The sequence below is a fragment of the Gossypium arboreum genome, chromosome 4 (assembly GCF_025698485.1).
Source record: "Gossypium arboreum isolate Shixiya-1 chromosome 4, ASM2569848v2, whole genome shotgun sequence".
Lineage (NCBI taxonomy): Eukaryota > Viridiplantae > Streptophyta > Magnoliopsida > Malvales > Malvaceae > Gossypium > Gossypium arboreum.
This window is the reverse complement of record NC_069073.1, coordinates 9,055,090-9,127,178: the sequence shown is the minus strand read 5'-3', so window position 1 is coordinate 9,127,178 and position 72,089 is coordinate 9,055,090. Positions and strand designations below refer to the sequence as shown.

The 72,089-nt window shown below is 33.2% G+C and overlaps 1 protein-coding gene across 1 annotated transcript; it reads left to right on the top strand.

The window, feature by feature from the left end:
* Positions 1–34,000: 34,000 nt before the first annotated feature.
* Positions 34,001–36,313, top strand: LOC108477116 (transcription factor MYB16). The gene is made up of 3 exons (XM_017779572.2): positions 34,001–34,410; positions 34,520–34,649; positions 35,213–36,313. The coding sequence occupies exons 1-3, from the start codon at positions 34,278–34,280 to the stop codon at positions 36,027–36,029; spliced, it is 1,080 nt and encodes a 359-aa protein (XP_017635061.1). The 5' UTR covers positions 34,001–34,277; the 3' UTR covers positions 36,030–36,313.
* Positions 36,314–72,089: the final 35,776 nt, after the last annotated feature.

Below are 72,089 nucleotides of genomic sequence, written 5' to 3'. Positions count from 1 at the left end.
TGAGTCTAGTTTTATGGAAAATTATCGGACCTCAATTTTGAGTTCCGTAGCTTCAGATATAAATAATTTAGTGACTATGACACATGTGGATAGCTTGAATATTCACATAAGTAATTAGTGAAAATTATGGATAAGGTTACTCACAAGTGTGTTATTTATACTAAGGATGTGAATGGAGAGGAGGAGGAGGAAAAATATACATATATCTATGAATGACTCGTGTATAAATTGATCACATGCCCGATTATAATCGATAAGTGTTGAATTAGAAATAATATAATGACTTATTTGGAATATTTATTATGAAATTATGATTATCGTTATAATACAAAAATCGAACTTCTGAGTTTATATGGCTAAATTTTAGTGATCATTTGTTAATTTTATGAATTTCATGATGTGTTATTTCATATGTATTGATGATAAAATCGTGAATAATGTAAAAGTATGAAAATTGAACAAATAATCAAATTGAGCATTCCAGTTCAGTGACAAGATGAATTGAAGGAAAAGACAATGGTTGGACCATGGCAACAAGTGATAAGTGATAGCTTCGGGTACACTTATCTGATCAAGGACAAATGAAAGTGATAAGTAATAGCTTCGGCTACACTTACCTGATCAAGGACAAGTGAAAGTGATAAGTGATAGCTTCAGCTACACTTATCTGATCAAGGACAAATGAAAGTGATAAGTAATAGCTTCGGCTACACTTACCTGATCAAGGACAAGTGAAAGTGATAAGTGATAGCTTCGGCTACACTTATCTGATCAATGACAAATAACAAGTGAAAAGTGGTAGCTCCGGCTACCTGATCAGTGAAAAGTGGTAGCTCCGGCTACCTGATCAGTGAAAAGTGGTAGCTCCGGCTACCTGATCAGTGAAAAATGGTAGCTCTGGCTACCTGATCAGTGAATAGTGGTAGCTTCGGCTACAAGTGACAAGTGATTTCCGTATAAGACCATATCTGGGATATGGCATCAGTGAGATATGTGATTCGTGTAAGACCATAGCTGGGCTATGGCATCAATATGTGATATGTGATTACGTGTAAGACCATAGCTGGGCTATGGCATCGATATATGAATATGTGTAAGACCATAGCTGGGCTATGGCATCATTATCTGAAGATGTGTAAGACCATAGTTGAACTATGGCATCGAGAAAATGAAGTACTCAATTCCGTAAGATGTTCACTAATTTGAAGAAGTTTGGTAAGTATTACATGGAATTATGTGACATAAGGAAATACGAGTTGATGAGACATGAGCATAAAACTTGGTTGATGAATGAGTTCATTTGTGATTATATATTTCTACACCTTGAGTGTATTACCCGTATGAATTGGTATTCCAAATGAGTTAATGAGAAAACTTCTAGTATGAAATAATCTGAGTTCGAAATGAAATATCATGAAAACGTACTTGAAATGCATTGGTATGTCTTGTATATGCTATTTGAATTCATAAATGTGGAAAGTAAATGTATGTGGAAATATGAGAATGGAATTTATTGATGAATACGTACATCCAAATTTATATGATAGATTTTAGTGAATATTGAAATTGGGCTTAATAAGTGATTTGGCAATTTAAATCGTGATTGGTAGGAAGAGTTAATGAATTTCATATTTATGAACTGTTACACGTATTTGTCTGAAATACGAGGAAGTGATGGTAATTGATACATAGAACTATGAAACTATGATATATATATAAAAACATGGAATATGTTTGATAAATGTGCTCATTCATAATTATGGAATTACGTACCTCATGTGTGCTATTTGCATAAAGATGATATTTCAAATACTTTGGTGAATAAAGCTTAAATATGAAATAGTATGAAATCGAAACAAATTATTATGAAAATGTATTTAAATTATCTGTAAGTGTTTCGTGCTTCTCGATAATGCCTCGTACTTTATTCCGGCGACGGATACGGATAGGGGGTGTTACATAACTCCTTTTGGGATAAGAGATATTTGAGACTTTTATGATTCATATAAATATGACATTTTTCAATTATGTGCTCAACCAACCTTAGGTTAGTTATAAAAGAGCTTTCTTAAGCTCGTATAAAACCCAGAAGTGATTTTACATCTTATTAAAATGTGTTTTATACTTGAAAGCATGTTGAGATGATTAAATGCTTTGAAATTTGTTATAGTTTCTCCGACAACAAATGTAGCATCCTGTAGCTAGGACTTGACGATCAGGTCGAGAAAGGAGTGTTACACCAATACTGACCTAATCGTCGAATCCAAGATCTAAGATGCCACATTCGCTGTCGAAGCAACTACAATTTCACTTCAATATCCAAGACAAATCATACAAACAATTAAGTTTTAAAACTCTTAAAAAAAATTTTTTATTCAAATTCGGGTTATAAGTAGGCTTACGAAAGTTCTCATGATACTCTGGTAATAAATTAGGGACTAAAATATAAAAAATAGCTAAAATAGAACTTTTGTTGCAACATCAAATTATGGATGTTGTGACACTGAGGGTAGTAGCATAATGTCATGACTTCAAACTGGGTGAGTCGCGACTATGAAGACAATAACATAGTGTCACGACTTTAGTAAGGAATGTGCAACTTGGAAGAGAAATGGCTCAATGTCGTGACAAGAATCTAGACATGTACATAAAAATTTAGATTGTGTTTGTATTTGTAAATTTGAAATGAAACTTTGAATCCTTTTTTATATTCTTAAATAAGCTTCAATTTGTGTTTAATTTAATTTGTTTATGAGATGCATTTGAGCCTAAATGATTTTTAGTTTTGTTTTATAATGTCTTGACTTGTTGAAATGATATGAAAGTGTTTGGATATGTTTCTAAGTGTTTTGGGGCTAAATTTTATTCTTAGGAGTCCAGGTTCTAATACCCATACTATTTAAGTATCGAAACATTGCGAGGCAATAGTTAAAAAGCTTATTATTATTATGAGGATCTTTTTATGTATTAACCTTACTATATTATTTTTGTAAGTTGTGAGTTTCAATCGTGTAATGTTCCTTCAATTTACTCATTAAATAGTCGAAGAATTTATGAGTTAACATATATTTTGTTGAACTACTTTTTAAATAATGATAAAAGTAAGATAGAAAATATTTTTTCCAAAAATGGAAGAAAGAGTTGCAATGTGGAATATTAAAATGTGTAATGGATATTTCATTTAATAGGGGTAATTAAGGCAGTGTTGGACCATGCAAACTCAAAGCTGGCAATGATGAAAGAGAGAATTTAAGGTGGGTGTCCCCATTGTCCTTTCCCAGCCAATCCAAATCTTGGATCCCAAATTTACACCTTTAAACCCTTTCCTCGCCACACACCATTCATTTAAGTCTTCAATTTTTGCTTTTCTTAAATGGGACCCCTCTCTCTCTCTCTCTCTCTCCCTCTCTCTCTGTCTGTCTTTATATACACCAAATCACCATTTTTATATTGCTTTTATCTCATAATTATTTTTAAAATATTTTATTTTATTCAACTTATGAATACCGCTTAATGATTATTTAATTATTAAATTACTAAAGATTTCTTTTCTACTTCAATACAATCCTTTTACTAAATACAAGGAAAAACAATTATTTGGCACTTCAATAATATTATTTTATATAATTTTTGACAGTTAAAATCTCATTCATTATATTTTCAATGCACTCATAGCAATCTTTCACGCCTATAAGAATTTGTGAATTTGCGAGTCTCTTGATATCGGAGGTGATAATTGGGGTTGACAGAGGTTTATACTCTTTTAAAATCAATAAATTTATGAAAATTTAAGTTAATATAAGTATTTTATTTTTCATAAAAATATTTAAATTAATTCTTTTCAAAAAAAATTAACTTCATCCCTACTTGATATGTTAATTAAATTTATATTAAATAACAATGAATACAAAATGATTATTTGTGAATCTTTTACTTACAAATATTGATTAAATTTGTATTATTATTACATAATAATATATACATAGGCAATAAGGGAAGCTAAAACCATGTTTATATGATATTGTATCAATCATATTTTTATAATTTTCTATTTATTTTTCTCACATAACTCCCAAAATTATAAAATCTACACCCAAAAAATCCAAACCACTAAGGATTGCACTTACAAATGCCTTGAACCCACCTCAATAAATCTTCCTCACATCTCATGCACCAAATGATAAAAACTATCCCTTTAAACTTTAACCATCTAATAACAAATTTAGCAGTTAAGTATTGAAAATGGAATTTTTAGCTTGGGTCACTATCATTACTATAAATTTATTACCATATATAAAGTGTCAAAGCTTTCCCAAAGGTAAATTTTGGAACATGGGTATTGAATATATATATATATATATGTAGAACAACACTTTGTATAGCACCCAAGCATTTTTGCTTAATTGAAACTACTTGCATTTTATATTTGAAGGCTTGAGTTATAATTTAATTATAAAATTACCATTCCTTTTTATCTTTCTATTTTTAGAGGTTTTCTAGTAATATAGCAACTTATTTGAGTACTTTACTTGTGTAAAATGTAAAAATAGCAGACATTAACCCCCCAAAAGTTTACCTAATGTTTATCTTTGTAATGGAGGCATGCAATGTTTTATTTTATTTATTAAAAATCATGTTACCCAAAGTACATAATTATGTTCCATTATGCAAAGCAATAATTTAGACATATTATTTAAAGCAATAAATTGATCAACCCTCACACACACACACACACACACACACACACAAAAAGCCATAATTATTTCTTCAATAATTTTGGCTAATATTTTCGTACACTTTTAGACTTTATGAGTCATTTTCGGGGTTATCTCTTTGATGATCTGTTTCTAATTCACTAGCTAGGTCATATAAGTAAATGCTAATTAAGCCAACGGGGAAATAATAAATAAAAGAAAAAAATTAATTAAAGCTCAAATAAGTAGATGTCTCTTATACCATTAATTATTTCTATTGCAATTTTAATTTTTGATTTTTAGATTGGGACCAATTCAATACATTGGCAGGAACATATATTAAATGAGAAAATGCCCCATGAGACTGGGTGGAATAAACCATTTTTTTTTGTTAAACACAAATTCAATCACAAATATTTATTTTATTGGATATATAACTAATTTAATTGGTCTCAACGTGTGAAGTGGATTATTGGTGCATATAAGGATGAAAAAGTTCAACCGCTTAATGGATTTTGAATTAATTTACTTTGAATACAACATGTTTTTCTTTTGAAAAGTGCATGCAAGATAAGACGAGATAGATTTTTTTCTTTTGGATAGTGAGTATAAAATGGTTATGATAATTGCTTGTCCCACTCTAATCCACTCCACCATATAAAATTACTATTTTATCTTTGTATGGATAAACTATTAAACGGGTAAATATGTAATAACATAAAATTTAAAAAAATCTATATATTTTATATTTAAATATTTACTTGACTTTAAAAATTTTAAAAATATAAATATAAGTAGCAAACTTTAAATTGAAGTGAAGCGGGGTGAGACAATGATGGATGTATTCAACATCTATGGATGTGGTTTTCAAAATTATATGTCCATAATAGAGCAGGACAGGTGATAGAGTAGACTGTGCCAATTGTAGAACAGTGATGGATTTAACAATATTTGTCCCTAAACTACTCCATTACCATCCCTAAATACAATTATTTTTTAATAAAATTAAGATATCTTCTATGTTGTTTTATGGTCCATAAAGATTAAATCTTTTTAAATTTTATGACTGACCAATCTAATAATATCATCTCCAAATTACTTAAAATTATATCCATCAGTTGTTGGTACTAATACTATTATTATCAATAACAGTAGAAGCAAAACATGCAAGGTGGTGAGCAGGGCAGTTGCCAATGCGCGTGGCATGTTCAAAACGACTGATCGAGTGTTGCAATTACTAAAAATCCAACAAAATTAAATTAAATATATGAATATTTAAATATTTTGATTTTTTTATAAAAAAGATATTGTTAAATAAATATTTTATATATAAAAAAGTAATATATCTGCATGAGTTGTAAAATGTAGTGTAGAACCACAACTTTAGATTTTCACATAAATAAGAGCAACTTTTTGACATTGAGCAGCCACAAAATTATTGGAACATTTAATTAACTGCAAAATTATTGTGCTATAAAACAAAGTTGTTACATTGAAAACCCTATTTGTTAGATTGATCATATATAGCCATTGAAAAGGATTTATTTTGAGTCAAAGGGAGAATTAATAAGAGGGAAAAATGGGGTTTGGAGCAGTTCTTCATTAACTGCTATACAGTCAACAAAATAATTTTATTTCAGTTGCAGACAAAACCCAAAAGTTTTGTTAAAGGATAAACAATATATAAAATATATCTTATTTTATTTTTGTGGAGAGAGATAGTGTCCAGCATTTTATTCTATTTATTTAAAATGATTTTTATTAATATTGCAAAAATGTATTATAAAATTTGCATGTGAATTAAAGTTATATTATTAAAAACAAATTAATAGGTATAGAATTACTTTATAATACGAAAGCAAAATTTGTAATAGAAATATTAAGAGTAATTAACCAAAATATTTATCTAATTGACAGATTTTCCTTAAAATAGTGAGATTTAAACCCACAAATTTTATCACACAAAATTATATAATTTAGGCTTACAGGTGTAAAAAAATTTCAATTTTTTTTTAAAAGAAGCAATTAAGCTCTTTTTTTTTTACTCAATTGGATACTTGAACTTTTAAAATACATCAAAAAAGTCCTCAAATTTTTTCAAAAAAAATATAGCAATTAAGCCCCCCTTTTTTTTGCACTGAACTAGGTACTTGAATTGACAAAATGCATCAAAAAGGCTATTTGACTGTTAACTTTAACAGTTGACCTTTAAAACTAACCGCACCTAATTTTTTTAGTTAAAGTCACCATGTGCCAAAATCACGGTGTGACATGTGGTAAAAAATAATACAAAATACAAATCAGTAAAAGTTTATAACAATTATTAAATTTTAATAAAAATATAAAAATATTAATTTTATTATTTAGAAAAAGATTATAAAAGTCAAAAAATTATAAAAATTGTAAAATTTTATAAAATATATAGAAATATAGAAATATATATATATAATTTTAGAAAGTCGTAAGAAAATGATAAAAAACGAAAAGAAATATAAATTAGTAAAAGAATTATAAAAATTATCACACCAAAAGAAGCACTTTATAATTTTTCTATAAATTTTATTGATTTTATTTTTATCATTTTCACCAACGGTTAAAGTTAATGGTTAAAAGGCCTTTTGATGCATTTTATAATTTTTATGATTTTTATAAAATTTTACAATTTTTATAAATTTTAATTTTTTTATATTTTTCTTTCTAATTTTGGTACATTTTAAATATTTTTATATTTTTATTAAAGTTTAATTAGGGCCAATTAAATTTAATAGTCAAAAAATCTTTTTAATGCATTTTGGCAATTGAATGCAAAAAAAAAGTTTAATTGTTTTTTTTGAAAAATTTTGAGAGTCTTTTGATATATTTTGACAATTTAAGTACCTATTTGAATGCAAAAAAAAAAAATAGGGCTTAATTGCTTTTTTTAAAAAAATTTGAGGTCTTTTGATACATTTTGAAAGTTCAAGTACCCAATTGAATGCAAAAAAAGGGACTTAATTGTTTTCTTTTTAAAGTTTGAGAACTTTCTACAACCTTAAACCTAAAATTTATATAAGAAAAGTCAATTTTTTATCAAAACTAAAGGAATTAAAAATATGGGGGGATCAAACATAATTTATTCTACTTTAAATACTTATTGTGATGGTTAAAATGAAAATTGGAATAATTTAGGAAGACCCTTGGATTCGCCCTTCGCCCTTAGTTGGTTCATTAAATTATCTTTAAAAAGTGACTTATGGTAAATTTGTATTTTTGAACTCAACGTCTACAATCTCCTATAACAAATATATATGAAAAGAAAAATTGTTCATAAAATGATATGCATGTTTCGCATGAATTTTTATTTTTATTTTGTGTTTATTTAATAAAAATAACTTGAATAAAAATATTTACATGTTAAAGAAATACAAACGATTTATTAAAATTACTTTTCTTTTTGAAAAGCTTAAGAAATTTTTTAAAAAATCTCTATAATGCTTAATACGAGTTTTAGATATAAACTTGAATTGAGATAAATATTATCCAACTAATTTTTAACCCGTCCGAGTTGGTCATGTGTATTTATTTATTAAATTTTGTACAAAATTTACGATGTTTGATAATTAGAGAACTATGATTAAGAGTTTATAATAATAATAATAAGAAGAAGAACAATTAGTGAAAATTTACAAAATTTCAGCTTTTGAAGTGAACATCTTTTGTAAAATTACTTGAAAATTTGTATTATAATTTATATAAATTAAGGCCAAACAAATAATATTTGTATTTATGTTATTAATTACAAATATTAGTATATTATTTTGTATTTTTCCGAAATTTCAATTAAAATTATATATAAATATTTTAAAATAAAATTTAAATCAATTTAACAAAATGTTAATAATTTTTATGCTAATTTTAATTTTATGAAAAAATACTATTATATTGCATCTATAAAATAAAAAGACTAATGCATTACTTTTGAAAAGCATAAAGATATATATGGTAATTTTAAAAACATCAAAATAACGTTTAAATTTGATTTTAATCAAAATAATAAATGCTCGTTTTTTAAAATGAAATGGAATTAGTTATCATACTTGTCTAAAATAAATAAATTAAATATCAACGTAATCATTATTTGATTTAACCACATATTAAGTATAGCAAATATATAGTTGAGCAAAATAAAATGTCAAATATATAATGGCGGATATATAAGTTCACGTAAATAGACAAAGAAAAGAAGAAAACACCAATCATAGACCAAAATCTTTGTTAAAAGTAACCCTAGCTACTATTGGATTGCTATTAACTAAATTAGACCGTGTAGGATTTCTCTCTTGGAGACCTATGCGAATCAATGGTTAAAATATCTGAAATTTTCTCTTTTTTTCTCGGTATGAACGTTTTCCTTTTAATATTTCTTGTAACACCCTCTCGGAGACCCATGCGAATCAATGGTCAAAATATATGAAATCTTCTCTTTTTTCTCTCGATATGAACGTACCCCTTTTAATATTTCTTGTAACACCCCAAAATATATACATTTAGATGAAATAAATAACCAAAAGATGATTTTGATTTGATGGTTAAGTAGTTAGTGTACTCCTTAAAAGTTTTAGGTTCTATCCACACCTCCCTCATTTTTTTTTTTATAATTTTAGCAAACTAGGATGAAAATCACTCTAAAACAAATATTTAATGGAGTAAAAACTTATCAAGTATGGGTAGTAGCCCAATGGTTAAGCACACTCCTTCTCCTTTGTACCTTAGGTTTAAGCCATACTATTCTTTCTCCTCATTCCCTTTTTATTTTCAACAAGATGGATTAATTACCTAAACAACCCCTAAAGTTTGAAAATCCTCGGTTAATCTTTTTTCCTAATTGCAAAAGAATTATAGTTTCCTTTTCCAAATTAAACTAAAATTTGCCCTTTTTCCCCTATTTCTTCTTCCTTTTCTTTTTCATCTTTTTCTTTGCAAATATTTTTCTCTCCAATTGTTGAAATTGCTTTCATTTCCCGAATCAAAACCAATCTTAAGTGTGAACCATTTTCCACCGATAGCTAATCTTGCCATTGATAACACTCGTTTCTCTTATCCAAGTTCAATAAGTTCAATTGTTTCTAATAGTAGAACTTGTAATTTTTGAAATAGCATTGATCCACGTTAATCTTGTAACTTGATTATCCAATCATTCTCGATCCTTGCTGGATGTTTCGATAACATCGTCAAATATTGAAATCAAACGTTAACTCCTATATAATTGTTGTTTGAAGAACCCGATTGAGGTACCCCGGATCAAATTTGAACATGAGGAACGTCACTCGAGATCCCAATGACAGATGTGTGTTCTTTTACAAGTGAATCAAGATAAAATCGTGCATATGATAGGGCCACACGATCTGCCACACGGGTATGCGGACCACATAGCCCTTCACATGATCATGTCTCCCTTGAAACCCTAGGCTAGTTCATGAACCACATGGCCAAGACCTCTTCACATGGTCATGTCTCCCCTATAGCTTAATTTTGCAATTTTCCCACGGTTACAGTCTGTCACACAGCCTAGCCACACGATCTTGTAACCCTTCCATATAATCCAAGGCTTCCCACATGTTCCGGTCACATGGCCATGTGTCCCCTGTTTCTTAGATTTTATAGTTTTTGCCTAACAATTCTATACTTTGTTCAATTTAGTCCTTGAATGGCCCCTGAACTATTTTTAGAGTTTTGTTTCTCTTGATTGAACCGTGTTAATATGAAAGTTGAAATTCATGATTTGAATGTCTGAATTATTAGTATATATTCTTGATTTGTGAACAATTTATGCCTAATACACATGTATTATGTTTTGTATGATCAACATGCCTTATGTTATTGTTAAATTGTATATATGATAAAGCATGTTTTTGATTGGTAATTCGATTTATGATAAGCATAATAATTGTTACCGTATCGATCTGTTATATGTATAACACATTGCATTACATGGGGTGAGACGATGTGAACAGAGGAAGATTGGCAGTTTATCTATAAAATTTTATGGTGTATCCGCAGCCAAAGGAAAATTATATTTATGGGTTATTTACTGTGAAATCCACAGCCAGAGGCAGATTCCATCTACGGAGATTTTTGTGTGTCCACAACCTTTGGCAATTTTATCTGCGAACTAGTAGTGGTTAAAACCGCAACCCGGTGTGTTGGTGGATAGAGTTCAGGGAAACTCCCATTGTGGTGTGTAGTAGTAGGGTAAGATCTATTCTATTAAAAACTGAAGTTGCATGGCATCCATAAAACATGTACATACAAAACTAGAATTTATGATGATATATATTTTTATATGTATATTGTTGAGTGATATGAGGTAATGATATTCTAAAACTATCATTGTGAATTAATTCTATATGACATGCTTACCATATGTTTAATCGTTTGCACTGATTTTCTTGTGATTGAACTCATACTGAGCTTCATAGCTCACTCCCTTTTTATTTCCAATCTCTACAGATGACCCACTAGGTTAGGACTTGAATATGGCATCCGAAGGGACTCGACTCAGTTTTGTTTTATTAAATTACTTTAGATTTATTATTTGATATTTTGTCATTTAGAGACTATTATTTTATTTTTGATTTGTGGCATGAGACTTAGGATTTGGGTTTAAATCGCATGAATGACATTTAATTTTATGTTGAAGTTTGGTTTTTAATTATTTATGCATAAAATCTGCTTTTTATTAAATTAAAATTGAGTTGAATATCATTTTTTCATTGCTAGATTGTAACTGAAATTGTAATAACAAATAGATGGAAAATTAACTAAGTTTTGTTTTAAAAACAAAGGGGACGCTGTTACATAGGAAAGTCAATCTAAATCGATTTTTGATAACTCATAAACTTTTTTGAAAATAGACTAAGTTTTCTATTAAAATTAATCAAATGTTTTATTACAACTATTTTATAAGCGACAACAACTCTACTAGGCCATTTTGGTGGTCAGTGTAATCTTTTGAATTCGGGTATAACATCTAGGCTGGATTGAGGATGTTGCATTTGGTGGTATCAGAGTCAGGTTTTTTAAACTTGGACTATGGAAATTTGAATGAGTTTGCATGCATGCAGTAAATGGGTATTTTGGGAAAAACCATGCCACAAGTTTTGTAAAATTAGTTTTCTGCAGGAAATTAAAACGAGACTTTGATGTCGATCCTACTTCAGTTACTGTTAAAACTTTAGATAAAATGTAAACTTAAGATTGTGAACATTTAGGAGGATAACTAATGCTTGAACTTTTGTTTGAAAACTATAGATATACTTTAGATTTAAAACTCTTAAAAGATTACTATGAATACCCAAAGTAGACATGGTAAAGGTAGGCCACGTAAGGCTGTACCTGTAGAGCCGATGACTATTCAAGGTGAGAACTCAATTTTTGAAGAGTAGTATGTTAAGAAATCCACCACCAATGGTGGTAGAGGCTACGAGGACGGAATGATACCGTGACACAAGCAATGCTGAGAGTGTTTCAAAGAGTTGTTGGAGCCCAAACTAGATCAGGGAGTCGTGGGTCTGTTGTAGAAAGGCTTCGATCGAATGGGGCTGAGACATTCAAAGGTGTTGCTGGAACAACTCCCACGGTGGCTGAGTATTGGATGGAGTCAACAAAAATGATCTTGGAAGACTTAGACTGTACTCCAGAGCAAAAATTGAAATGGATTGTGTTCTTGCTTAGAAATAAGGCCTATCGTTGGTAGCAGTCTGTGATAAGGGGTATACAGGCTGAGTGAATAACCTAGGAGTATTTCCAAGTGGCCTTCTAGAATAAGTATGTGGGCACTAGGTATGTAGAGGCTCGCAAGCTTGAGTTATTAAGCTAAAGTAAGGAGAAAAGATCGTGACATGATATGAGGCTGAATTTCTAAGACTTAGCTGATATGCTCAGGGTATAGTCACCATGGAATAGGATAACTGTGTGAGGTTCGAGAATGGGTTACGTTTTGACCTCAAAATTCAGGTTACTCCTCTCACCAAGAATAGGTGTTTGAGACTTTAGTGGAGCAAGCCAAGATTGTAGAATAGACTAAGTAAGTGGAACATGAGAAATGAGAGAAGAATAATGTCTCATTTAAGAGAGATTTCGTTTCCGTTGGTTCAAACCACTGTCTTGTAAAACGAACCAGAGAGGGTAGATTGCAGTAAAGTAGTAATTGACTGTAGGGATGGGGTCAACACCTGTAAATGTTGTCGAAAGCGTCACTCAAACGAGTATTGGAAGAAATAGGGGGCTTGCTTTTAAATGTGGATTGATGGAGCATATGGCGAGGGAATACTCTTGACGAATTGATCAAACGCAAGCTCTAGCCTAAAATTAAAGAGCGATCCAATTACCTCTGAGGGGCCATAGGTAGAATCAGGCTTCAAATACTGTAGTGACCGGCGCAAATCTAACCGAGGCTAAACAACCTACCCTAGTTTACGTCTATAATAGCCTGGTTTAGACCCTACTCAAAATAGTGGTTTTGAGACCACAAATTCGAGTTAGAAAAATATTTAAATATTATTTTCTGTGTTTACAGTATGTGGTTAAGCATGTGTGAAAGTTTCGTATGAAATTTTAATCGTTTGTGTGCTCAATTTGATAAAAGGAACTAATTGCATAAAATGTAAAAGTTGCTTGCCAAATGTTAAGTGTACTTATTTGTTATGTCTTTGTAAATGAGAGGTCCTTATATTGAGAATAGACCATTTTAATAATGGATGGACATAAATACCTATAGTTAATGGAATTTTATATGTTATTAGTTAAGGGTAAAATTGGTATTTGGTAATTAAAGTTATATTTAATAAAACAAAGTGAAAATTTAGGCCATTAACATCAATGTTGGTCGAATATATCAAAGAAAAAGAAAGAAAAATACAAGCTTAGGGTTTCGAAATTTTGATTAGTGATTAAGGTATGGATTTTGTTCGGTTTTTGATAATTTATACGTTTTTGTGATTGTTGCTTACTGTTCTATCAAGCCCATGTCTCAATTTTTTTTTTTGATGATTTTGAGTTATGCCATTGAAGAAATTGTAAGCTTTGTGAAGTTAGTTGATGGAAAATGAAAGATATGTGTTGGGTTAATATATATTGTCTTTGAATTTTAGATGGATTTGAGTAATTTGGGTTAAATTGTAAAAAATGAGATTTTGAGGAACTAAAATGTTAAATAAATAAAATATGTGGGCTTATATGAACACTATGAATATTCGGCCAAGTATGTGAAAGAGGAAATTTTGTATATTTTGTGATTTTGTAAATTAGGGACTAAAGTGTTAAAATGTGAAAATGTGAGAGCCAATTTGTAAAATTCCCTAATTATGTGTTTATGGATTGATTTGAATGAATGTGAGATTAAATGAGTCAAATTTGAATGTGTTTAGATCAAGAACTAAAGAAAACAGAATTAGACCAAGGAAAGTCGAAAGTGGTCGAGCAGTCGATTTCGTTCGTTTGAATCCGTACGAGGTAAGTCGATATACAAATAAATGTGTTAAATTGAATTATTATTGCTTATATGATATTTTAATTGTGGTAAATGGATATGATAGCTGAATATATGAAATCCGAGAAATTTTCGATAATGTGACGATGTCCGAAAAGTCCCGTATGAACCATAAGAATAGCTAAGATACATATGTCATGACATAGGATTTCTGATATGTGATTTCGTGTAAGACCACGTCTGGGACATTGGCATCAATTTGAGATTTAAGTGTAAGACCATGTCAGGAACATCGGCATCGTATTTAATTTCGTGTAAGACCCTGTCTGGAAAAGTGGCATCGATACTTGATTACATGTAAGACCACGTTTGGGACGTTGGCATTGTACGAGCTTTCTAAGTTATCCGCTTATCCTATTTGATTCCGTATGGTTCAATGGGCATTCCGAGAAACGAGTAACTATGTGGTTGTGTATCAACTCAGATACGTTTGAAATGTATGTCATGGTTAAGAATAAAAGGTAAGTATTTAAACATATGTGGACATATGGAATATGTATGAGTTCTATGAGATTTATAGATATGTGGTTATGTTTTGCCATGATCTATATGATTGAATTGAATTTAAATTATGTTATGTGATAAGTTTATTTGTATATGGCTTATTAAGCTTTTGAAAGCTTACTTTGTATGTGTTTTCAACTGTTTTATAGACATCGAAGCTATCGGGAGCTTAGGGATTATCGAGGATCATCACCATACTATCGACCTCTATTTTGGTACCTTTTAAAAATGTAAATTTGAAATATGGCATGTATAGGCTAGAAGTATTTCAGATATGTTTTAAGTTGTGAAGTGTAAATTTAGCCATGTGATATGGCTTGGTTTTGGTTGTGTTTATATATGACTTTTGAGTATAAACCATGTGATGAAATATTGCTAATATGATGTGTTCATATATGGCCAAGAGAATTGGTCAAGCTGGTAAGTTTTTAGTGAGTGTCTATTTTGAGATTTGGTAAGATTATGGCATTAGATTGAATGAGTAAATTAAGGTTATGAATTTTATGTTTAGGTATTACTTTGGCTTATGTTTTGGTATAGATTAATAGCATGAAATTGGTTGATTATAATATGGCATGATTGGTGTATGAATTGGTTGGGAATTGGTTGAAAATTTGGTATAAAATGAATTGGTTTTTGATGCTTGTAGGGAGGACCCTTAATGGTGGCATGTTGGCCTTGTAAATAGTCTATTTTTGCCCACACCGGTTGAGACGCAGGCGTGTGTCTCAGCCGTGTTGCTCGAGAGCCATTTCGAAATGAGCCTGGGCAGACCACACTATCGCACACATGGGCATGTGCCAAGCAGTGTGGCCAAGTCAATTTCGAGCACGAGCTAGACACACGGGCGTGTGACTGGCCGTGTGGACAAGTCAGTATGTATGCCATGTTTTGCCACAGCCTAGACACATGGGCGTGCCTAATGTCGTGTGAGGTACATGGCCTGCTCATACGGGTGTGTGACCTTTATAACTTAGAAAAATTGTTAAGTCTTGAGAAAATTTGTATGTGCTCGATTTAGTCCCGACCCTTTTCTAAAGCATGTTTTAGGTGTCATTGACTTATGTTAGGGACTCTGTTATAATGTGTGACTATGATGCTTTGATGATTATGAAATGAATGCTAAATGATCTGATATGTCCGGTAATGCCTCTTAACTCTAGTCCAGCGACGGATACGGGTTAGAGGTGTTATATTTGATTGATATCAGAGCTACAGTTTAGTCGATTCTAGGTTTAACGTAGCATTTGTGAGTCTAGCTATACATGGCATATATATGAACTGTGATAGTATGATGATTCTTGACAATGAAAATGTGTTTTTATATAGTAAATGGATTCCGAACAAGCAGTAGCTGACGATGTAGAAACTAATGCACCTTCTTTCGCTCAAGAGACAGCGCCATCCGAATCTAGACCTGTTACTAGTAGTCACGAAGGAGAGGCTAAGCAAGCATTTTATCAAATGATGAATGATTGGTTTACACAATATATAAGAACCAATTCGGCCGTGCCACAACCTTCACCCCCATCTAATCCTCCGCAAGCCCTTGTCATGCCACAAGTTAATCCGATTCAGTTGAATAAGCCTTTTGTCGATAAAATTATAAAATATGGGGCTGAAGAATTTCGTGCTACTACTAATGATGATGCTAAGAGAGCTAAATTCTGGTTAGAGAATCGATGAATGCCTTAAGTGTGTCATTTTGCTTCTGAGAGATACGGCATATTATTGGTGAAAGACATTGATATCTGTAGTTCCAAGAGAATGAGTCACCTGGGATTTCTTCCAATTTGAATTTAGGAAAAAATACATCAGTCAGAGATTTATCGATCAGAAACAAAAAAGAGTTTCTTGAATTGAAACAAGGCCGTATGTTTTTTACAGAATACGAGCGAGAATTTGTAAGGTTGAGCTAGTATGCAATAGTGTGTCTCAACTAAAGCAATTATGTGTAAGAGATTCGAGGATGGCTTGAATGAAGACATCAAATTGTTAGTTGGGATTCTGGAGATAAAAGAGTTTGTTGTGCTTGTTGAATGAGCATGTAAAGCTGAAGAACTCAGGAAAGGGAAAAGAAAAGCCGATTCAGAAGCTAGTGATGTGAGAAAGAGATTCGCAAATAAATCATTTCAATCTGCGTCAAAGAAATTCTGAGATGATTTTAGCCGTTCAAAGGCTAATGTGGGACATTCGAGTAGAGATCGTGCTAGATCGCATTCAAGTTTCAGAGCTCTAGCTACTTCTATTGCAAGTGTTGGAAATGTACGATCCGATGGACCCGAGTGTAGACATTGTGGTAAAAGATATCTGGGAAGTTGTAGATTGAAAGATCGAGCTTATTTTAAATGTGAATCTTTAGATCATTTTATCTGAAATTATCCCAAGTCTGTTGAACAATAAATTGTGCAAAATCTGAGGCCAAATGGAAATACAGCTCGTGGTAGACCTCCCAAAAATAGGGGAAATGTGAGTGGTAGTCAAAGAGGGACTAAAGATACCGCTGTTAGATCGGAGGCTCACGCACCTGCCAGAGCTTATGCTATTCGTGGACATAAGGAAGCTTCGTCTCCCGATGTTATAACAGGTACTTTTACATTTTATGATACTTCTGTGATTGCATTGATAGATCAATGATCGACGCATTCTTATATATGCGTGAACTTAGTGAGCAGTAAGACTTTGCTTGTAGAGTCAACTGATTTTGCAATTTGAATATCGAACCCCTTAAGTAAAAGTGTATTGGTTGATAAAGTCTACAAGAATTATCTATTAATGTTTCGAGACATTTGTTTTCCGGCTAATCTGATGTTATTACCCTTTGATGAGTTTGATATAATTTTGGGTATGGATTGGTTAACTTTGCTTGAAGCTATTGTGAACTGCAAATAGAAAACTATTGATTTGAAATGCAAGAATGATGAAATAGTCCGAATTGAATCTAGTGACTTAAATGGGTTGCTGACTGTGATATCTTCGATGAAAGCTCTAAGTTTTGTGAGAAAGGGTTGTGAAGCCTACTTTGCCTATGTGATTGATTCAAAAGTAACATAAAAGAAAGTTGAACTAGTGTATGTTGTCTATGAATTCCCTGATGTGTTTCCTGAAGAACTTTCGGGATTACCTCTGATTCAAGAAGTTGAGTTTGGTATTGAATTAGTACCGATGACTATTCCGATTTCGATAGCTCTATATAGAATAGCTCCGATCAAGTTAAAAGAATTAAAGTCTTAGTTGCAAGAGTTGACCGATAGAGGATTTGTACGATCGAGTTTCTCACCTTGGGGCACTCCCGTTTTGTTTGTGAAAAAGAAAGACATCATGATGAGAATGTGCATTGATTATCATCAGTTGAACAAAGTAACTATCAAGAATAAATATCCTCTACCCAGAATTGACGATTTGTTTGATCAATTGAAAGGAGCTACCGTGTTTTGAAAGATAGATCGGGTTATTATCAGTTGAGAATAAAAGATTCAAACATTCCAAAAACTACTTTAGAATGAGGTATGGACACTATGAGTTCTTAGTTATGCCTTTCAGATTAACTAATGCACCTGCTAGCTTTATGGATTTGATGAACCATATATTTAGACCGTACTTAGATAGATTTGTTGTTGTGTTCATTGATGACATTTTGATTTATTCGCGTGATGAAACCGAACATGCCGAGCATTTGAGAACAGTGTTACAGACCGTACGAGATAAACAATTACATGTGAAGTTTAGTAAATGTGAGTTCTGGTTACGCGAAGTTAGTTTTCTAGGCCATATTATGTCAGCATCAGGTATCCGAGTTGATCTGAGCAAGATTTCAGCTATTCTGGATTGGAAGCCTCCGAGAAATGTTTCTGAAGTCCACAATTTTTTGGGACTTGCTAGTTATTATAGATGATTTGTGAAAGCCTTTTTGATGATTGTGACTCCGTTAACAAAATTACTTCAGAAAGGTGTGAAATTTGAATGGTTTGAAAAGTGTCAGAAAAGTTTTGATCAGTTGAAAGCCCTATTAACTGAAGCTCTAGTGTTAGTACAACCATAATCGGGTAAAGAATTTGTGATCTACAGTGATGCTTCGTTGAACGGTCTGGGTTGTATTTTGGTACAGGAAGGCAAAGTCACAGCTTATGCCTCGAGACAGTTAAATCCACACGAAAAAAACTTTCCGATACACGATTTGGAATTGACGGCTATTGTGTTTGCTTTGAAAATTTGGCGCTAGTATCTGTTTGATAAGAAATGTCATGTTTATTCTGATAATAAAAGTTTGAAATATCTGATGACTCAGAAAGATTTGAACCTGCGATAGAGAAGATGGCTAGAATTGCTAAAAATTATGAGCTTATTATCATTTGGGAAAAGCAAATGTTGTTACTGATGCTTTGAGTCAGAAATCATTGCTTGTTTTGTGAGCAATGAATACTTATTTAGTTCTGTCTGATGGTGGTTCGATTTTAGCATAATTGAAAGCGAGACCGTTGTTTTTACAACAGATTATTGATGCTCAGAAAGTTGATAATGAGATAATAACAAAACAAGCTTAGTGTGATTTAGATTCTGATTCTGAATTTCGAGTTGATAATGACAATTATTTAAGATTCCGAGATAGAATTTGTATTCCGAGAAATTTAGAGTTGATTCAGATATTTTAAACGAAGCTCATAGTAGTCGGTTATTTGAACATCTGGGTAATACAAAAATGTATTACGATCTGAAATAGCTTTATGGGTGGCCTGGTATGAAGCGTGACATCTCTGAATTTGTTTCGAAATCTTAATTTGTCAGCAAGTTAAAGCTGAACATCAGGTTTCGCCTAGGTTACTTTAGTCAATTATGATTCCCGAGTGGAAATGGGACAGAATCACGATGGATTTTGTATCGGGTTTGCCTTTGTCACCGAGTAAAAAAGATGCAATCTGGGTTGTTGTTGATAGATTGACTAAATCGGCTTATTTTATTCCGGTTCACATAGATTATTCACTTGATAAGCTTGCTGAGTTGTACATTTTTCAGATTGTGAGATTGCACGGGATGCCATTGTCTATTGTGTCATATAGAGACCTGAGATTCACATCGTGATTTTGGAAGAAACTAAAAGAGGCTTTAGGTACGAAATTACATTTCAGTACTACTTTTCACCCGTAGACAGATGGTCAATCTGAGCAGATTATTTAGATACTCGAGGATATGTTAAGATGTTGCATTCTTGAGTTTGAAGGTACGTGGGAACAGTATTTACCATTGATTGAATTTACTTACAATAATAGTTTTTAATCGAGCATTAAAATGACACCGTACGAAGCCTTATATGGTAGAAAATGTCGTACACCTTCGTATTGGACTGAGTTAAGTGAGAATAAGACACACGGGGTTTACTTAATAAAAGAAACTAAATAGAAGGTAAAAGTGATTCGTGAAAGTTTGAAAGCAGCTTCCGATCGTCAAAAGTCATATGCAGATTTGAAACGAAAAGATAATGAATTTGAGATTGGCGACAAAGTATTTTTTAAAAGTGTTTCCGTGGAAGAAAGTACTCCGATTTGGCAGAAAAGGCAAATTGAGTCCAAGGTTTATCGAGTGGTATGAGATTATTGAGCGTATCGAGCCGGTTGCTTATCGATTGTTGTTGCCACCTGAGCTAGAAAAGGTTCATAATGTGTTTCACGTATCGATGCTTCGACGATATAGATCCGATCCCTTGCATGTGATTTCTTTGTCTGAAATCAAGATTAAGTTTGATATGACTTATGAATAAAAACCGATCCGTATCATGGCACGCGAGGATAAAGAATTGTGAAATAAGAAAATTCCGTTAGTTAAAGTATTGTGGCATTGACATGGTGTTGAAGAGGCTACGTGGAAGCCCGAATATGTTATGAGACAGTAATATCCGAACCTGTTCAACGGTAAAATTTTCAGGGATGAAAATCCCTAAAAGATGAGAGTTTTAACAGTCCGGTTTAGACCGTACTATGAATAGTAGTTTTGGGACCATAAATCTGAGTAAAAAAATATTTAAATATTATTTCTGTGTTTACAGTATGCGGTTAAGCATGTGTAAAAGTTTCGTATGAAAATTTAATCATTTGTGTGCTCAATTTGATAAAAGGACCTAATCGCATAAAATATAAAAGTTTCTTGCCATATGTTAAGTGTACTTATTTGTTATGTCTTTGTAAATGAGAGGTCCTTATGTTGACAATAGACCATTTGAATAATGGATGGATATAAATGCCTATAGTTAATGGAATTTTATATGTTATTAGTTAAGGGCAAAATTGGTATTTGGTAATTAAAGTTATATTTAATAAAACAAAGTGAAAATTTAGGCCATTAACATCCATGTTGGCCAAATATATCAAAGAAAAAGAAAGAAAAATACAAGCTTAGGGTTACAACATTTTGATTGGTGATTAAGGTATGGATTTTGTTTGGTTTTTGATAATTTCTATGTTTTTATGATTGTTGCTTAGTGTTCTATCAAGCCCATGTCTTAATTTCTGATTTTGTTGATGATTTTGAGTTATGCCATTGAAGAAATTGTAAGCTTTGTGAAGTTAGTTGATGGAAAATGAAAGATATATGTTGGGTTAATATATTTTGTCTTTGAATTTTTGATGAATTTGAGTAATTTAGGTTAAATTGTAAAAATGAGATTTTGAGGGACTAAAATGTTAAATAAATTAAATATGTAGGCTTATATGAACACTATGAATATTCGACCAAGTATGTGAAAAAGGAAATTTTGTATATTTTGTGATTTTGTGAATTAGGGACTAAAGTGTTAAAATGTGAAAATGTGAGGGCTAATTTATAAAATGCCCTAAATATGTGTTTATGGATTGATTTGAATGAATGTGAGATTGAATAAGTCAAATTTGAATGTGTTTAGATCAAGAGCTAAAGAAGACAAAATTAGACCTGGGAAAGTCGAAGTGGTCGAGTAGTCGGTTCCGTTCGTTTGAATCCGTACGAGGTAAGTCGATATACAAATAAATGTGTTAAATTGAATTATTATTGCTTATATGATATTTTAATTGTGGTAAATGGATATGAGAGCTGCATATATGAAATCTGAGAAATTTCCGATAATGTGACGACGTCCGAAAAGTCTCGTATGAACCATAGGAATAGTTATGATACATATGTCATGACATAGGATTTTTGATATGTGATTTCGTGTAAGACCACATTTGGGACGTTGGCATCGATTTGAGATTTACGTGTAAGACCCTGTTTAGGACAGTGGCATCGATACTTGATTACATGTAAAACCACGTCTGGGGTGTTGGCATTGAACAAGCTTTTCGAGTTATTCGCGTACCCTATTTGATTCCGTACGGTTCAACGGGCATTCCGAGAAACGAGTAACTATGTGGTTGTGTGTCAACTCAGGTACGTTTGAAATGTATATCATGGTTAAGAATAAAATGTAAGCATTTGAACATATGTGGACATATGAAATATGTATGAGTTCTATGAGATTTATAGATATGTGGTTATGCTTTGCCATGATCTATATGATTGAATTTAATTTAAATTATGTTATGTGATAAGTTTATTTGTATATGGCTTACTAAGCTTTTGAAAGCTTACTTTGTGTGTGTTTTCAACTGTTTTATAGACATCGAAGCTATCGAGAGCTCGGGGATCGTCGAGGATCATCACCATACTATTGACCTCTATTTTGGTACCTTTTGAAAATGTAAATTTGAAATATGGCATGTATAGGCTAGAAGTATTTGAGATATGTTTTAAGTAGTGAAGTGTAAATTTAGCCATGTGATATGACTTGGTTTTGGTTGCGTTTATATATGACTTTTGAGTATAAACTATGTGATGAAATGTTGCTAATATGATGTGTTCATATATGGCCAAGAGAATTGGTCAAGTTGGTAAGTTTTTAGTGTGTGCCTATTTTGAGATTTGGTAAGATTATGGCATGAGATTGAATGAGTAAATTAAGGTTATGAATTTTATGTTTAGGTATGAGTTTGGCTTATGTTTTGGTATGGATTAATAGCATGAAATTGGTTGATTATAATATGGCATGATTGGTGTATGAATTGGTTGAAAATTTGGTATAAAATGAATTGGTTTTGATGCTTGTAGGGAAGACCCTTAACAGGTGGCATGTTGGCCTTGTAAATGGTCTATTGTTGCCCATATGGGTTGAGACATGGGCGTGTGTCTCAACCGTGTTGCTCGAGGGCCATTTCGAAATGAGACTAGATAGACCACACAGTCGCACACATGGGCATGTGCCAAGCCGTACGGCCAAGTCAATTTTGAGCACGGGCTAGACACATGGGCGTGTGACTGGCCGTGTGGACAAGTCAGTATGTATGTCCTATTTTGCAATGGCCTAGACACACGGGCTTGTCTAATGCCGTGTGAGGCACACGGGCTACTCACACGAGCGTGTGACCTTAATAACTTAGAAATATTGTTATATTTTGAGAAATTTTGTATGTGCTCGGTTTAGTCCCGACCCTTTTCTAAAGCATGTTTTATGTCTCGTTGACTTATGTGAGGGACTCTGTTATAATGTGTAACTATGATTGTTTGATGATTATGAAATGAACGCTAAATGATCCGATATGTCTGGTAATACCTCTTAACTCTAGCCCAGCGACGAATACGGGTTAGGGGTGTTACAACGTCATTAGGGGACCTGAGGAATGGGATGCATCCGATGTCATCGCAAGTATATTTACTGTTATTGTGTCCCATACTTTGCCTTAATTGATATTGGATCCACCCACTCTTATATTTCTTGTAAAAGTTTTGATAATTTGGTTATTGAGGTAGAGGAAACCACTACTGATGTAACTGTATAAGGCCCTTAAGACAATCAGTTATTGTGAATAAAATTTATAGGAGGTGTCCATTGGATGTTCAAAGGAAATACTCCATTTGCCATCTTTATATGCATTTATACCTTGTCATATTAAATATATATATGGTTATTAAAAATTTTACATTTAATTTGTAAATATTAAAATATTCAAATAATATTTTAAAATATTTAATAAAATTATTTAATATTAGAACTATAATTTCACAAGTAACTTTTAATATTAATAATTTTTAACTTTTAAATACTGTTTTTAATATTTTAGTAAAATATAATTTATAGTTTTTGATAGCAAGATAGATCCGTATTTTAATATATTAATTTTGGCTAATTATCAAATAAAATGCTATTAAATTTAGATTTTTCTTATCGGGAATAAAGTTGGTATGCTGAATTCAAACTCTTACAAAAAAAGAGCTAAATTGGAACAAAAAGCAAAGAGGATGGCTTGATTGAAAGATTGAAGATTCAATGATGACTGGATAAAGATTGAAAGGTTGAAGATTTTTTTAAAAGTGGCTGGATAAAGATTGAAAGAGTTTTTTTATACTGTAACAACTCTATAATTAGTTTAAATTTGATTTTTAAATTTAGAATTATTTAGTGATAATATTTAGAAATATTTAATGATAATATTTAGGAAAAACCTAACTAAATTTTAGCACTAAAAGTGTGTATAAATACCTAGTGGCTACAACCAATTGAACACAGTTTTATCTTTGGCATTTAATAAATTATCTATTTTCCCCCTTCAAACGTTACTTTTCATTGTGCTATTTCATTCTTTTTTTTTTCTTTTACTTTTAACTTTTTGGTTTAATTACTTTCTAAAGCCTTGGCCCTTTCTACTTTCTATAATTCCATTTAAGCCATTTATTTGCAAGCATAATTCTTTCCATGATTAACTAAATCATTTTTAGTTTTAGCCTGAAAATTACTCCAACAAAAATATCGTGAGATACGAACCCGTTTAGAAAAAAAATCTCAATTCAGTATTCCCTATCTTTCCGATATATGGGATAGTACAAATTCGTCCCTTAAAGTTGATTCAATTTCAACTCAAAAAGCACGCGTTGCGTTTGAATCATTTGGCGTACATTTAGGAAGTTAAGTCAGCGATGCTGTATTCAAAATCCCACGAACAAATTGGCGTGTTCAATTGGAAAAAAAAAGTTGGATTTCGTCAAGGGAGATAGTGATCGGATTTAAATGACCCACACAGTTAAGGCCGTTAATTCAAGTTGGGCTTTTCAGATTGAAAGATTGTCAAAATCTTAACTTACAGGTATGTGCCACGTGGTTGGAAATTTGACAAGCGCTGATTTGCAGGTGATACCAGGATCGACTATGAAAGGAAGAGTTGGCAGTTTGAGGGATCCTTGATTGCTATAACCAGCGTATCGCTTGGAAAGGAAATTTTGTTTCAAGGATCGATTCAAGATTGGAGTATACCGAGGCTAAGGCTAAGCTTAAAAAATATTTTATTTATTCATTTATTTTATTTTCTTAAATTTATTTATTTTTTGCAATTTTGAATCTATTTTATTTTATTTTTTCTATTTTCTTCTTTTATTATCTTAACCAATTTAAACCCCCTAGTTTTATTTTTATTTTTATTTTTAGCATTTCGACACATAGGTCGTGGGCACGACTATGACCGCGACATCGATTCTGGTCACGGAAAAAAGGCAAAATTAGATAGCCAGTCTCTCTGTATTCAACTCTACTGTTCTATACTGCTAATTACTGTTATTTTGTTGTAAGAATTTATATTTGGCGGCTTTGACGCCCATTAAATTTTGGCGCCATTGTCGGGGATTGGTAAAAATTTCTAAATTTTTATTTGTTTTCTTTATGAGCAGGTCAGAATTGGGGACTCTAGCATTTGAACCAAAGATAGAAAAGTTGGCTCGGACATTTCAAATCGAAGCTATTTGGCACAGTAAACAACCACAACCCGATTTTGAAAAAGGATCTTACACTGAAGATATCTACTTATCCAAAGATTCAGATGAAATGGCAGATCAAACTATACGTCAACTTGTAGCTGCACCAGATGAACAACAATCACTATGTATAACTTATCTGGAGGGTGAAATCGAGTTAAAGTCAGGATTAATACATTTATTGCCTACTTTCCACGGTTTGAAAAATTGAAAAACCCTCATACTCATCTAAAAGGGTTCCACATGGTTTGTTTAAACATGAAACCAAAAGGAAGTAACTGAGGATCAAATAAAACTACGAGCTTTTCCTTTTTCGTTAACTGACTTTGCTAGAGAATGGTTGTTTTATTTACCTCCGGGGTCTGTTAATACTTGGACTGATATGTCTCGATTATTTCTTGACAGGTTTTTTCTAGCACCTTGAGTAGCCAAATTAAGGAGTATAGTCGAAATACAACAAAAACGAAGAAGAATCACTTTATGAATATTAGGAGCAATACAAGAAGTTGTGCGCAAGTTGTGCGCAAGTTGCCCACAACATGGCCTGTCTGAACAATCGCTTTTACAATATTTCTACGAAGAGTTACTCCCAATGGAAATGAAGATGATTGATGCTGCTAGTCAAGGGGCGCTTATAAACATGACTCCTCAAAGAGCTAAGGAATTAATTTCGACTATGGTTGCAAACTCTCAACAATATCGACCACCTATGAAACCTACGAGAAGGGTTCATGAGCTAAGTACTCCTTCCATAGTAAATAAGATTGATGAACTTACTAATGTGGTTAAAAGTATGATTGCAGGAAAATCTAACCCAACTCGGTTATGTGGGATTTACGCTCAGCCTGATCATCCAACGGACTCGTGCCTAATTTTACTTAAGGACACAACTACACAAGTAAATGCCGTTGGGAACTTCTAAGGCCACCTCAAAGGCATTATGATCCATATTCAAGTACGTACAATGCAGGATGGAGAGATCACCCAAACTTGAGCTATGGGTCGATCCCTCAATACAATCAACCATATTAACCAAGACCACCCCCGCTTTAACAATATCAACCTCCAAAGTCATCTCTTGAAGCCGTAGTAGAGAGGTTAGCCGTTAGCACCGAAAAGTTCCAACAAAAGACTGAAGCACAGTTCCAAGAACTAGATCAACAAATAAATAAGCTAGCACTTACGGTTAGTCGTTTGGAGAACCAAGGAAAATTGCCATCTCACACTGAGCCAAGCCCATATCAAAATGCAAGTACTGTGACTATAAAAGATGGAACAGAGTCAGTGTCCATCACGATTCATGATCACGAAGTTGAACAAGAAGCCGAACTAGCAGCTCCTTCTGAACTGGCACCTCATAAACCATTTGTTGTACCTCCCCCATACCTTGGAAAGCTCACCCAAGTTAAAAAGGAACGAAAGGAAAAACAAATCCTTGAGATATTTCGAAAGGTAAAAATTAATATTCCTTTACTTGATGCAATTAATCAGGTTCCACGCTATTCAAAATTTTTTAAAGAGCTATGTACAAGAAAAAAGAAGCTCCAAGGAAACGAATAGGTGAATGTAGGAGAAAATGTTTCTGCAGTGCTACAAAGGAAAATCCCGCCTAAGTGTAAGGACCAATGTATGTTTTCTATATCTTGCAAAATAGGTAATATTGGCATAAAGAAAGTCATGTGTGATTTGGGAGCATCTATTAATGTAATGCCTTTATCTATTTTTAAATTGCTAAACACAGGTCCTCTGAAAGAAACAGAGGTGATTATTCAATTGGCAGATAGGCCACGTGTTTATCTAGAAGTGGTGTTAGAAGACGTCTTTGTAAAGGTAAATGAACTAATTTTTCTTGCAGACTTTTACATTATCAATATGGAGAAAGATTACTCAAAAAATTCTTTTGATATTTTACTCAGAAGACCATTCCTAAGTACCGCACATGCAAAGATTGATGTTCGAAGTGGAACCCTCACGATGGAATTCAATGGTGAGGTGGTAAAATTTAATGTTTATGAGGCGATGGGCCAACCTAGTACAATGTCAAATATTTCTAATGTTGATATTATTAAACCACTAACAAAATTTCATTTTGAGTATGATAAAGCGGATGAGTTACAAACTGTGCTTTGTAGGAATTTAGACTTAAATACAATGGACAAACTGGAGGAATTAATGACATTTAAAGAGCCAATTCGTGAAACTGTCGTTTTCATGGAGGCACCACAGTTTCCAAGAAGTCAAGGTAAATATTTTGAACTTTCTCCTTCTAAAACTAAACTCTTGTCTCCTATTTTGCAGGCTTCGAAACTGGAACTCAAACCGTTATCGGAACATTTAAGGATTCCAATAGAGGAAAAGGCAAACTCGAACAGAGAAGCTCAAAAATGCCTTAATCCACCAATAATAGAGGAATTCCAAGTGCACATAATGGAAGAATTAATTCTTGAGAAACCAAACGAATAGCACTCAGGTCATCGAGCTAACGATGTTAAACAAAAGCGCTTTATGAGAGGCAACACACATTTATTTTTATTTATTTAATTTAATTTGACTTCTAATTTAGTTTGAGAATTAAATAAAGTATCATTTTAATCCGTTTGATTGTGTTAATTTCCAGGAACATGGACGAAGGCAATCATTTTTTTAAGAGGTCGGAATTAATTCATGGCATGAGCATGCCTTGTCAAATTTTAGTGCTGCCATTTGTTGAAACATATACCCAGGACCAAACCGCCCAAAACCAACTTGAACTGCCCAAACTAACTTCCTTCAAATTAACATGGGGAGTACACTTGACCCTTTTATTCATTATTGTTTTAAAATTGCATATTGAGGACAATGTAGGCTAAGTAGGGGATTCGTACGATCATGCCATACTTTCTTCTTTGCATGTGTTTTGCTAAGAATAATTTCTTAATTCGTTTCAGAAATAAAACTCTAATTATTAGGTTTAGTTTACTTAAATAAGTGGTGAATCATGAATAACTATTGCTTGCTTGATCAATTAATATTTTGTAGAACTGAAAATGTTATGTCTTAGTCGATATTTCATGAAAATTGTTGATTTTGTTGAACTTGTCTAATGAAAGTACTCGTTTAGATAAATAAATAAATTTGCTAATAAATTGGTTAAGAGTGAATATTTGGAAATGTGACCAAGTTGAATAACCGGGGTGAAGTACTTAGTTGTCATCTCATTTCACGTTAAAAGGTTTGGTGACTAGTCGAAGCTTGTAACACTCCACTAATTGAGTTGCCTTGAGAAATAAATCGATTAGAGACATGTGAAACTAAGTAACAGGGATGAGATGCTTGGGTTGTCATCTCATTTCGCGTTAAAAGGTTTGATTATGTCTCGAATTCATTAAAAATAAATAAATAAATAAAGAGAACGTGTCAGGTTGAGTAATCGGGGTGAGATGCTTAGGTTGTCATATCACTTCGCGTCAAAAGACTTGACTACGTTTGAAAAAAATAAAAAAATAAAACAAAAAAATAAAAATAAAAAATGTATATAGATATAAATAAAAGCATATATTGGGTATGGCCATTTTGTATGTTTGATTGAGCTTAAATTTAGTGAAATAATTAACTTTGACATACTGTTTGAGATTTTATAAAATGCTTATTGATTGAGTTTAGCAATTGTTTATTTTTTATTCACCTAATTGTTTGATGTATGCTTGATTAGGAGAGGGGATTTTGATTTTGAAAGGGATTGGCAAATTATTTTTAATGGATATCATGCTTGAGGACAAGCATTGGCTAAGTAGGGGAAATTTGATAGCAAGATAAATTAATATTTTTAATATATTTATTTTTTGTTAATTATCAAATAAAATGCTATTAAATTTGAATTTTTCTTATCAGGAATAAAGTTGGTGTGCTAAATTCAAACTCTTAAAAGAAAATGGCTAAATTAGAACAAAAAGCAAAGAGGATGGCTTGATTGAAAGATTGAAGTTTCAATGATGACTGGATAAAGATTAAAAGGTTAAAGATTTTTTTAAAAGTAGCTGGATAAAGATTGAAGGATTATTTTATATTGTTACAACTCTGTAATTAGTTTAAATTCTAGTTTAAATTTAATTTTAAAATTTAGAATTATTTAATGATAATATTTAGTAATAATATTTAGAATTATTTAGTAATAATATTTAAGAAAAATTTAACTAAATTTTAATACTAAAAATATATATAAATACCTGATGCCTACAACCAATTCAACACACTTTTACCTTTTACATTTAATAAATTTTCTATTTTTCACCCTTCGGGCGTTACTTTTCAATGCGTTGTTTCATTCTTTTTTTTTTCTTTTACTTTTTAACTTTTTGGTTTAATTCCCTTCTAAGGCCTTGCCCCTTTCTACTTTCCAAAATTTCATTTAAACCATTTATGTTTGCAAGCATAATTCTTTCCATGATTAACTAAATCATTTTTAGTTTTAGCTCGGAAATTACTCTAACAAAAAAATTGTGAGATACAAACCCGCTAAATAAAAAAAACTCTCAATTTGATAGTCACTATCTCTCCGGTATAAGGGATAGTACAGATTCATCCCTCAAAGTTGATTCAATTTCAACTCGAAAAGCGCACGTTGGGTTGGAATTGTTTGGAGTACAGTTAAGAAGTTGAGTTGGTGGTGCTGTATTCAAAATCCCGCGAACAAATTGACGTGTTCAATTGGAAAAATCTAGTTGGATTCTGTCAAGGGAGATAGTGATCAGATTTAAATGACCCACATAGTTAAGGCTGTTAATTCGAGTTGGGCTTTTCAAATCTCAAAGCTGTCAAAATCTTAAATTACGGGTACATGCCACATGGTTAGAAATTTGAAAATGATCGATTTGCAGGTGATACCGAGATCAACTAAGAAAGGAAGAGTTTGCGGTTTGAGGGATCCTCGATTGCCATAACTAGCTTATCGCTTGGAATGGAAATTTTGTTTCAAGGATCAATTCAAGATTGGAGTACACCGAGGCTAAGGCTAAGCTTAAAAAATTATTTTATTTATTCATTTCTTTTATTTTCTTAAATTTATTTATTTTTTACATTTTTGAATCTGTTTTATTTTATTTTTTTCATATTTTCTTCTTTTATTATCTTAACCAATTTAAACCCCTCATTTTTATTTTTATTTTCAGCATTTCTACACATAAGTCGTGGGCACGACTGTGACCGCGACATCGATCCTGGTCACAGAAAAAGGCGAAATTAAATAGTCAGTCTCTGTGGATTCAACCCTACTGCTCTATACTGCTAATTACTGTTATTTTGTCGTAGGAATTTATATTTGGTGGTTTTGACGTCCATCAAGTAATATTTTAACAATAAATATATAGATTATAATAAATATTTTACAATATAAAATTTGAGTGATTGCTTAAATCCTTCTTGCTCCAATATGTCACTATCCAATCTCGTACATGTAATTTTAAATTTAAGTTTTAAAAGACATCGATTATTATTAAGTGTATATAAAATAATATAATTATTATAACATAAATTTCTATTATCAAAAGAAAAATACTTGATAATATTTAAAAAATTTATCAAACACTACACAAAATTATCCAAACACTAAAATAATAACTTTTTCAAAAAATTTAATCTTTTCAAAATTCATTTTCAAAAACCCAACCAAAATCTCTTTACATCTAACTCTTTATGAATTTTTCAGTTGTTGGATCTAAATAGGATAGTCCTTCTACAGTCCCTCTAAAAACATAAATTAAAAAACATTTTTATTTATTACATAACTCAATGAAAACTTTGACTCATTTATTTGGGGTGACAATATATTATCTTAAACTATACACATTTTCTATATCGGTACCTCAAACGTTTTATTTTGATATTTAAATAATTCTTTTATTATTAAACTTAGTTAAAAAGTTAATTGTATTAAAAATACAAGTAATACATTTAACCAATGAAAACATGCCACATGTTTGCCTTTCTCCATGTCACTGTTGATGTGTCCATTGACTGCTAAAGTGGCCATTTGATCAACTATTGACTAGCATTGACCAAGTTTTTATCGACCATTGTTTTTTTTAATTTTTTCCTAATATTTTTAATTTAAATCATCTTTAGAAATTAAATATATATTTTATTTTCTTTCATTTTAAATATATATTTGTTAAAAATATATTTTTTGTAATTTCTAAAATTTAACTATTTAAAAAAAATTAATACATATTTTTTAAATTTTAGAAAATTTCCTTTTATTTTTAAAATCATGTAAATTTTATTTAATGTTTTATATATGATAAAAGATTGATTTTTTGAATTTAATAAAATTATAATTAATATATCATAAAAATTTAAAATTTTGAATTTTATATATTTTCAATGTATGTCACGTCATTAATTATCATATGTAAAAGAACATCGTGTAGTGTGTTGTTATTGGTTGAGTGTAAACTTTTTTTCTCAACGTTAAATTTTTAATTAAAATTAATAATGAAAAATCATTTAAATATGAGAATAAAAATAAGTTAAATAGAAAAATGAGAAAAAGTGAAATTATGAACAAAGGGGGAATCAAGTTTTGGTTTGTTGAAAGGGTAATGGGCAGTCAGCTGAAATTTTGAGAAAGCATGGGTTTACTCTAAATTTTGGTATAGCAATGAGGTTGGTCCAATATAAAGACCTTATAGTCTCCAAAACAGTTAAAATCTATACTTTCTTTACCAAGTAGGGTTCTAAAGCTTCAAAACTTGAGGTCTAAGTTAAAAGTTTCATAACAGTCAATATTCTTTTATGCATTTATATTTACAATGCAAATTTATTAAATGATAAGGAGTGTAGAATCCTAGTTACCACTATGTGGCCCAGAAAATTATTATTATTATTTTAAAAACATTAGTATTCATTAATAATAATAATTATATTTGAAAATATATATACTATTAAAATAGTAAAATTGTATTTTTATTATCGTAAAATATACAATTTAATTTCGCCCCTAAATGTTTTTCAATAATTATTTTTTTGAACAATCTCATTATATGTTTTGATCATATTTGCTCTTAGGGGCGTAGCCAGGGGTTGACAAAGGCCCCAACTCCCCCTAAAATGAAAAAAATTTCCATTTAAATCCTTCAATTTTTTTTAAATTTTAAATTAATAAAAGTAAAAATGCACTTTGACCACCTTAAAAATGATAAAAAATTGATTTAATCCTTTAAAAATTATAAGTATATAGGCTAGTCAAATTAAAATTTAATTTCGACCCCCTAAAAAAAATTTCTGCCTTCGCCCTTGTCTGCTTTTTTTGACACAATGGTTAAAACTACTTATAACTCCTCCCCAACCCATAAATAGAAAGATAATGTTTTGAGGAAGATAATGCACTTCAACGCATTTAAACTCATGTCCTCTTGCATTGACAACATTACTCATGTCAATCAAATTAAGACTCAATCAGCTAAATACAACATCTATTACACATAGTTTTAATGTTCAAACTTTTTCATGTTTTTTAGAATGATTTTTGGTTTTTATGCCATATAAAATCATGCATAGAACAAGATTTTCTCCTTCTTGTGTCTAACATTGTATGTTTTTACCATAAATTATATTTCATTTTATTTAACAAAACTTCTCCTAAAATAAATCTAAAAGCACTTGAAACTACAATATTCTTTATTCTATTTCTAATTAATTATTTTTGGCCAATATTTTTAATTAATTAAAACTCACCTTCACAAGCTAATTAATACAGCTTTTAGAGGGAAAAAAAAGGGAATCTTTATTCTAGTTCTATTTAATTAAAATTCAACTTTATAAGCTAATTAATACAGCTTTAAAAAGAGTTCAAAACTTATAATAAGAAAAGTCACCATCATCATGAGTAGTATATAGTGAAATAATATGAGAAACTTTAAATTTGGGATCTGGCCCCATATCATTTACTAACTCTTTTGCTTTGTTAATTGTAAGGACCAAAAAATCCTTTCATAATTTGTTTGGGGGTTTGAGGTTTTTTTGGGGGGAATGCTACACATGATGAAAAGTAAGATAAAAATTAAAATCACAACATGATATAACCGAAAAAAAAAAAATACAACATGAATATATAAATTATCAACTATTTTACCATACATGGGACATATTTTGGATACCCCATGGGTTAAGTAAAGGTATATAATGAAGTAGTAATGCTATAGATAAAGGAGGGTTGTAAAAACTTTTAATAAATAGACATCTAGTGCTGATAAAGTTTTAGGTTAATGCTAAAGAAGAGAATATAGTGAAGATGTAATTTCAAAAAAATATTTGGTAAAAGTGTAGATTTTGAGTTTTGAGTATTTAAGTTTGAAATTTATTAGGCGTAAATATATTAATTAATTTTCGAGCCCATAATGTATTATTTAATATTTTAAATATTAGTATTTTGATATATGCAAATATTCTATTTCCAGACTATACAACCTCCATTGTAACAAAAAACGGTCGGTTTTAATTTCATCTATCATGTGACTTTAGCATATACTCTGATGAAAAATTAATTTCTCTCTATCCCATTAATTTCGCTGACCTTTCTTCTCTGCCCCCCATCTCTTCATTTACAAACACAGACTTCCTTCCCTTTCTCACTGTCACTCCCTTCTCTTCATTACTTTTAATTCTTTCATCAAACATTATCTCTTTGTTTTCAAAGTGTTATATAAAGAGTGAACTCAACTGCCTTGTTCCTTTGCTGCTTCAGTTTTTCACTATACACCACTATACCCAATATGGGGAGATCACCTTGCTGTGACAAAGTAGGGTTGAAGAAAGGACCTTGGACACCTGAAGAAGACCAGAAACTCTTGGCTTACATTGAAGAACATGGTCGTGGAAGCTGGCGTTCCTTGCCCGCCAAAGCCGGTGACTAAGCCCTAACCCTAATTCCTTCTTGCTTTACTTATAGTACAAGTTATTCTTCAGTTCTCAGCTCATTCTTTTACTTGTTTTGGGTCTCATTGTTTTTTTTAAGGTCTTCAAAGATGTGGGAAAAGTTGCAGGCTCAGATGGACTAATTATCTAAGGCCTGATATTAAGAGAGGAAAATTTAGTTTGCAAGAAGAGCAAACTATCATCCAACTTCATGCCCTTTTAGGGAACAGGTAATAGTAGTTCATTCTTTATTTAAAAAAGAAAAAAAAAAGCTTTTTTTTTTCTCATGATTTTTTAGTATCTTTCTGATCTTGGGTTTTCAATTTCTCAACACTAAGATTTTAATTTCCAAATTTTGTTATGAAATCTAAGCTCAAACTTCTTGAACTCAAATGACAATTTTTTTTGGGGGATTTAGTGGAAACATATAAATACTCTCAAATCTGAACGGCTAGTCTACTCTATTTATCACCTATATAATCTTTTCTTCTTTGTTTTAGTTTCGATCCTACAGATATTAAATTAAAATTGTGCAGTGTCTTCTATTTTTGCAATAAGTTACTGTCTCTTCTGACATCTGATTTTAATGGAATGCTAACTTTAAATGCAAAAATGGGTCTTCAATTCTTCATTAAAATGCAATAGCAAATCAGTTTTTTAACATTTTTTGTCTATTTTATATATATATATATATTTTTGTCTTTAGATGAGTAATAGATTGAGAAAATTCTAGTGTTTTGTGTAAAGGTTACTGTCTCTATTATGTTTTTGCTTGTCCTTTTTTTGTCTTCAGGTGGTCTGCGATTGCCACTCACTTGCCAAAAAGAACAGATAATGAGATAAAAAATTACTGGAACACTCATCTTAAGAAAAGGTTAGCTAAAATGGGGATCGATCCCATCACTCACAAACCCAAAAACGATGCTTTACTCTCCACTACTGATGGTCAATCCAAGAATGCAGCCAACCTTAGCCATATGGCTCAATGGGAGAGTGCTAGACTCGAAGCTGAAGCTCGACTGGTTCGAGAATCAAAGATCCGTTCACATTCAGTTCAACATCATCACCACTTCAATCCCCCTGCTTTTACCCTTGAGTCTCCTACATCCACTCTTTCTGTCTCAGAAAATGCACCACCAATCATTACAGGGCTCGGTGTGAGTCCGATGCCGATGATCGAGTTCGTCGGCACCACCTCGGGTTCCTCCGAGACGGCGGGGATCGTTAAAGAAGAAGGTGAACAAGAGTGGAAAGAGCTTGGAAGTTCAAGCAATTTGGCTGATTACAAAGAGGGTATGGGGAATTCTTTGTCATCATTCACATCTAGTCTTCAGGATATGACAATTTCTATTGAAGGAGGATGGACTCCAGAGTCTTTGAGGCCAAACAACATTAATGTTAATAATGTTGGGAATATAATGGAGGAAGGTTTCACTAATCTTCTTCTTAATGATTCCGTCGACCGGAGTTTATCGGATAGCGGCAAAGAATCTGACGAAAACAGCGGAGGCAGCGGGGATGGCAGTGATTACTATGAAGATAACAAGAACTATTGGAACAGTATTCTTAATTTGGTGAATTCTTCCCCATCAGATTCACCAATGTTCTAAACAATTTAATTATATATATCGTAATTGTTCCAAAAGCTGTGAAATACCATCAGGTTATATAAATCGGTGTTTTCCACTGTTTCCTCTACAAAGGGAAAAGCTTTGACATGTTCTACGTAGTTGATAGAATTTTAACATGTTTTGAGTGACATTCAATGACAATTTTCTCTTTGTATTGTTATGTTCATATATATATATATATATTTGAAAAACCTTTGTAGTAATGAAATTTTATCATCTAGATCTGTAGCTCATAATCAATAAATGGTCATCATCATTTTACAGAGGAGGTGTATGAAATTGGAAATTAAATTTACCCTCAAAGTTCATTTCATTTGTGTTAGACCATTTATAAATAGACAAAGAACAATTAATAAAGATATTATTTTTATGTATTTATGATAGACTTTAATGCTGGTAGTTTCAGGTCACATTCTGCAAATAACAAGCATGAAAATTTCTAGGTTTAAAAAAAAAAAATCCTGTAAGTCAATTTGGTATAATTTACAAATTCCAGCAGAAATGAAATGAAATCAAAAGTAAAAATTGAAATGATCAATGTGGTTTGATATTTCCTTGCAAAATAGAACCCAAAGTCTACTTGATCAGCAGAAGATTGCTACCGTTCTATGCGTACTGTAGATATAGGATATTGAGTGATTGAGACCTGTTTTATCAGTTTAAAAAATAAAACATATGAGAAGATAGATTTGTGTATTATTTGTAAAATACAGTATATTAATTTTATTTTAATATTATTACACTTAATAATAAAAATTTTAAAAATAATGATTAAACTTAAAATTAAAACTTACTATAATTAAATAATTAATGAACATTTCGAGCGAATACTAATATACATTGCAACTCTAGCCTATTCATCATAAGTGTTTATCTCATAACTCAGTCATTGGTTTAAGTAGCAGAAAGTGTACGTGAAAGTGATTTATTTTGTGCTTAGAGTGTTTGAGTTATATTTATATATATTAAATTTTCAACTGGATAGTTTTTTTTTCCTAAATTGATTTTTGATTAATGTGGGGTCTTAATAAAATTAATGCCGCAATATATATTGAAATTTAGAAGTTTGAGATAAACTTTTTGAAGTGATTGTTTATGTGTCTATGAAAGTGGTCACTCGGATTAGCACTATGATAGAATAATTTTTTTTTATATTTGAAGTCGACAAATTTTGAAATAAAATCTTTGGGCTATAATAAATATTGATATTATGTAATTATTGAAACCTATCTATGAAAATTAATCCATTTAGAGAAACACATCTTAAGTACCAGATCATATCGGATCATGCAAATTTAATCTATTAGATCAAGGAAGTTGAATTAAGACACACTTTGAAGACTTATCTCCAACAATTCACTTTACATTGTCTTTTGTATTATATTGTATTTAAGCTATTTTAGTTGTCATTTAATATTAGATTTATAATTGATATCTACTATATTAGTAAGTCTTGAAACTCTTATATATTGAGAGACTTGTATAGATTTTGTAACTGAGATTTGACAACACTTATCCATTCATAGTGGAACGTATTCTGAGAGTGCATTTGAGAGAGTAAACAAGTGTTAGTTACTACTTAAATTTTTAGGGGAAGAACTTAGAGGTGAGCGAAATAAGTTTTTAAATACAAAAATAAGATTGCAATAATGGGTGTGATAGAACTTGAACCCATTGTTGTATTGAAATTAAAGATAATAAATTTCCTCAAAGAACTTGAAACAAACATAAAATCAAAAGTCCATAATATCCTTTTAGATTAACTCTTGCACAACTTGAGGAGATTCAAAAAATACTTGTAGACTAATAAAATTTATATCAACTTGCTTGGCCATGAAATCTGCAACTGTATTATAATCTCTAAGAATATGATGGATATAGACTTTCCAATTACTCTTTAATTACTTCTAATTAAGAACTTGTCTTATTATTGTATTTTATCTTTTCATATACCACGTCCCAAATGATCTAACATCAATTTTGGCAAATTAAGATAACTTGAAAACCCTAATCTTTAGTCATCAGATTTTCCTAATAAATACTAATCTTTCGTACGAAATCAGATAACAATGTTTGATAATCCTATCTTTCAATTGTCTGAAACTACTGGACTTTCTAAAAATCCTAATCAACACTTCTATTTTCTGTTTTTCTTGTTAGGAATTTATTATTAATTGAAATGTAATGCTTCAAATTTAGGGATTATTGTCAAAGCTTTCCATCATATGACAAGTCATTGCTAAAGTAATAGTTCTACACTGCACAAGATTTGATATGCAGCAATATATATATATGAATTAATTAAACAACATCCATCAACATCCCAGACAATTAAAAAATATCATGCATTAAGCATAATTTAATTGAGAAATTATTTAGTAACTTTTTCATCATATCATTTATGATTTTTTTCAATTATTTAATAATATTTTAAGAAATTTTTATATTATTAGCACATAATTTTGATAATTTTTACTCGAGCTGAACCCCAAACCCTAAATTTAGAATCCAAATTAAGGTTTAAATTTTGGGGTTCAAAGTTTAGGTAAAAAATTACTATATTTATGTGTCAATGACATAAGAAAAAATGCTAAAATGTCATTAAATAATTGGAAAATGACAATGGATGATATGGTGGGAAACATTCATAAATTAATTTTTCCTATAATTAATTATTCGTTATACCACAATTTTTTAGAGTTAATTGCACCAATCCTAAACCATGACTCTCATTACAAAATTGATATTTAAACTTTAAAACATTCTAATTATATCCTCAAACCATTGTTGTTATATAAATAAAGTTCTTATGCTATTAAAATCATTAACTTAATTGTTAAATAAGACACCATATCGACATAATTTAAAATAAAATTTTTAAAAAATAAATATTGTAAAACTGAATGTCGTAAAAATTTAGTTTTGAGGTTTTCAAAACTTTTACGTAAAATATCATTCGCCTCTCTTTTTTTCAATTTTACTATGTTTTTAGTTTTTAATTTTAAAAGTTATGAGGTAACATTTTACTTCTCTTTAAAATTTTCATTTTAAATTATGTCACAAAAGATTTTACATGTTATTTAATGTTTAAATTAACTATTTCAATAATGGAAGAACCCGATTGATATAACATTAATATTTTGAGAATGTAATTAGAACTTTTTGGAGTTTGGGGATGTTATTTAGAATGAAAGTTATAATTTAGGGATGTATCTAGTGCAATTAACTCTTTTTTCTATTTGAAAGATTGACAGTAAAACAAAATATTTGGGCTATGCTTACATCGTTGGATGATTTAAGCTCATCAATTCACTTGAAGAAACATATCTTGAGGATAGGATTGATCGTACCAAATCCCTTGGATCAATGATGTTTGATCAAGACATAACTTGAAAACTTATCTTCCAAGAGTCCACCTTACTTTGGTCATCATTGTATGATATTTAGCTATTTTAGTTGTAGGTCGAAAGGGGTCATGATTAATCTTTAGTATGTTAGCAAGTCTTGAAATTTTCTATATATTTGAGAGGCTTGTATAGGTTTATGTACTAAATATTGAGAACACTTATCAGTTGTTTGATGAACGTTATTTATAAGGGTGCATTTGAGAAAGTAAAATCTTTTGTTGTTGCATTTGAAAGGTCTAGTCTTTGAAGTACAAAAACTGAGGATAATTTACTAGGGCGTGTTAGAACTAGGATCACTTATTGTATTAAGTTCAAACATAGTGGATTCATCTCAATAAACTAGGTTTTACGGATGTAGGAAAATCATACCACATGAACAATTTTGTTGTCCCCTATATTTCTAGTGTTTAGTGCAGTTTGATCAGAAGTGCCCATTTTCACTGTCCCTTTTGCTCATACATTGTTTCTTGCACTTAAAGACTATTCAGGTCAACAATCTTCTGTTTCCACATAGGGTAAGACCCTGATTTTCCTTGAGTTTCAATATAGAAACCATTAGAAAATCTTGCAATGTTTCTGAGCAACTCTGATGTTCTCCTATTTTGATTTCTTTCCATTAGAAAGATGATTGAAGGCTCATGAAATTGATGAAGTTTTGTAACGCCCCAATTTTCGGGAATCCTGTGAATGTTGGAATAGGTTTAATGTAACGCCCCAATTTTCGGGAATTCTTTGAATGTTGGCATATGTTTAATTATGTTAGTGGGCCTCTAGAAAGCCCAAACTTAAGATAGAACCCGCTAATTTTAGTTAATTTTTGTTCCATAAGAAAAAGGGAGTGAAATTATTAAATAGGACCTATGTGAAAATGTTTGAAAATGCTATAGGCTAATTTGTAGTGGCCAAATAAATAGGAGTGCAAAATAGGAGGATTTGCATGACAAACCTCCCATTTTACATGAAGTGGCCAACCATCATGTTGTTGTAGACAAAATGTACACTTGATATCCATAATTTATGGTACAAATTAATACAAATTGATAATAGGTTAGGTAAATGTTCCATGATAATGGATTAGGTAAATATTCCATGATAATGGGTTAGGTAAATGTTTCATGATAATGGTTTAGGTAAATGTTTCATGATAAGAAATTCATGTCTTTTGTATTAAAGAATTAAATGGATGAAATATGAAGTTTTATTAAAAGAAAAAGGGGTGAAAAGAACAAAGTTTTGTCCATCTTTGTTCATCATAGCTAAAAGTTAGAGAAGAGAAAGGAGAGGAGAAAGCTCTTGAGTGTTCGGTCACTTGGGGAAGAAAATTGAAGGTAAGTTCATGGTAGTTTGCTTCTATCTTGATGTTCATGAGTTCTTCTTGATTCTATCTTAACTCTTGAAGTATATTTTGATTTTTAGTTGTGTTGTGAGCATTTGTTCATGAATTAAAATGAAGGAAATGGTTGTTGTTTCATGTTCTTTTGATGAAAATGGAAGATATGTGAAGTTGAGCCAAACAAATGAGCATGCATGTGCCTTAGATGTTAAAGGGAAAAATCAGCTAACATGTTGTGCTTTAAAATGATGAAATGGAGATTATACTTAAGTAAAATCATAGATATGTGATGATTGATTAGTGATATACATGTTTAAATAACAAGCATGCAAGTTAGGTGTGAAAGAGTGATTTGGTAATAAATCTGCTTGGGACAGCAGCAGTAACGTGACTTTGGAAAATCACCATAAATTGTGGGAGATGAATTAGAAGCTGAATAAATTGTGTAATTAAAGCTTAATGAGTCTAGTTTCAAATGGAATAAACGACAACATATTTTGAATTCTGTACAATGAGAAATTTGATTCGTAATGAAGAGTGGTCAGATTAGTCAAACAGTGAAACATGGGAAACTTTGAGAAAAATCTGGTATTGATCGGCTAAACCAAAAATTCTGAAAATTTAATGGATAAAAGATATATGAGTCTATTTTCAAGGAAAATTAACGGCACTTGATTTGGAGTTTCGTAACTCCAGCTATAAATAATTTAGTGACTGTTGCTCAGGAAGACAGCTTGCAGTGAAATTATGATTATGTGGTAAACATTGACAAAAATTTGTTAATGAGTTGCTTATTGATTTCTTATAAGCTTACTATGATCTGTAGGTGTGGTTGGCCGAATATTGTAAGGGATTAATACGTAGTTCGTATTTGAATAGTTAGATTAACGTGTTAGTAATCCAATTGTAGGCGGTTCGTGTGTGGATCTCGTCAGCATATCGTCGCAAACAGGTGTGTAACTAACACCCTCTTTCTTAGTCTAGATCGGCAAAAGCGAAAAGCGAAATGCCGAAAACGGTATTTTGTAGATTTGCGAAAAAGAATGCTCGTGAGGTAAATCGATTAATGTTTTTGGTAAGCTGCAAAATTTGGACTGCAAAGTGCATGATTTCTGTGCCCTCAATATTTTTGGGCTTAATGGGCCAAAATTGGAATGATGGGCCAACGGACCCAATTTGGTAAGAACCCTCGGTACGTGATTCTGTTAGTACGTGAAAAGTAGGAATATGCATGAAAAACCATAAAATAGATAAATTACTGAAATACCTTTAAAAGTGGAAAATTTACAGTTTTACCCCTAGTAGATGAATTACTGAAATACCCCTAGGGTTAAATTGACCTAAATGCATGTTTGACTGTTGTTATTTACTGCATGCCATGTTATTATCTGATGCATGGGACTGGGATATTGACGGAGGAAGTACTGAAAGTGGCTTGTCCACGTCTCGGAGGCTTTGCCTCAATTTATTGTTAATCGAGCAAAAAAGTCGCAAATCGTGGAGTGTTAAATGGGTGGGTTGAGCTATTCCCACATGGAGTGTATGGCTGGTACGGTGGAGTGTAGTGGTTGGTGGGTTGAGTAGTCTCCCAAATGGGCTTGCATATGTTTACTTGATGTTGCATGTATTTTGAAATGGGCCTATGGGCCATATCTGTTATCTGAATAAGGGCTAAGGCCCGGTTTATTGTAATCTGAAAAGGGCTCGCCCAGACCACTGTTACCCAAATGGGCTTGCATATGTTATTGATGTTGCATGTATTTTGAAATGGGCCTATGGGCCATCATCATTATCTGAATAAGGGGCTAAGGCCCGCTTATTGTAATCTGAAAGGGCTCTAGCCCAGACCACTATTACCCGAATAGGCTTAGGCCCAATAGGCTTGAGCCGACTTGGGCTTTGAAGGGTTTTCCTTACACCGAGTTTTCCCAAACTCACCCTTTTATTTTCATCCACGCAGAAATCCCCAACCATAGTGGGCTTGGAGTTGTGAGGGAATTCGAGTGGCCACCCGCTCAAAGTTTGATTTTCTTCCGTGAATGGACATCCTTTTATTTACATTTGAAGTTTTGGGCTTTTAAATGTAATAAGGCCGCTTAATTATTTTTGATGGTTTTAATATGTATTACTAAGATAGGTAATACTTATATTTAACTGTTGAAACTGGATAGCTTTAGGCGCGTTTTCAAAAACAACAGTTGATTTCAAAATAACACGACAACAAGCAAAGCTTCCGAATGAAAGTATTTTTCCAAAATTAATCACTTTTCCTAAAATGACTTAATCAAATCGGTTTTCCTAGAAATATCCATGACATTAAGGTGTGGCAATGGCGGTATGCATGTCTAGGATTGGATCCGAAGGAGCTTGGTACTTAAGCAATCCGATGGACTCACCACCTCTTTTCCGGTTTCCTACCGGTGCATAGCTTCCATTCACTTTAACCCTTAATGAATTAATCTTTGAACATCAAGTACGATTTTCGGACTTAGAAAGGAAATTTTTTTACGCTTTTGATATGGCATGCGGATCCGCCATAACTTCGAGCGGGTTTGGGGTGCTACATTTAGTGGTATCGAGCCTAGGTTGCAACAACTCTACTGTGGAATGGGTTTACAAAAACAAAGATTTTCAAAGCGAAAATTTTATAAAGAATGCGAAAACTCGATTTTCAAAATTTAGATCTTTAGAAGGTGGCATTCAATCTCCTACCAAGTCTGTAAGTATTACTCGAACTTTTCTCAATATTTTCTGAATTATCTCGTCTGCATCTTTGAAACCCTACTAGGACACTTTAGATAGGATGATACCGAAAGCATAGGAAAATCGATAAGAGATCAAATCGTAGCTAGACTTCGATTCTCGCGAAAACAAACTCGAACTCTCGTCGATTCATAAAACATCTGTAATAAACACTGGAATATTAATTGATGCATAAAAATTTGTAATCAAGATAATACGATATGAGTACAAGAGGCCGTGGACGGAGCCGAGGAAGTGCTCGAGCGAGATCTTCATCTTCGAGACATATGCCGGCGGTGGATGCATCGATACTACTGGCAACAGAGGTAGAGTCTCATGACCGCGATGCCAAGGATAATGCCCTATCACAGGTAATGCTTCGTGTTCTGAAAAGGGTTTCCGAAGCAAGTTCGGGCAACGAAATTCAGGGATCTATTTCTGAATGACTTCGGGACTAACGGAACGGAGATCTTTAAGGGCATGTCTGGTATAGCCCCGAATGTGGCGGAATATTGGTTGGAGGCCACAGAACGGATTATGGACGACTTGGACTACTCTGAGGAGATTGTGAGTAGGGTATCTGTACTAAGTCCCTTTGGATAACTCGGTTAGGGTAAACAAACTGTATAAGGATGTACCCTTAGAAACTCAAGGTAGGATTTTTCCTGGAGATCTGATGGAGTTACCATTCGGAGAGTTTGACCTCATTCTGGGAATGGATTGGCTTGTTAAGCATAAGGCGACTCTGGATTATGCTGCTAAACGAATGGTGTTAAGAACTACAAAGGATGATGAGGTTATGGTGATAGATGAGAGAAGGGATTATTTGTCCAATGTAGTATCGGCATTAAGAGCCGAAAAGTGGATTCGGAAAGGTTGTGAGGCCTAATTGGTATTTGTAAGTTAGTCGGAAGAGGAGGGACTGACAGTAGATAAGGTTAGGACCGTAAAGGAGTTCTAAGATGTTTTTCTGGAGGAGCTTCCAGGATTGCCTCCGAATCGAGAAGTTGAGTTTGGAATAGACTTGTTGCTTGGAATGGCGCCTGTGTCCATTGCACCGTATAAGATGGCACCGAAAGAGTTAGTGGAGTTAAAGGCTCAAATTCAAGAGTTGTTGGACAGGGACTTCATTAAGCCAAGCGTGTCTCCATGGGGAGCACCGGTGCTATTCGTGAAAAAGAAGGATGGTACGATGCGGATGTGCATTGATTATCGCCAGTTGAACAAACTGACGATTAAGAATAAGTATCCACTGCTAAGGATTGACGATATATTCGACCAGCTTAGAGGAGCTTCAGATTTTCAAGATCGACCTTCGATCCGGATATCATCGCTAAGGGTAAAGGAGGCAAATATCCAAAAGACGACATTCGTGACTCGGTATGGTCATTACGAGTTTCTAGTTATGCCATTTGACTAACGAACGCCTCTGCGGCGTTTATGGATCTAATGAATCGTGTGTTCCAATCATTTTGGATCGGTTTGTAGTCGCCTTTATTGACGATATCCCGGTATATTCTCAAACCGAAACGAAACATGATGAGCATCTCCGTGATAGTGTCTTGTAAGTATTAAGGAGAAGGAACTTTTGCGAAGTTCAGCAAGTGTGAATTTTGGTTGAGGGAGGTAACCTTCTTAGGACATGTGGTCTCTGCCGAGGGGATTAAGGTGGACCCTAAAATTGAAGCGATTTTGGAGTGGAAGCCGCCTAGGTCAGTGTCAGAAATACGGAGTTTTCTAGGACTGGCATGATACTACAGAAGGTTTGTGGAAGGTTTTTCTGTGATGGCAGCACCTCTGACAAAACACATAAGGAAAGGAGTACCGTTTGTATGGACTAAGAAACAGCAGGAAGCTTTTGAGAAGTTGAAGAAAGTTCTGACTGAAGCACTTGTGTTAATTCAAATGAGTCCTGAAATGATTTTACTGTGTACAGGTGACACATCCCCGTGGGTTTGGACTGCGTGTTAATGCAAGAGGGTAAGGTGGTTGCATATGCATCACGATAGCTTAAGCCTCATGAGGGAAACTATTTGACTCATGATTTAGAGTTGGCAGCAGTGATATTTGCACTTAAGATTTGGAGACATTACTTGTACGGAGAAAGGTGTATTATATACACTGACCATAAGAGTCTTAAGTATTTGTTGACTCAGAAGGAGCTGAACCTTAGGCAAAGGAGATGGATTGAGTTGCTTAAGGATTATGACTGCTCGATCGAGTATCACCCAAGCAAGGCTAATGTGGTAGCCGATGCTCTAAGTCGAGAGTCAGATCTCGATCTCGAGAGCAATGTTTGCTCGTCTGAGTCAGTATGATGATGGAAGTCTGTTAACTGAGTTGCAAGTGAGGCCAACCTGGTTGGATCAGATTAAGGAAAAACAGTTGAACGATGAGTCTTTGGTCGCTCACTTTCAACAAGTTAAGGAAGAGGAAACTTCTGAGTTTGGGAGCCAGAAGAGAGGATGCAACAACAATACCCTCATCTGTTTGGATTAGGTAAATTTCGAGGACAAAATTTCTTTAAGGAGGGTAGAGTTGTAACGCCCCAATTTTCGGGAATTCTGTGAATGTTGGCATAGGTTTAATTATGTTAGTGGGCCTCTAGAAAGCCCAAACTTAAGATAGAACTCGCTAATTTTAGTTAATTTTTGTTCCATAAGAAAAAGGGAGTGAAATTATTAAATAGGACCTATGTGAAAATGTTTGAAAATGCTATAGGCTAATTTGTAGTGGCCAAATAAATAGGAGTGCAAAATAGGAGGATTTGCATGACAAACCTCCCATTTTACATGAAGTGGCCAACCATCATGTTGTTGTAGACAAAATGTACACTTGATATCCATAATTTATGGTACAAATTAATACAAATTGATAATAGGTTAGGTAAATGTTCCATGATAATGGATTAGGTAAATATTCCATGATAATGGGTTAGGTAAATGTTTCATGATAATGGTTTAGGTAAATGTTTCATGATAAGAAATTCATGTCTTTTGTATTAAAGAATTAAATGGATGAAATATGAAGTTTTATTAAAAGAAAAAGGGGTGAAAAGAACAAAGTTTTGTCCATCTTTGTTCATCATAGCTGAAAGTTAGAGAAGAGAAAGGAGAGGAGAAAGCTCTTGAGTGTTCGGTCACTTGGGGAAGAAAATTGAAGGTAAGTTCATGGTAGTTTGCTTCTATCTTGATGTTCATGAGTTCTTCTTGATTCTATCTTAACTCTTGAAGTATATTTTGATTTTTAGTTGTGTTGTGAGCATTTGTTCATGAATTAAAATGAAGGAAATGGTTGTTGTTTCATGTTCTTTTGATGAAAATGGAAGATATGTGAAGTTGAGCCAAACAAATGAGCATGCATGTGCCTTAGATGTTAAAGGAAAAATCAGCTAACATGTTGTGCTTTAAAATGATGAAATGGAGATTATACTTAAGTAAAATCATAGATATGTGATGATTGATTAGTGATATACATGTTTAAATAACAAGCATGCAAGTTAGGTGTGAAAGAGTGATTTGGTAATAAATCTGCTTGGGACAGCAGCAGTAACGTGACTTTGGAAAATCACCATAAATTGTGGGAGATGAATTAGAAGCTGAATAAATTGTGTAATTAAAGCTTAATGAGTCTAGTTTCAAATGGAATAAACGACAACATATTTTGAATTCTGTACAATGAGAAATTTGATTCGTAATGAAGAGTGGTCAGATTAGTCAAACAGTGAAACATGGGAAACTTTGAGAAAAATCTGGTATTGATCGGCTAAACCAAAAATTCTGAAAATTTAATGGATAAAAGATATATGAGTCTATTTTCAAGGAAAATTAACGGCACTTGATTTGGAGTTTCGTAACTCCAGCTATAAATAATTTAGTGACTGTTGCTCAGGAAGACAGCTTGCAGTGAAATTATGATTATGTGGTAAACATTGACAAAAATTTGTTAATGAGTTGCTTATTGATTTCTTATAAGCTTACTATGATCTGTAGGTGTGGTTGGCGAATATTGTAAGGGATTAATATGTAGTTCGATTTTAATAGTTAGATTAACGTGTTAGTAATCCAATTGTAGGCGGTTCGTGTGGATCTCACAAGATATCGTCAGCAAATGTGTGTAACTAACACCCTCTTTCTTAGTCTAGATCGGCAAAAGCCGAAAAGTCAAATGCCAAAACGGTATTTTGTAGATTTGCGAAAAGCGAATGCTCGTGAGGTAAATCGATTAATGTTTTTGGTAAGCTGCAAAATTTGGACCAAAGTGCATGATTTCGTGCCCTCAATATTTTTGGGCTTAATGGGCCAAAATTGGAATGATGGGCCAACGGACCCAATTTGGTAAGAACCCTCGACGTGATTCGTTAGTACGTGAAAAGTAGGAATATGCATGAAAAACCCTAAAATAGATAAATTACTGAAATACCTTTAAAAGTGGAAAATTTACGCTTTACCCTAGTAGATGAATTACCAAATACCCTAGGTTAAATTGACCTAAATGCATGTTTGATTGTTGTTATTTACTGCATGCCATGTTATTATCTCGATGCATGGACCGGGATATTGACGGAGGAAGTACTGAAAGTGGCTTGTCCACGATCGGAGGCTTTGCCTCAATTTATCGATAATCGAGCAAAGAAGGTCAAGAATCGTGGAGTGTTAATGGGTGGGTTGAGCTATTCCCCACATGGAGTGTATGGCTGGTAATGTGGAGTGTAGTGGTTGGTGGGTTGAGTAGTCTCCCAAATGGGCTTGCATATGTTTACCGATGTTGCATGTATTTTGAAATGGGCCTAGGGCCATCTGTTATCTGAATAAGGGGCTAAGGCCCAGTTTATTGTAATCTGAAAAGGGCTCTGGCCCAGTACCACTGTTACCCAAATGGGCTTGCATATGTTATTGATGTTGCATGTATTTTGAAATGGGCCTATGGGCCATACTGTTATCTGAATAAGGGGCTAAGGCCCATTTATTGTAATCTGAAAAGGGCTCTGGCCCAGTACCACTATTACCTGAATAGGCTTAGGCCCAATAGGCTTGAGTGACTTTGGCTTTGAAGGGTTTTCCTTACACACCGAGTTTCCCCAAACTCACCCTTTTATTTTCATCCACGCAGAAATCCCCAACCATAGTGGGCTTGGAGTTGTGAGGGAATTGAGTGGCCACCCGCTCGAAAGTTTGATTTTCTTCGTGAACTGGACATCCTTTTATTTACATTTGAAGTTTTGGGCTTTTAAATGTAATAAGGCCGCTTAACTATTTTTGATGGTTTTAATATGTATTACTAAGATAGGTAATACTTATATTTAACTGTTGAAACTGGATAGCTTTAGGCGTTTTCAAAAACAACAGCTTGATTTCAAAATAACACGACAACAAGCAAAGCTTCCGCAATGAAAGTATTTTTCCAAAATTAATCACTTTTCCTAAAAATGACTTAATCAAATCGGTTTTCCTAGAAATATCCATGACATTAAGGTGTGGCAATGGCGGTATGCATGTCTAGGATTGGATCCGAAGGGAGCTTGGTACTTAAGTAGTTCGATGGACTCACCACCTCTTTTCCGGTTTCCTACCTGGTGCATAGCTTCCATTCACTTTAACCCTTAATGAATTAATCTTTTGAACATCAAGTACGATTTTCTGGACTTAGAAAGGAAATTTTTTTTTACGTTTTTGATGTGGCATGCCGGATCCGGCCATAACTTCTGAGCCGGGTTTGGGGTGCTACATTTAATTATGTTAGTGGGCCTCTAGAAAGCCCAAGCTTAAGATAGAACTCGGCAATTTTAGTTAATTTTTGTTCCATAAGAAAAAGGGGGTGAAATTATGAAATAGGACCTATGTGAAAATGTTTGAAAATGCTATAGGCTAAATTGAAGTGGCCAAATAAATAGGAGTGCAAAATAGGAGGATTTGCATGACAAACCTCCCATTTTACATGAAGTGGCCAACCATCATGTTGTTGTAGACAAAATGTACACTTGATATCCATAATTTATGGTACAAATTAATACAAATTGATAATAGGTTAGGTAAATGTTCCATGATAATGGGTTAGGTAAATGTTTCATGATAATGGATTAGGTAAATATTCCATGATAATGGGTTAGGTAAATGTTTCATGATAATGGTTTAGGTAAATGTTTCATGATAAGAAATTCATGTCTTTTGTATTAAAGAATTAAATGGATGAAATATGAAGTTTTATTAAAAGAAAAAGGGGTGAAAAGAACAAAGTTTTGTCCATCTTTGTTCATCCTAGCCTAAAGTTAGAGAAGAGAAAGGAGAGGAGAAAGCTCTTAAATGTTCGGTCACTTGGGGAAGAAAATTGAAGGTAAGTTCATGGTAGTTTGCTTCTATCTTGATGTTCATGAGTTCTTCTTGATTCTATCTTAACTCTTGAAGCATATTTTGATTTTTAGTTGTGTTGTGAGCATTTAGTCATGAATTAAAATGAAGGAAATGGTTGTTGTTTGATGTTCTTTTGATGAAAAATGGAAGATAGGTGAAGTTGAGCCAAACAAATGAGCATGCATGTGCCTTAGATGCTAAAGGAAAAATCGGCTAACATGTTGTGCTTTAAAATGATGAAATAGAGATTATGCTTAAGTAAAAATCATAGATATGTGATGATTGATTGGTGATATACATGTTTAAATAACATGCATGCAAGATAGGTGTATGAAAGAGTGATTTGGTAATAAATCTGCTTGGGACAGCAGCAGTAACGTGACTTTGGAAAATCACCATAAATTGTGGGAGATGAATTAGAAGCTGAATAAATTATGTAATTAAATATTATTGAGTCTAGTTTCTAATGAAATAAACAAGAACATATTTCGAATTCTGTACAATGAGAAATTTGATTTGTAATGAAGGGTGGTCAGATTAGTCAAACAGTGAAACATGGGAAACTTTGAGAAATTTCTGGTATTGATTGGCTAAACCAAAAATTCTGAAAATTTTATGGATAGAAGATATATGAGTCTATTTTCAGGGAAAATTAACGGCACTTGATTTGGAGTTTCGTAGCTCTAGTTATAAATGATTTAGTGACTGTTGCTCAGAAAGACAGCTTGCAGTGAAATTATGATTATGTGGTAAACATTGACAAAAATTTGTTAATGAGTTGCTTATTGATTTCTTATAAGCTTACTATGATCTGTAGGTGTGGTTGACCGAATATTGTAAGGGGTTAATACGTAGTTTGTATTTGAATAGTTAGATTAACGTGTTAGTAATCCAATTGTAGGCGGTTCATGTGTGGATCTCGTCAGCATATCGTCGCAAACAGGTGTGTAACTAACACCCTCTTTCTTAGTCTGGATCGGCAAAAGTCGAAAAGCCGAAATGCCGAAAACCGGTATTTTGTAGATTTGCGAGTGTAATGCTCGTAAGGTAAATCGATTAATGTTTTTGGTAAGCTGCAAAATTTGGACTGCAAAGTGCATGATTTCGTGCCTCGATATTTTTGGGCTTAATGGGCCAAAATTGGAATGATGGGCCAACGGGCCCAATTCAGTAAGAAACCTCGGTACGTGTTCTGTTAGTACGTGAAAGGTAGGAATATGCATGAAAAACCCTAAAATAGATAAATTATTGAAATACCTTTAAAAGTGGAAAATTTATAGCTTTACCCCTAGTAGATAAATTACTGAAATACCCCTAGGGTTAAATTGACCTAAATGCATGTTTGACTGTTGTTATTTGCTGCATGCCATGTTGTTATTCTGATGCATGGGATTGGGATATTGAAGGAGGAAGTACTGAAAGTGGCTTGTCTACATACTGGAGGCTTTGCCTCAATTTATCGTTAATCGAGCAAAGAAAGGTCAAGAATCGTGGAGTGTTAAATTGGGTGGGTTGAGCTATTCCCACATGGAGTGTATGGTGGTACGGTGGAGTGTAGTGGTTGGTGGGTTGAGTAGTCTCCCCAAATGGGCTTGCATATGTTATTGATGTTGCATGTATTTTGAAATGGGCCTATGGGCCATACATTATCTGAATAAGGGCTAAGGCCCGGTTTATTGTAATCAAAAGGGCTTTGGCCCAGCACCATCATACTGAATGGGCTTAGGCCCAATGGGCTTGAGTGACTTGGACTTTGAATGGGTTTTCCTTACACATCGAGTTTCCCCAAACTCACCCTTTTATTTTCATCCACGCAGAAATCCCCAACCATAGTGGGCTTGGAGCGTGAGGGAATTGGAGTGGCCACCCGCTCGAAAGTTTGATTTTCTTCCGTGAACTAGACATCCTTTTATTTACGTTAGAAGTTTTGGGCTTTTAAATGTTATAAGGCCGCTTAATTATTTTTGATGGTTTTAATATGTATTACTAAGATAGGTAATACTTATATTTAACTGTTGAAACTGGATAGCTTTAGGCGCGTTTCGAAAACAACAGTTGATTTCAAAATAACACGACAACAAGCAAAGCTTCCGCAATGAAAGTATTTTTCCAAAATTAATCACTTTTCCTAAAATGACTTAATCAAATCGGTTTTCCTAGAAATATCCATGACATTAAGGTGTGGCAATGGCGGTATGCATGTCTAGGATTGGATCCAAAGGAGCTTGGTACTTAAGCGGTCCGATGGACTCACCACCTCTTTTCCTGTTTCCTACCGGTGCATAGCTTCCATTCACTTTAACCCTTAATGAATTAATCTTTTGAACATCAAGTACGATTTTCTGGACTTAGAATGGAAATTTTTTTTTTTTACGTTTTTGATGTGGCATGCCGGATCCGGTCATAACTTCTGGGCCAGGTTTGGGGTGCTACAAGTTTTTTTAGAGCTTGGACCATTGGTGGTTATCTTAGGCCATGACAATTCCAAGATAAAAAGGACTCATAAAATCTAAGAAAAACGAAACCCATAATCAATAAGGCAGATGTTACGGAAAATAGCTCAATCGCTGGAATCATTGAATTTACAAACCCTAGAGGACTTCTGTGGTAGACCATCTTTGGACCAACACGAAGAAACCTTGAAATCGTTGTCAAACGAAAGAAAATCTCTTACTATTTGCACATGAGTTCTACATGTAAAGCTTTAGGATTTGGAGCGACATATGGGATGAGTAAAGTTGTATGAAATCTTTTTTAAGCTTAGAATGAAAATTGGGAAGCTATAAATACATAAATCAATCAAATTAAATTTGGGTTTTTATCTGATTTTAAGACTACATATAATAATAGATAAAAAAGTTTGCATGCTTCTCAAGGAAAATGTAACAATATTGCATCTATATAAACAACACAATAAATTAAAATACAAAACAAAATATAAAATATGGTTACTTATTAAATTTTTTTAAAGAAATATAGTGGCAAAATAAGGGGATTTGTGTAGGGCTTAAGGCTGAGGGTCAAAGGCCCCCATGGTATCGACCATGATGTACAAGTAGAACCCATATAGAACTACACTTTTTCTATTTGACATTTATTAGAATAAGGTTTTTCAACCTTTAAATAGATGTAGTCAAAGCTCCTCTTATATCATTCGTTTTTCAACATTGTTGTAGGCCAATTTTGGCCCAAATACAACCAAATACCCACCCCAATTTCATCAGCCCAACATCATCAAACCCAATCTAAACCAACACCCACCTAAACTAACCCACTAACCCTAGCCCACCATCACCAAACATTTTCCAGCAAAGAAAAAAAAACAGCACACCCTCAACCTTGGCCAACACTCTCCCATGCTGCCTCGCCACCAAGACCACTCCCACTCTCCTATGTTGTCTGCCACCAAGCACCATCACACACCCCACCGTCCATGCCCATGCCCCGCAAACAAGCAAAAATGAAGCAAGAATAGAAAATAATAATAAAGTATGTAAAAATTAGGCTATATAAAGCCATCCAAACAACAAACGTAAAAGGGGGAAGGATGTACAAAAAAAATTTGTATCAAAAACAAAAGAAAAAGAAAAGCTTAGAAGGTGAACTTCAATTTTTTCCTCTGTTATCTCAATCTTTCTATTTATCTTTGCTTTGTTTTATTTTTATTTCATTAACTTACTTTAAAACAAAAAGAATCAAGGAAGAAAAGAGTCTTACTGGATCTACCCGTGGCGCTCCCTCTCCATTCTAAGCACGGTGAACTCGCCATGATGATGGGTGTTAAAACCTTAGTGAAGAAAAGAGAAAGAGATAAAAAAGGGGGTTTGAGAGCGCTTTTCGGAAAAAATATATAAAGGTTAAAATGGTTTTAAATAAAAATTGAAAAGTCAAAAGGAAACGGCGCCACTAACATTTGTATGTTTCGCTTTTAGGATATTTGTTCCCTAGTCCCTCAACCTCTCCGGGCTTGCTGCAATTTAGTGCTTTAGTTACCTTTTTCCTATGATTTTGCAATTTGGCCACCTAATTCTCTGAGGTTTTCAATTTAGCCCGCACCAAGTATCTGCGTCTTAATGATTGGGGATATTTCTGCTTTCGGTCCTCCCATGTTGCGCATATTGCAATCTGCCCTCTCCTCCTTATTTTCTTTTCAAATCACCTCCATAACTTTGTTTTTAGTTTAATTTTAGTCCTGTTGCTTTTTTTGTTTTTTATCTAAATATCCTTGTTATTTTCATATTATTGATATTATTATTATTATTATTATTATTATTATTATTATTATTATTATTATTATTATTATTATTATTATTATGTGCTTTTGTTATATGCGTATATATATATGTATTTGTATTAGGTTTTTTATTTATTTTAATATTTTAATGCTATACTTGCCTTTATATTTCAACATTATTATTATTATTATTATCACCAATGTTTATATATGTTTTACATATATATGTATATATATATTTACGTATAGGCTTATTTTTTTACTTTACTTCAATATCTTTATTGTTTTTGTTTTGTGTTTCAATATTGTTATTATATTTATTATTATTATCATTATAATAGTGTATATTTCTATTTAAGTACATAGATTTATATATATAGTATTTTTGTTCATTACATTGTTGTTTTTTTTGTATTTTAATACCATTACTATTATAATCATTAACCGTAGTATATGTTTTGTTATATACGTATATATTTTATATATTATGTATATTATTATTTTTATTATACATATTACGTATATATTAAATATCGTACTATTCATGTATTATATCATATATGCACATATCTTTAATATATATATATATATATATAAGTATATCTTTATGTAATATTAATATTATTATTAATATTAATATGTTTTTAACATCATAATTATATGTGTATATATTATGTAAAATGTTTTAATATTATATTATATATATGCTTTATATATATTATGAATATGTATTTTCAATATTATTAGTTAAATTTTTGTATATATTACCCTATGTACATATTTTAATAATACAAGTTACATATACCTATTTACTATCTTATGTATATACTTCAAACACTATATATAGTATATTTCTAACACTATTATCTGTTTATATATACATATATATATATATATATATATATTTTACATATATACTCTTAATTATCTTTATATGTATATTCATCGTGTTCTCATTGTGTTCTCGTATTTCATACTATTGTTACATTTAATATCGCGTGCATTGTCATTGTTTAATATTATTGTCGTATGTATTATGTGCCTTGATGTATTTCCAACTATTATTTTCGCTTCCGCCTATTTTTATATATTACCCTTTGTTCACTATTTTAAAATATTTATTCGTGTTTTATTTAATTCAATAAGTAAGGCAACGCATCGATTTTAAACACTATGCCATCGATTTCATCGCTATGTTGGGTGAATATCAATCGACTTGTGTTAAAACGGTATATCCTTCTCAATAGAAAACGAAACTTGAAATTTCTCGTGTTTTGATCGGATCACGATTCAATGTTACTTTGGACTAGCAATTTTAAAAATTAAGACAACATTTGTTTATAAGATACCAATTTTGGGCGTCGCGTGGGTGCTAATACCTTCCTCGCAGAATCGACTCCGAACTCAAATTTTTCTCTAGACTTTAACGTAGACCTAAACTCGGCCTTCTTTCGTTTTAAAAATAAATTTATTAGGTGTCCGATCACACCTATAAAAAGGATCGATGGCGACTCCTTTATAAATAAAATCGAAAGTTGGTTTTCAAATGTTTAATGAATCATCACAATTAGCGACCAACCAAAAGCTAAGCCAAAGCGAAACAAATTTTTACGTCACTACACCGGGCGACTCCAATCGGGATATAGCCTTGCGAGTCGAGTCGAATTAAACATGTTTTGTCAAAATTTTCAAACTTCCTTGTTCAAAATAAATATTTGGTCGTGATCCAAAATCTCGCTTTCAAAAATTCATGCATTTGTATCGTGTTGTAAATATTTCTTCTAACTTGTTGTTTGTTTGTTTTTCGCTTTTATGGTTTTAATTCGGTTTAGTTTCTTCAAATAAAATGTAAAGGTTTGTGATTTTCTCCCCACACACCGCACTTGCATTTTCGCATAACATGAGTTCTCTACCCGGCCCGTCCGCTTAAGTGAAAATAAACGCTACGCCTTCGTGAGTTAACTCGTCCTCCGACAAAGCTAGTGAATACTTTCGGTTACATATGACTTATGCTTTCGTGAGTTAACTTGTCCCTCCGCATAGGCATAAGTAAATGTAATCCTCGAATTGAACTCGTAAGCCTATGATGGGCAATGACTGAGGCTCTATACTAATCTTAGTAGATGACAGTATGGACAATTCGAGTACCTATCTAGAGCCAAAACCGCATATAGTGAACTGTACGAGCCACCTAACTAGAGCCATGCCTAACCTTTGTCCGTTTACTAGTCACCGAAATAAGTACACGGGAAAAACACATCCTACCTTCTGTTTCTTTTACATTTACGCTTTCTATGCAAGGGAATCGAGTCCATTGGACCAAGGAGCTTAATTTGTTAGATTTTCCATAGTTTTTCTCTGTTCATATGTGTTATGCTAACCAAGGTTGTTTGTCCGTATTTCTATTTTTCATCATGCATCAAAGGCATCTTGTTAGGAAGGTGTTGATTAGAGATTGGTTGCCAAAACGGGTTTCGATGGAGGAGTCAATTATACGAATGACCAAATATTGTGTAATAGACTCTTTTGATTAAGGAAATGCCTAAATAGGGGCTATCTTGAAATTAACACCAAATTTTGCATATTCATGATCGACATTCATCTCGCCATTTATTCATTCATTCATTCATTGCATGTACATGTCCCTTAATCATCCATCGAGGTGAAACCGTATGATCTACAGCCAGACGCTACGAGTCGGAATCACGCCATTCAGTATAAGACGCGGCTAAGAGCTAGAACTATGGAGACCAAATTCAATGAGAGAATTGAAAGAATGGAAAAGGCCCAAAGAGAATTGCAAGAATAGTTGGCTAAATCACAGCAAGAAATGAGAGATCTGATGGTAAGGTCTCGAGAGGAATCACTCAAGCAAAAGGATCAAATGGCCAAAATGATGGAGATAATGTCAGCTTTTGTTAAAGGGAATGGACTTATACAGAGTCCTGACGTTATAGAACCTCAGTCAAGAGTTAATCATAATCAGGATCCGTTTTATCCCCCAAGATTCACCCCGCCTCACGCTCATGTAACGCAAAGAGGATGTCCTCAAAAGGAGCCTCAGAGGCTTGGAGCAACGACTGCACCACCTACTCATTTAGGGCAAGGTATATCCAGATCAAACCCCGGAGGTAATCCCGCTGATCCCAATATTCCAGATTGGGATGACCCAGTAGAGATAGCCAAGTTGAAATTAGACGATCATGATGTTTGGGGCAAGTATAGGAGTTTTGAAGAAAGGCTCAAGGCAATCGAAGGCACTGAAGTCTTCTCTGCATTAAGTGCCAAGGAGCTCAGTCTAGTGCCTGATCTGGTTCTACCTCCAAAGTTTAAAGCACCAGATTTTGAAAAATACGACGGAACGAGATGTCCAAGAATGCATCTTGTCATGTTTTACCGAAAAATGACGAGTCACGTGAATAAAGATAAGTTGCTAATACACTGTTTCCAAGACAGCTTGGTCGGATCGGCTCTTCGATGGTATAATCAACTTAGTAGAGAAAGGATCCGATCATAGAAAGACTTAGCATCAGCATTTTGTGAACAGTACAAGCATGTGTCTGACATGGTGCCTGATCGGTTGACTCTGCAGATGATGGAAAAGAAGCCGACGAAACTTTTAAGCGATGCGCAGAGATGAAAGGACATCTCGGCACAAGTAGAACCCCTTTAACCAAAACTGAAATAGTGGTTCTCTTCATCAACACTTTGAGAGCACCATTCTATGACAAGTTGGTAGGAAGTGCTACTGACAGACTTTGCGTAACATTGTGATATCCGGGAACTTATAGAGAATGCCATCAAAATGGAAGGATGGAATGCCCCGAGAGCTCAAAAGGGCAGCACCCATGAAGAAAAAAGAGCCAGAAACCCATGTGGTGGGAATAGGAAGCCACTATGCTTCTAATTCGTACCCAACTCAACCATGACCTCGATATCACCCACCTCCAATTTCACATACTTGGGAGTGTTTTGAACAATGGGACAATGGAAGAGATCCGTACTTTTAAAGCTAATCTAGAGTAATATTCAAAACATACTTATTGCCTTAAGACCTAGAGGTGATAAGATTTCTTTTGAGAAATAGGTTTCGGTCCAAGATTTTTATTTCAATGAAATGCATCTTTTTGAGTAAATTTTCTTCTATTTATAGATTCTTTTATTATTTGGACTTTCATTCTTTTATTTTACATTCATGATCATCCTATACAAATAATCATCCTTAGAATCATTTATTCTCTAGAATTTTCCTTCATACCCACAGTAGGTCCCCAGATATCAATGTCACGAGCGATGTGTCACTAACTCCCTTTGGAGCAAGATGTGTGTCTAGAGGAATCTCAGGACTTCGAAGATGACAGAGACTGTGTCCATCTTCTGATTCGTGAAGGATAACAGAATAAGATGAAAAACAGACCCTAACTTACAAAGGGTCAGCTGACATTGTGAGCTTGAGAAAGTGATGAAGATCGAAACCTAGCTCACCGCAAAAATAAGGCAAGACTATTGAGTTATTTTAAGAATTCAAGGATGTTTTGCACGATCATATTAAGACGCACTTAGGAACATCCGGAAAGAGGTCTATAAGGGTGTCTAGAGAACACATGACAATGGTTCGCAATAGCCAAGCTAATCAATGAGGATCGGATGTTGTTGGTCCACCATGGAAGGGAATAGCATCGCTTATGACGCCAAGACTCACGTGCTTCTTTCATCTCTTCACAAACTTTTCAATACATAGGGCATAGATGTTCTGGGGATGATCTCGTCAAAAGCTTCCAGTCGACATCATCGTCGTGACCGTCAATTGCTTCACTAAGAAGATGAATGTAGCTTCATATGCCAATATTATAAAGTCGACAGTCATGAAAAAAAAGAAAAAAAACAAAAAAAAACAAAAAGAAAAAAAGAGACAAGAAAAAAACAAAAAAAAAAGAAATCAAATGCGAGAAAGAATCATGTTTTAATGCGTAACTGTACAATGTCATATCACAATGCAATAAAGGCTGCCAAAAGAAAAATACAAAAATCAAGAAAAGTTATAGAAGGTGACCGAGACTTGTAAATATTGGCATAAGAAGCTACCTTTTACTCTTTGTGCTTATTAAAGTTGACCAGGACCTTCACTGGGGCATTAGAGGTGGTTCTGTCCATGAAAATTAAGATTCTTTTTCTCCAAGCTTTGATTGAATCAAGAATTGGATGAAGTAAAATGTCTTCATTAAACTTGACTGCAGAAAAGGGTTTGAAGGTCAAACGCGTATGATGCTGAGTTATGACGGAAATGGTTCACCCAAAGGAATTTCATAGTAGGAACTTGATATTGCAGAAGATCCTTTCTATACGAAAGGATTTCAAAGGGAAATGGATGCTTAAGAACTTTATGAGGTAAAGGAGGCTTTCCCGAAGAACACCGATCCAATCCTAAATTCGGATTCACCCAAAATACTTAAAAGGAGTGGCCAAGGTGAAAACCCGCAAAGGCGCCTTGTGACCTTCATTCATTCAAAAGCAAAAAAGAAAAAAGAAAAGAAAATGGAGAGGTCAAGGTGAAAACCGCAAAGGGCACCTTGAGACCAAAGGGTTTTGAGTTGAAAACCCGAAAAGGCACTCAAATCTTGTTCAAAGGTGGGGCATATGGTAGTCTTGCTATACTTGAATTGACAAAGGAAGAAGTATGTTACGTCTTGGGGCATTGAAAAGTACTCAATCCCCTAAACACATGTTGAACTCAAAATTGTCTCAAAAGGAGTTTGTACAGAGAAGCTCAGGCGGCGATATTTGGGGCACTTAGCTTTATTTTACCTATTTCTAAATTTATCTTTGATTATCTTATTCTTTTCAAAATAAGCTTCCAATAAACTTGCATTTACTCTCATTGTTCAACTTGTTTGTTTCGAGCTATGCTCTTAACCGATTTTTCTTCTTGTCCATCAGTTCGATCCTTTTCAAGCATTTTGCATTGAAATAATGATTAATGGACTAATCATACTTTTACAAAAGGAATTTTGCATATTACTCGAAAGCTTCTAAATAGTACAAGAACTCGAAACCAGTCGGTTGTTCAAGAGCTTACCAAGTGTAAGGGTTGGAAATATTTGAGCTCAAATTGAGTTTATCTCCTCAGATTTTCTGTCAAAAATATCAGTCAATGGAACAAATTATAGATCATACACCCTTGAGTTACAGTAGGATACAGATCCTATAGCCAGGAATTGCAGTGGAATGGTTTAAGGATAGTGCCAACCTTGTATCCCAAAATTACAGTGGAATGGACCCTGAAATTACGGTGGGGCTGAGCAAAACGCGATTATTTCTTCAAATTTTGGGTCAAAATACCAACCGAGCATTAGGGCAGCGTACTACGTCAGTAATAGAGCCCTGATGGGCAATGAGTGATGACGCTTTAAAAAAAAAAAAAGAAGAAGATCGAGATGAAAACCTGAAAAGGGCATCTTGATAAACAAAAATTAGGATGAAAACCCGAAAGGACGTCCTAATGAAGCAGGTTTGGGCCCAAGGAGTAAAAAGATTCAAGAAGTGAGTCAAGCAGCAAGACTACAGTATTTGAAGGATTTTCAGCAGCTCGTAAATTTATACGCAAGATGACATACTCAAAAAGATTCTTGATTAAGAAATGTGGAAGAATTCATGCGTTGAAGATCTAAAGTATTTTGAAATGACATGCTCCAAACAAAAGAAATGTTGAGCATTACCCGGATGAGAATTTGATAAGTAAAAGAGCCTCAACGTAAGGACAAAGCTCAACCAGGGGTAAGAGAGCGATAACTGAGAAACGTAGATTACTCGTGAAGCTAGAGGACGGGTACAGGGCCTGAAGAGAAAGTCAAGAGTCAAAGCAATGAACACAGATCATTAAAAATCATGACGGAAAGGGACATACGACAAACATGCCTAAGGCGTATAGCATAATCATGTAGGCATAAAGGCATTTAAGACAAACATGTGCATATCATGATAACATCATGCATGTGTACTCTAGTAGAATAAGAAGATGTGATGATAGTTGTATTAAATTAAAGGAAAAGACACCGAGTTCCACCGGATAACATGTTTTGGTATTCGATGCTTTTATTTCGCTTTCAAAATTCAACTCATATTATGGAGGTGAGTTGAGCCTCGGGCACGCTTGAGGTATTTTCAATTTCGCTCTTCAAAAAATCAACTCATATTATGAAGGTGAGTTGAGCCTCGGACACGCCGAGGTAATTTTAATTTCTGTTTTCAAAATCAACTCATATTGCGAGAGGTGAGTTGAGCCTCGTGACATGCCGAGGTAATTTCAATTCTGCTTTCTTCAATTTTGTCAAAATCAACTCATATTATGAGAGGTGAGTTGAGCCTCGCCTCACATGCCGAGGTCTTTTCAATTTCTGCTTTTCAATTTCGTCTTTCAAAAAATCAACTCATATTGCGAGAGGTGAGTTGAGCCTCGTGACACGCCGAGGAAATTTCAATTTATGTTTGTCACAAAAAATCAACTCATATTGCAGAGATGAGTTGAGCCTCGTGGCACGCCGAGGTATTTTCAATTTCGCTTGTCAAGAATCAACTCATATTGCGAGAGGTGGGTTGAACCTTTTAATTTCTACTTTTCAAAATCAGCTCATATTATGAGAGGTGAGTTGAGCCTCGGCACGCCGAGGTATTTTCAATTTTGTGTTTTAATTTCAACTCATATTGCGAGAGGTGAGTTGAACCTCGTGTCACACGCCGAGGTATTTTCAATTAAGCCTTTCAATTTCGTCTTTCAAAAATCAACTCATATTGCGAGAAATGAGTTGAGCCTCGGGCACGCCGAGGTATTTTCAATTGTCTGTTTGTCAAAAATCAACTCATATTGCGAGAGGTGAGTTGAGCCTCGTGGCACGTTGAGGTATTTTCAATTTCGCTTTAATTTCCATGTTTCAAAAATCAACTCATATTGCGAGAGGTGAGTTGAACCTCGTGTCACGATGAGGTATTTTAATTTCCGTTTTCAAAAATCAACTCATATTGCGAGAGGTGAGTTGAGCCTCGTGACATGCCGAGGTAATTTCAATTCTGCTTTCTCCAATTTATGTTTTTCAAAAATTAGCTCATATTGCGAGAAGTGAGTTGAGCCTCGTGGCACGCCGAGGTATTTTCGATTCGCTTTCCAATTTCGCTCTTCAAAAAATCAACTCAGATTATGAGAGGTGAGTTGAGCCTCGTGGCACACCGAGGTATTTTCAACTTTGCTTTCCAATTTCTGCCTTTCAAAAAAAAAAAAAAACTCATATCGCGAAAGGTGAGTTGAGCCTCAGGACACGTTGAGGTATTGTCAACTTTCGTTTCTTGATTTATGTTTTTCCAAAAATTAATTCATATTGCTAGAGGTGAATTGAGCCTCAGGACACGCTGAGGTATTGTCAACTTTCGTTTCTTAATTTATGTTTTTCCAAAAATTAATTCATATTGCTAGAGGTGAATTGAGCCTTAGGATCACACGCCGAGGTATTTTCAATTAATGTTTTTTCAATTTATACTTTTCAAGAATCAACTCATATTACGAGAGGTGAGTTGAGCCTCGAGTCACATGCTGAGTTTTTAAAAGTCGATTCATATTATGAGAAATGAGTTGAGCTCGGGATCACACACCGAGTAAAGAATAAAGATTGGAGCCGATTGAAGGCACCAGATTTTGTCTCCCGGTTGCAGTGGAGCTGGTCGAGGACATCGATCATACCTTTCAAGTGGCGTAAGAGAAGACCAAAACCTTATCTCACGGAAGCAATAGAAGAGAGGATTGAAGTCGTAGATCTTATCCTTCCGGGTTACAAGAAGCGGATGGAAGCCACAAATCTCATATCCTTGAAACTACATTGAAGTAGATTGAAGCTACAAGGCCCATATCGAAGATGCAATGAATCAACCAAAGCTACAAGATGCGACGGACTAGTAAGAGACGCCTGAAAAGAAGAGCGCCAAAGAAGTCAACAATTGGCAAGACCGGGCAAAATTGGTTTTCATTATGTCTTTGCTCTATTCCCATTACACGATAATGAGCAAAGAGGGCATTGTTGTAGGCCAATTTTGGCCCAAATACAACCAAATACCCACCCCAATTTCATCACCCAACATCATCAAACCCAATCTAAACCAACAACCCACCTAAACTAACCCACTAACCCTAGCCCACCATCACCAAACATTTTCCAAAGAAAGAAAAAAAAAACAGACACCCTCAACCTTGGCCAACACTCTCCCATGCTGTCTCGCCACCAAAGACCACTCCCACTCTCCTATGTTGTCCGCCACCAAGACCATCACACACCCCACCGCCCATGCCCATGCCCCGCAAACAAGCAAAATAGAAGCAAGAATAGAAAATAATAATAAAGTATGTAAAAATTAGGCTATATAAAGCCATCCAAACAACAAACGTAAAAGGGGGGGGAAGGATGTACAAAAAAAAATTTTGTATCAAAAACAAAAGAAAAAGAAAAGCTTAGAAGGTGAACTTCAATTTTTTCCTTTGTTATCTCAATCTTTCTATTTATCTTTGCTTTGTTTTATTTTTATTTCATTAACTTACTTTAAAACAAAAAGAATCAAGGAAGAAAAGAGTCTTACCGGATCTACCCGTGGTCGCTCCCCTCTCCGCTTCGCACGGTGAACTGCCGATGATGGGTGTTGAAACCTTAGTCAAGAAATGAGGAAGAGATAAAAAAGGAGGGTTTGAGAGCGCTTTTCGTAAAAAATATATAAAGGTTAAAATGGTTTTAAATAAAAATTGAAAAGTCAAAAGGAAACGGCGCCACTAACATTTGTATGTTTCGCTTTTAGGATATTTGTTCCCTAGTCCCTCAACCTCTCCAGTCTTGTGCAATTTAGTGCTTTAGTTACCTTTTTCCTATGATTTTGCAATTTGGCCACCTAATTCTCGAGGTTTTCAATTTAGCCCCGCACCAAGTAATCTGCGTCTTAATGATTGGGGATATTTCATTTCGGTCCTCCCATGTTGCGCATATTGCAATCCGCCCTCTCCTCCTTATTTTCTTTTCAAATCGCCCCATAACTTTGTTTTTAGTTTAATTTTAGTCCTGTTTCGTTTTTTTTGTTTTTTATCTAAATATCCTTGTTATTTTCATATTATTGATATTATTATTATTATTATTATTATTATTATTATTATTATTATTATTATTATTTATTAGTATTATTATTATTATTATTATTATTATTATTATTATTATGTGCTTTTGTTATATGCGTATATATATGTATTTGTATTAGGTTTTTTATTTATTTTAATATTTTTAATGCTATACTTGCCTTTATATTTCAACATTATTATTATTATTATTATCACCAATGTTTATATATGTTTTACGTATATATGTATATATATATTTACGTATAGGCTTATTTTTTTACTTTACTTCAATATCTTTATTGTTTTTGTTTTTGTGTTTCAATATTGTTATTATATTTATTATTATTATCATTATAATAGTGTATATTTCTATTTAAGTACATAGATTTATATATATAGTATTTTTGTTATGTTACATTGTTGTTTTTTTTGTATTTTAATACCATTACTATTATAATCATTAACCGTAGTATATGTTTTGTTATATACGTATATATTTTATATATTATGTATATTATTATTTTTATTATACATATTACGTATATATTAAATATCGTACTATTCATGTATTATATCATATATGCACATATCTTTAATATATATATATATATAAGTATATCTTTATGTAATATTATTATTATTATTAATATTAATATGTTTTTAACATCATAATTATATGTGTATATATTATGTAAAATGTTTTAATATTATATTATATATATGCTTTATATATATTATGAATATGTATTTTCAATATTATTAGTTAAATTTTGTATATATTACCCTATGTACATATTTTAATAATACAAGTTACATATACCTATTTACTATCTTATGTATATACTTCAAACACTATATATAGTATATTTCTAACACTATTACTGTTTATATATACATATATATATATATATATTTTACATATATACTCTTAATTATCTTTATATGTATATTCATCGTGTTCTCATTGTGTTCTCGTATTTCATACTATTGTTACATTTAATATCGCTTACATTGTCATTGTTTAATATTATTGTCGTATGTATTATGTGCCTTGATGTATTTCCAACTATTATTTTTCGCTTTCCGCCTATTTTTATATATTACCCTTTGTTCACTATTTTAAAATATTTATTCGTGTTTTTATTTAATTCAATAAGTAAGGCAACGTACCGATTTTAAACACTATGCCATCGATTTCATCGCTATGTTGGGTGAATATCAATCGACTTGTGTTAAAACGGTATATCCTTCTCAATAGAAAACGAAACTTGAAATTTCTCGTGTTTTGATCGGATCACGATTCAATGTTACTTTGGACTAGCAATTTTAAAAATTAAGACAACACTTGTTTATAAGATACCAATTTTGGGCGTCGCGTGGGTGCTAATACCTTCCTCGCGCGTAACTAACTCCCGAACTCAAATTTTTCTCTGTACTTTAACGTAGACCTAAACTCGGCCTTCTTTCGTTTTAAAAATAAATTTATTAGGTGTCCGATCACACCTATAAAAAGGATCGGTGGCGACTCCCTTTATAAATAAAATCGAAAGTTGGTTTTCAAATGTTTAATGAATCATCACAATTAGCGACCAACCGAAAGCTAAGCCAAAGCGAAACAAATTTTTTACGTCGCTACAAACATTAATGAATTTCTTCTCCTCTGCTCGTCATTTTTTCCCGAAAGAATTTTCACGTAAAATTTATGTGATCTTATTTTTCTTATTTTTGCGATCATTCTATTGCTATTATCGACATCTATTATAACATGTTGTCATGGTTTGAACCTTGTTTATCATACCACAACATGTCTATCTCTGATGAAAACTCAACCCATTATATATTTATTAATGAGAAAAAAAAAGGAATTAACCGTTACTTTCTCATTAAATGGAAGGATGATGAAGCCAGGCTGTTGTGAAAGTATTGAAGGGAATAATGGTGAAACTGTGGCCACACATTCAATTGTTCAAGTCATCAATAATTCAATATTTATTATGTTCGTGGTCGAATTTCACAATTTGTGATATTTATTATTATTATTTTAAGACTAGATTTTATGCTTCCCTTACGTTGGGATTTAAATAATTAATTAAAAATATATTATTTTAATTATATTAAATAAGTTCTATTTAAATATCTTATATATTTTTATATTTTAAGTAGATAATATAGATTAAAATTGAATAATTAATTAAATAATTAAATAATTATAATAAATTATGTAAAATATAAGATAAATTAAAATAGATAAAAATACAATATGGTAGTATTAAAACATGGCATGAAGATCAATGTGTGAACCAATCTATTTAAATAACATAATTTAAAATTAATGTTCTTTAGTAATAAAATAATTTTCTCTATATTTCTCTATTAATGCAAACTCTTTAAAGGGAGCTATTTGGCGTTCAGAACTTGTCCATAGAAAATCCAAACACCGAAATTTTGAATAAGAGAAGAAAAGGAAGTCATTCTAAGAACGATACTAATGCCAACCATGATATAAGACAAACAATGATTTGTTTGGGTTCTCTAATGTAGTATAATGAACGAAGAAGAAGGAAGCAAAGATTCAAATAGAATAATTGAATATTTCAATCTCGAGGATGCTATTGGTGATGAGTCTCCTAATGATGAAGATATTCAACATTTGGTTCCAAAAAATAGTAACAAAGAAAATTCCATTGTTGCTGAGAATGAGATGCAATACGAATGTAATTTGAAGTTAGAATCAAGCCAATTAGTCGAATGTATTTTTCAACCATCGATGCATTGTTTGATTTTTATTAAGAGCATACTAAAGTTGAAAGGGTTTAGTGTGGTAAAGAGATCAATGTGCAAAAGGGTGGCGATATGTTCTATTAACTTGTGATAAAGGTGGAAAATCTTGTGGCAACAAGAGTAACAACAAAAGTAGTTTTCTTGCAAGGGTCAATGTTGTATTAGATGGTGATGGGTGGTGGCGTGTAACTAAGCTACTCACAAATGATAGTCATGAACTCTCTCCGTTTACACATAGGCATGTTTCGCTTGATTCAAGAGAACCCTTGAAGTAAATCATATGGTGCATTAGAATTGCCAAGAACGTTAAATTGATCGAAGATGAAATTCAAGGTTTAGCTGAGGATTGTAGAAATTTTATTTATATTATTAGGAGGTTAATTATGGAAGAGAGGGATGCTGAGTCATTACACAAGTTTTTTACAAAATGCAAATGAAAGATAGGAGTTTTTATCATCATGTGAACACTGATGGTGATGGAATATTGAAAAAAAAATTATTTGGATCTATTCACAAAGTAAAGCAACTTACGAGGAATTTTATGTTGTTATTAAATTTAGCATAACTTATCTTGTGAACAAGTATAAGATGCCATTTGTGACAGTTAAACACCATGGTTAGTCTATCCTCCTTAGGTGTGCTTTGATTTCATGTAAGATACTGTAATAACCTGATTTTTAATGGTATTAGAAATGATGATTTTGGAACATTATTTTCAGTAAATGAGTTCATAAATATTAATATTTAATATTTATGAGACTAATATATAAATACATTAAAGTTTATCCTAATAATTTTGCCAAATTGATAGTTAATTAAGGTATAAGAACTAAATTATAAAAATTATCACTATAGATTTTAAATGATCAAAGGACAAAATGAGCAATTAGACCATTTTTAAATGGTCAAATGGTAGTGGATGGTATTAAGAATCCACTAACCTTGTTAATCATAATTAATTTTTAATTAAATAAATTTAATTAATTAAATGTTGATTAATTAAGTCAATATAGGTAAAAAAGTTAAGCAAATGGATGTTATCATCCTTATTTCATTTTGTAACACCCCAAACTCGACTTAGAGATTATAACTGAGTATTGAGGAATGACTCAGCGAAATTGTCTGATGCTCGCTTGTATAATGGCGGAGGTAAGGTTGTTATAGGTAATGGATTTTCTCTACCTATTACACATGTTGGTGGTTCATCTCTCTTGGCTGATGATTCCAGTCCATTATTGCTTCGGGATCTGTTATATGTTCCTGATATTAAAAAAAATCTATTGTCAGTTTCTAAATTTGCTAAAGATAATGGCGTATATTTTGAATTTTATCCTAACTACTGCTATGTCAAGGACTTTAAGACTCATCAGACATTGCTATGCGGAAGTGAGTTGAATGGGCTATATCGATTTGATACTGTTAAGTCAAATTTTGCTTTTAATACTGAAAGCACAGCATTGCCAGAGTCTTTTCAACAGCAGGGCTCAGATGTTCAGTTCGACAGGTGGCATCGGCGATTGGGTCATCCATCATGGGATGTTGTTCGTAGTATTTTGACCTCTTGTAATATTAGAATTTCGACACGTAAAAACTATATGTTGTGTAATGCTTGTGAGCTAGGAAAGGGACACAAGTTGCCCTTTAGGTCTTCTGATTGCGTGTACACTGCCCCTTTAGAACTGGTGGTTGCAGACGTATGGGGGCCAGCTCCTTGCTTTTCTTCTGGCTATCAATATTACTTGTCCTTTGTTGACTCATTTTCTCGACACACATGGATCCATTTTCTTAAAAAGAAATCTGATGCTTTTTCTGCATTTCTTTCGTTCAAGAAATATGTCGAGTTGCAGTTAGGTGTTAAACTTAAACAGCTTCAAACTGATGGCGGGGGTGAGTTTCGGTCATTTGATGTATATCTGAAACAATGTGGAATTGGTCATCGTGTATCATGCCTGCATACCTCAGAGCAAAATGGTCTCGTTGAACGTCGCCATCGACAGATCGTTGAAACAGGACTAGTGCTGTTAGCTCAAGCTTCCTTGCCCATTTCCTACTGGGCTGATGCATTTGCTACAGCTGTGTATATCATGAATAGACTTCCAACTAAAAGCCTATCTGGTGTATCTCCGTGTGAGCAGCTTTTTAGTCACAAACCGGATTATCAACAGCTTAGAGTCTTCGGGTGTCTTTGCTATTCTCTTCTTCGACCATATAATCGTCATAAGCTTCAATACAGGTCTGCTCCTTGTACCTTCTTGGGTTATGCCACAAATCACAGGGGATATAAATGTGTTGATCGATATGGACGTGTTTATATTTCTCGTCATGTTCGTTTTGATGAAGCTACTTATCCATTTGCTCAACTGTCAAAGTCTGTAGTTTCCGTCCCTGACAGCAGATCTGGGCAGTTCATGAGAGATGTTACCTCCTTGCCTATATTCATGACTTCTCCGGCAAATATATCAGAATCATCTCCTGTTGATTCCACTCCCGCTAGTAATTCTAGTCTTGTGGATACTAGTCTGACGGATCCTACTTCAAGCAATTCAGAAGATCGTTTAGCTCCGATTGTTGAGCAACAGGGCTTTTCTTTAATAAATAGACATCCCATGATGACTAGGAGTAAGATGGGGATTTATAAACCGAAGACATATATGGCAGTGGTGAGTGATGTGGAACCCTTAACTATTCATGAGGCAATGGCAATTCCATCATGGAAACAGGCTGTTAATGATGAGCTTCAGGCCTTAATTCGGAATCGCACATGGGATTTAGTTTCAGTGCCGGTGAATCAATCTTTAGTCGGTTGCAAATGGTTGTTTAAAATCAAGAGAAATTCTGATGGTAGTGTAGCACGTAATAAGGTTCGCTTGGTTGCTCAAGGATTTTCTCAAGCAGTAGGACTGGATTATCACGAGACTTTTAGCCCAGTTGTCAAAATCAATACTGTATGTTTGATACTTGCATTAGCTGTATCACGAAAATGGAAGCTTCGACAGGTTGATGTGAACAACGCATTTTTGAATGGAGATTTAGTTGAGGATATTTACATGAAGCAGCCTCTTGGGTTTGAAGTTGTTGATGAGCATGGTCAATCTTTGGCCTGTCGATTAAATAAGGCTATATATGGTCTTAAACAAGCTCCAAGGGCTTGGTTTGAAAAGTCGAGAACTTTTGGTGCATCAATTGCATTTCGCCTTCGAGGCGGATGCTTCTTTATTTTACAAACATACGATGATCTTTGGAAGTGTTTACTTTCTTGTCTATCTTGATGATATCATTGTTACAGGTGGAGATTGTGATGAAATCGATGCAGTTATTTCTTGTCTTGATCGTCAATTTTCTCTTAAAGACTTAGGGGAGCTCAGTTTCTTTCTTGGTCTCGAAGTGGTCAGACATCAAGACCGTATGCATGTTTCTCAGAAAAAGTATGCTCGTGAGTTACTGGAACGTGCTAACATGCTGAATGCTAAGTCTGTGGATACTCCTATGATAAGTTCACCAACTCTTACATCTTTGACTGGAGTGCCGTTGTCTGATGGTACTCTATATCGACAGGTTGTAGGCAGCTTGCAATACTTATGTTTAACTCGTCCTGATTTATCTTTTGCGGTTAATAAAGTGAGTCAATATATGCATCAACCTCATGATGTTCATTGGGCAGCTGTGAAACGTATCTTGAGATATGTTAAGGGTGCAATTGATTATGGGTTGTTATTTCAAGCCTCTGGTTTGAGCTTAACTGGCTTTAGTGATGTTGATTGGGCAAGCTCACTTGAAGATCGTAAGTCTACTTCCGGATTTTGTATATACTTAGGGGATAATCTTGTAGGATGGATGTCAAAAAAACAGAATGTTGTCTCCCGGTCTACTACGGAAGCTGAATATCGAAGTTTAGCTAATGCAACATCTGAAATGGTGTGGTTTCAATCTCTGTTGACTGAGATAGGCTTTATGCCTAGTGGTATTCCGATCATTTGGTGTGATAATACTAGTGCCGTTTCTTTAGCGGCTAATCCTGTGCTGCATGCTAAAGTGAAACATGTGGAGTTGGATATTCACTTTGTTCGTGAGAAGGTTTTGAGTAATCAGCTCTGTGTGAATTTTGTTCCTGGATGTGATCAGGTGGCAAATGTGTTGACTAAACCATTGACGGTTGGAGATTTTTCTCGCTGTCGCGATCGTTTGAATGTGGTTTCTGCGAGTTGTTTATTTTCACATACTGGAGAGGGAATGTTAGTGTAACTATATTAGTTAGTTAGTATTTTGTTATAGTCAGTTAGTATTTTGTTATAGTCAGTTGGTAATCTGTTATAAAGCATACTGTTATATAAGGCATTACGACTACTGTATTCGACATCTTGATTGAAATACATGAAGGATTATATGAGTTTCTAAGACCTAAAACACACATCCAGAGCACTTAACCACTGAACCAGATCAATTCACTTGACAACATTTTTCACAATCTTAACTCAAAAGCCAGACGTAACCACTATTGGTTTCACTAACTCAATTTCCTCTAACCTGGTTTTTGGGATGTGACACATTCTGCTTCACCGAATGAACACAAAACCTAACAGGGAGAAAACCATTTTTGAATAGCAAGCTTCGACCCTTAATTGGTAAGCCATTTTAAGTCTTTTTTTTTTAATTTTTATGTTTTTAAGCTCGTGGGAGCTTGATTTAGCTAGCCCATGTACCAATTTGTAAAACTATTAAAGTTTTTGAAAGCTTTCATTATTGGTTTCTTGAAGAAATTTGTGTTAAATTGTTTGATTTTAAGTTTAGATGTGAAAAAGGACTAGATTGTAATGTTTAATTGTTAGTTTTTGAACAAAAGGACTAAAGTGTAAAAATTATGAAATTGATGTGAAGTTACTGTAATAATAGATAATATAGAGGCATAGAAAGATGTAATTGAGATCAGTTTCAAAACTAATGCTCAAAAGTGAAAGATATTGTTATTTCGATTTTAGAAATTAAATTGAATAAAATTAAAAACTTTAGGGAAATTTAAAAAATGAAATCAAAATGGTTCATGTATTTTAGGGGGT

Excerpts from the sequence above, each read along its gene's own strand:
- LOC108477116 (XM_017779572.2), top strand. The coding sequence starts at position 34,278 with ATGGGGAGATCACCTTGCTGTGACAAAGTAGGGTTGAAGAAAGGACCT. Across the intron at positions 34,411-34,519 it reads TTCCTTGCCCGCCAAAGCCG|GTCTTCAAAGATGTGGGAAA; the intron begins GTGACTAAGCCC and ends GTTTTTTTTAAG. Across the intron at positions 34,650-35,212 it reads CATGCCCTTTTAGGGAACAG|GTGGTCTGCGATTGCCACTC; the intron begins GTAATAGTAGTT and ends TTTTGTCTTCAG.